Source organism: Nicotiana tabacum, chromosome 5, assembly GCF_000715075.1.
Source record: "Nicotiana tabacum cultivar K326 chromosome 5, ASM71507v2, whole genome shotgun sequence".
Lineage (NCBI taxonomy): Eukaryota > Viridiplantae > Streptophyta > Magnoliopsida > Solanales > Solanaceae > Nicotiana > Nicotiana tabacum.
Window position 1 is genome coordinate 5,205,644 of NC_134084.1, and position 72,089 is coordinate 5,277,732.

Consider the following 72,089-nt stretch of genomic DNA (forward strand, 5'->3'; position numbering starts at 1 on the left):
CTATTGGCATAAGAGATACAACACAGATCTACCTTAGGAGATTACTTTTTGTTCCCGTATTTGGGTGAACACTCTTGCTTCCACTCATTTAGAGAAATAGTCTGTTAAAACCAAAAGGAATCGTGCATTACCTCGCCCTGCCTGGAGGGGGCCTACTATATCCATTCCCTATTTGATAAATGGCCATGGGGAGGTGACCGAGTGGAGGTGTTCGCCTGTTTGATGAATCATTGGGGCGTACTTTTAGTATTTTTCACATTTCCTCATGAAGTTTGAGGCGTCCTTTTTCATAATGGAAAAATAGTATCCCGCCCGTATGAGACATCTGACTAGTGCTCGATTGCCGGAGTGAGCACTGCAATGGCCTTCATGGACTTTTTCGAGGATGCGTTGGGTCTAGTTTGGGCCCAGACACTTCATTAGGTGATTAGTTCTTGTTCCCGTATTTGGGTGAACGCTCCTGCTTCCACCCATTTAGAGAAATAGTTAGTTAAAACCAAAAGGAATCGTACATTACCTCGCCCTGCTGAGAGGGGGCCTACTATTTCCATTCCCCATTTGATGAACGACCATAGGGAGGTGACCGAGTGGAGGTTTTCGCTTACTTGGTGAATCATTGAAGCGTACTTTTGGCATTATTCACATTTCCTTGCGAAGTCTGAGGTGTTCCTTTTCATAATGGGAAAATAGTATCTCTCATGTATGAGGCATCTGACTAGTGCTCGATTACTGGAGTGAGCACCTAAATGGACTTCTTCGAGGACACGTTGGGTCTGGTTTGGGCCAGACACTTTACCAGAGGGCCGCCATAAGTTCTTTTGTACAGGTCACTATGAAGTATACTATATCTGGCCGCTTGCATTCTTAGCTTCTTGGCTTCTTTCTTGTCATAAGGGAGTGTGCTGTCCTACAAATAGGCGATAATACGATTGCACCAATCCCAAGTTAAGTTTATGGTTCTTACCTCGATTTGGTCTAGTGATGAGTTGAGGAGGTGTACTACGTTTTTATCCCCTATGGTGATGCTTTTGGTAGCTGTGGATACTTTCGCGAGGTCGTCCGCTTTGGCATTCTGCGTATGTGGGATATGGTCGAGCTAGCATTCGTCGAACTCAGGTAGTAGCTTGCAGATTTTAGTATGATATTTTTGAAACATTTGTTCCTTGATTTGAAAAGTCCCTATGAATTTGTTGACTACGAGTTGGGAATCATAGCGGAGTTTCAACCGTTTCGCCTTATACTTTAGTGCTAGCCTCAACCCTACAATTACGACATCATACTCTGCCTCGTTGTTAGTCATATCCGGGCACCTTATGGACTCGAGTACGAGTCCTAATCCATACCCTAGTACGAGGACCAGTCCAAACCCTGATGCGTTGGATGCGCCACCGGTGTAACCTAGAGATCTTGTGTTTGGAGAGAAGTTTGGACGACTTCCTTTTCAACTTCAGGCACTATCTTTGCACTAAAGTCGGCGAGCACCTGTGACTTTATTGTCATTCGCGGCTAGTGTGTGATATCGTGCTCACTTAGCTCGATGGCCCACTTGGCCAACCTCCTTGATAGCTCAGGTTTATGCAAAATGCTCCTCAAGGGAAATGTTGTAATGACCGAGATGGGGTGGCATTGAAAATAGGGTCTGAGCTTTCGTGAAGTTATGACTAGTGCCAGAGCCAATTTTTCGAGGTGCGGGTACCTCGTCTCGGCGTCAATGAGTGTTTTTCTAATGTAATAAATGAGAGATTGCATACTTTTGTTTTCTCAGATCAGGGTTGCACTTACCGCTACTTCGGAGATGGCTAGATAGACGATGAGTTGCTCCGCAGTTTCGGGTTTTGAAAGTAAGGGTGGTTATGATAGGTATGCCTTACATTCTCGTAGAGCCTGGGCACACTCAGAAGTCCATTCGAGGCCATTGTCCTTTTTTAGCACGCCAATAATTTGTGACATATATCAGACGATCGTGAGATGAATCTTAATAGAGCGGCGATTCGACCAGTCAACCTTTGGACGTGTTTCTTGGTAGTCAAGAGTTCCAGTATCCCCTCCATAGCTTTGATTTGGTATGGGTTGACCTCAATCCCCCGTTGTGATACCAAAAAACCTAAGAATTTCCCCGAGTCTACGCCAAACACGCACTTCTCCGGGTTCAATTTCATTTTGTATCGTCTCAACATGTCAAAAGCTTCCTTCAAATGATCGATGTAATCTTCTGCCTTTATAGATTTGACCAACATGTCATCTATGTATACTTCCATGGTCTTGCCGAGTTGGTCTTTGAACATTTTATGACTAATATTTGATATGTAGCCCTTACATTTTTTAGCCCAAACGGCATTGACCCTGTAAGAATACGTTCCTTGATGGGTGATGAACGTGGTCTTCTCCTGGTCTTCTTCCTCCATAAGTATTTGGTTATAACCTGAGTACATGTCCAAGCAACTCAATAGCTCATGCCCGGCTATTGCATCGATGAGTTGGTCGATGTGGGGTAGTGGAAACGAATCATTCACACATGCTTTATTCAAGTCTGTGAAATCCACACACATCCACCATTTTCCATTTTTCTTTCTGACCATCACTATGTTAGCGATCCACTTAGGATACTTCGACTCCCTGATGGAGCCGTTCTCTAATAGTTTCTCCACCTCCTTGCGGACTGCATTATTAATGGCGGGGTTGAATTTACGCCTGACCTATCTTACTGGGGCGTGTAATGTGTCGACATTTAGTTTGTGTGGGGCGATTTCCTTTGGGATACCTGGCATATCTGCATGGCTGAAGGCAAACAAATTTGCATTAGTTATTGAGAATTAACTTAATTTACCTAGTTCCTAGAGTTTGCAGCCGATTTAGGCCTTTTTGCTACGGTCATTAAGGTCTAATTGAATAAGGTCGAGGTCTTCTATGGTTGAATCCGCAGCCTCAACCATTTTGGGATCCATGCCGGGTTTTTTGCGTCGATCTTGGCCCAATTGAATGCTATGCCTATTTTTTTGTCCTTTTTTTGTTGGGTTGCCATGCTGTCTAAGACAATGCGGTAGTATTCTCGGGATGTGCGCTGCTCTTCATGTATGCTGAATATTCCTCATAGTGTTGGGAATTTAATTACTTGGTATAAGCTGAATGGGATGGCTCTCATCGGATGTATCCATGGTCGTCCCCGATTGCATTGTACGCGCTGACCTGTTCTATGATGTGGAATATCATCTCCAAAGTCATGCTGTCGGCCAAGACGAGGAGTGTAATTTCTCTTAACGCCCGCTCAACTGCATTATTAAAACCGGTTAGCGTAATGCAACATGACACTATCTTGTTCTCGGGTCTCATTTGGGTGAGGACTCGGGGATGGATAATGTGCACTCCACTTCCATTACCCACCATAAGACATTTGACATCGGTAGCTAAAATGCATAGAGTAATGACGAGGGCATCATTATGAGGGAAAGTCAAACCGTCGGCATCCGACTCGTCGAAAATATAATTTCTACGAGTCTATCATACCGTTTGTGGATGATAGACCGCTTGAGCTTGTGAGTGGTGGTTAATTTCACACTGTTGATAGAGTTGCCATCGCCGTTGCCGATGATCATGTTGACAGTGTGAGTTGGTGATGGCGGCTTCGGAGGGCCTTGGTATTCACGTCCTCTAGTGAAGTTATTCCTTCCCTTGTTGCTTAACAACACTTTGAGGTGACCCTACCGCATCATATTTACGACTTCTTGTCTGGGGGCGATGCAATCTTCTATTTTGCGCCCACGTTTTTTGTGGAACTCACAGATGGCATCAGACTTTTTGGTGTTTGGATCGGATCTCATCTTTGGCGGCCACTTTACCTTTGCTCCAAGTTCTCCAGAGCATAGACTATTTTTGTAGGTTACATGCAGAAATTGTGAGTAGATAATAAGGGGGCATAACTCCTTTGTTTTGGTGAGTCCCGACTATCGACCTAGATGGGCCTTCTTCGTAGCGAAAGGAAGGTGTGGCAGGTGCCCTGATGTATGGCTGGTGTCGTTCCCTATTGGGTTGCGAGAGCGGGTGGTCTCTTCTGGCGTTGTCCCTTCGTTCTTTCCTGGACTCGACTTTTACCAAAATGAGTCGGTGAGTCAGTCCATTGAGGTCGTCCTCATCTGCTCGGAATTCGTCACAATAGGAATTATGGATCTCGTCCCAAGTGGTTGGAGGGTATTTGATTAGTCGGCTCAACAATATTCTAGTTGCTCTTGAACCATCCCTGCTCAGCTTGTTCTAGAAAGTTGCAACCTCTATCCCCTCAGACACGTTCAGTAGAGTCATCCTTACTCTATTGAACCGGATGATGAAGTCCCCCAGTCCCTTTCCCTAAGATTGCTTGACAACGAATATGTCGTTCACTATCGCTTCAGACTTCTTGGCTCCAGCATGTGAGGTTACGAACTCGTCGGCCATTTCCTTGAAAGTTTTTATGGAACGGGCTGGTAACTGTGAGTACCATGTTAGTGCTCCTCCCCTAAGGGTTTCCCCAAACTTTTTTAGCAAAATAGAGGATACTTATTCCTTAGCGAGGTCGTTGCCTTTCACGGCGGTGACACAGTGGGTCATATGATCTTCATGATTGGTCATTCCGTCATATATCCTCAGATACGGTGGCATTTTGAAGGTCTTTGGTATGGCATGCGGGCTGCTGTGTCACTGTATGGCTGTTCTATGAACCTATTGGCATCCCTTTTTAGCAACAACTTAGGGGCGCCTGATATCTTGTCGACATGTTCCTGGTGTTCTTTTATCTAGTTTCGGAGTGCTTTGTTTTCATTCTCCATTTCCTCTATCCTCTTTAGAACGGCAGCGAGGGCGTTGTCACCTGCACTGTTAGTAATATTGTGAGTTATATCTGTTGTTGGAGGGATCGGCTGAACGCATTGTTCATCTACTCGTTGCACCGCACATGCACTTGCAGTTTCTGTAGTCATGCCTGAAGTGGACCTGTTGAGCACGCTTACCAGTGTATCGGTCAGCCACGCCTCAAGGAACTTCTTCACAGCTGGCGGTGTCCCTTCTTCTGTGGATGCGAGGCTCATTTTCCATTGGGTTTTGTTATGCTACAATGGTAGGAGAGGATATCTCTCGTGCCCAAGGGAGGAAGTGGATGTCACATCTTCGCCTAGGGTTTCACATATCTCGTTGATAGCTTTCATGAGGTTGCTAGGAAGATTCCCTGTTACCTTCGTCATTTCTCCGTGGTTACCTGCCATGTAGGTTTTTGTACGTATAAGAAAAGAAAAAGGTTTTGGACTTTGTGATGTTAGTGACTTGCGTTAGTTGTAGATCTAAAGGAAACTAAAAAATTAATTAAGAGATCCCCACAGACGGCGCCAAATTATTTGATCAAAAAATATATATCTTGGTTCAACTAATTAAATTTATATAAATGAGGGTTAATCTTAGTTAACAATAATAACCCAAAGGCAAAATTTCCCGAAACTGTGATAAATAGCATGTAGATGTGTCCCAAAAGCTATGACAGCGTACAATAGTTAATATTTAAGAACCCAAACAAAAGCAATACGGCATTAAATAGTAATAAACATCAATAAATGGTATTTATGTAAATAAATGCAAATGAGTCACCCGATAAAGGATGAAAGCAATGAATATTCCTTCTGACAATCGAGAATGATGAATAAACCTTTGAGTGCCCGAGATATTCTCAGATCTAGTGAAAAAGTGTAAGCAAGAATCTTAGTGAAAAGGCTATTTTTGTGTGCTTGTGATGAAATCCGATTTTCTCTCTAAAGTCAAAGTATCTTTTCTCTAAAATGAATATTTCACGTCCCCTATCGTTGTGTCTCTTTCCTTTTATAGGAAACATGTTCCTATAAACCCTAATAATACAAGTGGAGAGAATATCCACTAAAATATTCTCTTTCATGTCCTATCTTGAAACTAACCATTAGAACTCTATCAAGGGCAGGCGACCTCGGCATCGATCATTGACGACTCCTCGACTTCGATCTTCGCTGACTCTTCGACCATGGTCTTCATTGTTGATTAGATCACTTCGACCTATGGCGACCTGTAGATGTTTTACCGATATCATTTTGACTTATATTCTAAAGATAGATTTTGACCCATACAATATTTCTTGGAGCGCGATAAGTGACAAATTGTCCACGAGAACTGTTGCAAATTGCTGCTTGAAATGGTCCATTAACATCACCTAGGGTGGCTAAAGGTCAACGAATGCTGATGACTATTGCCTAATTGATGAAATTTTTGAGCTGGATGCGAGTGAGTGGAGGAATGTGGACTGGGACAATCTTCTGACCATAGGCCTGGAGAGATATGTTGAAAGAGATGGAACCAAATGGTTCTTCACACAGGTCAACATGGAAACAGATCATTTGCTGAACAAGTAGAAGTTCTAGCTAGGGGTGTCAATATTCGAAAATAGACTAAACCGACCGAACCGTACCGCACCGAACCGATTTTTAGGTTTCTTTTTAAGAAACCGTAGGTTTTTATATAAATTTATAACCACACCAATAATTAGGGTAGGTTTCTTATTTTATAAAAATAAACTGAAAAATATCGAACAGTACCGAATAAATTTTACATGTGAAAAATATATTTATTTAGTAAGTTTAAAAATAATAATGCATTAAATTTTCTTTGGGCCTTGGAATTATGAAAACTATTACAAGCCAACAAGTAATTAAACTCAAAATATTAATTCCTAAAACCTATTATGCTAGCCTACTTCTACTTAAACTTAGTTATTTCAAGTATCTTTATTAGCAAGACACAAAGTATTCTAGCGATTATGAGTAGCAAACTACAATGTATTGAATATGTTTCCTTTCATATAATTTAGATTTATCTTTTTGAATATTTAATATAGACTTTATTCTTTAGTCTCAGCTTGGTTAATATCTTTTATTTTCTTTACTTTTACTTGGTTTCTTTTACGTTGCTGTCGAATAGTTGATGGATCTATACTCTAGTCATCTTTCATGTTTTTAAATTCATCATCCTTTAAACAACAAAAATGTCTAGAGAGTTTTGCTAAGTCCTATAAAAGAAATATGTTATTGCATTCTACTTCTACTGGTGAATCTTACATGATATTAAAAAAAATACCGAAAATTAACCGAACCGTACCGATATCGAAGAGAAACCGACATGATTGGAATAGTTTCGAAAAGTCTAATTTTGGTTATGCATAATAGAATAACTGAAAAATTGGTATGGTACAAATTTTATAAAATAATCGGCCTAACCGAATCATTGACACCCCTAGTTCTAGAAATAAGATATCGTCCGTATTTGACTGAAGTAAGAGAGGCTCGGGATAGTAAACTAGTCGTTCCATGACATGCCCATCACTCGGTACCTGTGCTACCTCCCACCAGCAGCAGATATCCAAGTAACTCATTCCACCAAGACTTAGACAGAAGTTCTATTCCTTTATTCAGAAGTTTTTTATTACCCTTAATGTATCCTTATTTTCTCCCAATTCCACAACATATGGTGTGTGTTCATCACTTCAGGTAGTCTTGAAATATCATGGAGCCAATAGAACAACCTTCCACAAAATCATTTAGGACACTTAACACCAAAAACTCCATCTTTACTACCGAGGTGAAGACTAAGGTGTTTGCTTCAATGATATGTCAAAATAGGGAAGTATTCATTTATGGATTTAACTTATATACACGACAAATTTTTGCTCTACAAATATGATTTATCATATTGTAGCAGGTTGCTTGACTTAATTTCTAGGTAGCTAGTTCCACGTAGAATGACACTTGTAATTATTTTTTAGGTGACAAAATTCTTTTACACCGTCAGTATAGAAGTAAAACTTTTTAAATGTTGTAGATTGTAGTTGAATGGAAGCTTGAGAAGAATTCTTTGGCAATGTGTTTTATGATGGCTCTTATGTTTCTATTCCTTTATTCAGAAATTCTTTCAGTAGCAAAGTATGGGTGCATACTCAAATGTAGGAGGTCATCTCCTTCTCTTTTGTACACATTAGAGGTAAGTCTATCTCATTTTCTGTGATAATGTCAAAATAAGGGAAGTATTTATTTATGGATTTAACTTAGATAAACGTTGGATTTTTGCACTGTCACTATAATTTAAAGGCGAAATACATAAAACGCCCCTTTAAGTTGTGCATAAAGATCATTTGAACACCTTAACTTGGCATATGACCAGGTAGACACCTCTGCTTGGAAGAATTGTATCTCTTAAACTTCTCTCGCTGACATGGCAAAATTTGTGTGTTACCCTCATATCTGAGTATGTGAATCTCTTTAAAATTAGCTATCTTCTTCTTCTTTTTCCTAAAATCAATATGGACCCCACCTAATTCATACCTCTTTCATCTTCGATTTTTCTCCACCATCCTCTGCAACAACCGATAAGGAACTTGCAAACCAAACTACAAAATTGAGGTCCCTACATTTTTAGACAGAGCCACAAAGGTCATCAAGCAGATGCTCTGCCTCCAGGTCGACTGGGTCATCTTCGCCACCAATTCCGACGACTACGACGACTCTTTCATTAGCTTACTCAGATCCATCATCAAATTCCTTCACCACCTCATTTTCCATAGCAAGCCTCTCCGGACCCGACCCGATCTCAAAACTCGACCACCCAATCCTTCACGAGTTCAAGAAGATCTAGAGCCTCCAAATCGATATTCGGTTAGAGAAAGGCATGATGATTAGGTGGAAGAAATAAGTGAAATGTGGTTTGAGGGTTCTATTTTTGGGAAGAGATGACGGAAGAAGATGGGTTGAGTTCTGTATTTGGGATGACATAAGTGAAAGGAGGTGAGGGGGAGTGTGACGACTCAAAGGGTCATCACCTGTTTTCTTATCCATTTTGTGTTTCTGAGGCCTTGAAAACCTCATTTAGAGTCGCCTCGATTTTCGTGCACAGTCCGGGCGCATAGCGGGAAAGCTTAAATATGAAGTTTTGTGAAAAATGCTAAGTTTGATGTTAAAATGAATAAGTTTGACTTCGGTCAATATTTTGGGCAAACGGGCCCGGACCCATGATTTGACGATCCCGGAGGATCCATAGGAAAATATGGGACGTGGGCATATGTCCGGAATTGAATTCCAAGGTCCCAAGCCCGAGAAATGAATTTTTAAGTAAAATTATTTTCTGAAAATGTTTAAGGAAATTGGAAATGAAATTTGATTAGAACGAGTTGGTATCGGGCCCGTATTTTGGTTCCGGCGCCCGGTACAAGTCTTATATATGACTTGAGTCATTCCTATGAAATTTGGTTAAAAATAAACGTCGTTTGACGCGATCCGGTCCTTAATTGAGAAATGTGATGTTTAAAAGAGTTTTGAGAAACTTCACTGATCTCGAGGATTAATTTGATGCTCGTGATGTTATTTTGGTAATTTGATTACACGAATATGTCCGTAGTATGTTTTTGAGGTTGTGTGTATACTTGGGTTGGAGTTTCGAGGGCTCGGGTGAGTTTCGAGTAGGTTCTGGGATGCCTTAGGCTTAGAAAGTGAGATGTTGCAGGTTCAGGAAGTTGCAGGCCTCTGAACCCTTTAGTGCGGTCCACGAGGAATCGCGTACGACCGCGGAGGGGCCAGAACGGCCGCGGTCGCCTTTGTGCGGGGCGTGGTGGAGGCTGTGCGGCTGCAGTCGCCTTTGTGCGGTCCGCACAGGGTGCTGAACTACAGGTCTTCAGGGAGGCATGTGCGGCCGCAACCCGTTTAATGCGGTCCGCGGTGGAGCTTCGCGGCCACAGTCCTTTTTATGTGGTCCGCGGTGAGGGTCTGAGAGGGGTATAAATAAACGGGAATTTCAGTTATTTTTTACTTCTCAAAACCCCAAAAACATAAGAGGCGATTTTTCAAACAACCTTTCTTCTCCAAATCAATTGTAAGTCATTTTTAACTAGTTTTCTTCAATCATTAACATCTTTTAACATGATTTCAACTTAAAATCAAAGATTTTCATGGGGGAAATTAGGTGTTTTGGGTAGAACTTAGGTTTTCCAAAAATTGGGGATTTGGACCTCAATTTGAGGTCCGATTTCAAAACAAATTATACATTTGGATTCGCGGGGGAATGGGTAATCGGGTTTTGGTCCGAACCTCGAGTTTCGACCACGCGGGCCTGGAGGTGATTTTGACTTTTTGGGTAAAAATTTGGGAAAACTCATTTTCATGCATTGGAGTTGATTCATTTTGCACATATTGATGTAATTAAGTAACTTGTGACTAGATTCGAACGGATTGGTGGTAGAATCAAGGAGTAAAGCTATAATTGAGGCTTGAGTGGTGTTGAAAGTTTCGAGGTAAGTGTTTGGTCTAACCTTAACTTGAGGGATTAGGAGTTGAGTCTTATTTGTTACGTGCTAATTGTCGAGTACGACATATAGGCATGGTGACGAGTATCTATACGTTGGTGTCTAGCATGACAGTGAGTCTTTATATTGCAGATATTCTGATTTTGTTGTATCTTTCATGCCTTAATGATGATTTCTATATGTTGTAAAAAGCATGTAAAAGAAATTGTGATCTTTGAACTTCGAGGAGCATTGGCTCGAGTTATAATACGAATTGTGAAAGTATATGAGATAATTGAACCCTTTGGAGTATTGACTCAAGTGGTAAAGTGAGTTATAAAGTAAGAAGTGAAAGAAAGAGAAAGAGTTATTGAATTGTTCCCTTGCCAGGATGTTTTTTGCTTTGTTGATTATCTCCCTTGACGGGAAGTTGAGATTTATTGATATTGTTCCCTTGCCGGGATTTAGCTGTTTAATTGTATTCCCTTGCCGGGATTTCTACAATTATTTGTTTACTCCCTTGCCCCTTTGTTTGTGATTGTTGTTTGGGTGAGGAAGAGTGTTAAAACACAAAGGGTGATGTTGTGCATTGTTCGCTATTGAGGAAAGAGTGTAAAGCACGAAGGGTGATGTTGTGCATTGTTTGCTATTGTGAGGAAGGAGTGTAAAGCACGAAGGGTGATGTCGTGTCGTACGATGTACCATTCCGTACCGATATTCATTGACTATATGGTGAGGAAAGAGAGTAAAGCACGAAGGGTGATGACATGCACATTATTATGATACGATTGATTTGGTGAGAACGAGAGTAAAAGCACGAAGGGTGATGCCGTGCATATTTTTATTATTGATATTGTTTGGGTGAGGACGAGAGTAAAAGCACGAAGGGTGATGCCGTGCACATTGTTGATTTTGATTATTGTTGACATTCTGGCTTTGTTGCTTCTTCCTTTTATTGAGGTTCTCTATTTGGAATTGTTACCTCCCCCAACATGTTTCCCCTTCCCACACTAACTGGTTATTTCCTATATTTCTTCTCCGTTGTACATGTATATATATTTGAACTGCACAGGTTATTTGGTAGTCTGGTCCTAGCCTCGTCACTACTTCACCGAGGTTAGGCTAGGCACCTACCAACACATGGGGTCGGTTGTGTTGATACTACACGCTGTGCTCTTTTACACAGATCCAGGTCTTGGACAACAGCAGTAGCGCGGGAGCCAGCCTTCAGTCCAGTGATACATTGAGGTAGCCTTGCAGGCGTCCACAGGCACGGCGTCTGCTATATCTTTTATTTCAGTCTGTTATCTCATGTATTCGAGACAAACAATTTATATTTTCTTTCAAACGGTTGTATTTAGTATTCTTAGAAGTTCGTGAGTAAACTGACACCAGCTATTGGGTAGAGGCATATGTTGATTTCCGCATTATTGTTCAGTTTCTTTAATTTAATTCTTCCGCATATTTATTTAAATCCGTTGATTTTCATGATATTACTGATAATTGCTAAACGAAGTGAATCGGTTAATGAAAAAGGTAGTTAAGGGTTGGCTTGCCTAGCTCTCATCAGTAGGCGCCATCACAACTCCTGAGAGTAGAAAATCGGGGTCGTGATAGAGAGATGGGGCAAAAGGAAGAAGAATAGGTTTTGTTTGGGGGGGGGGGGGTGGCGTTGGTCTAGCTCAAAGCAAGGAAGAATGTATTTTCCTTCCATTTTTCTTTCAATGTTTTTTATATATTAGACGTGTCAAATTTTTTATTGCAAATAATACGTGGCATATTTTAATTAGTTCATTTTACACGTTATTGGCAAGTGTAACTCACGCTCATGATCTGTTGCACTCGAGTGTTTATTTGTACACATTAGAGGTAAGTCTATCTCATTTCCAGTGATAATGTCAAAATCGGGGAAGTATTTATTTACGGATTTAACTTAGATACAGGTTGGATACAGGTCAGTATAATTTAAATCATATTGTTTCTTAAAAATGTTTGAACCAAATTATTTTAAATAACTCCATTGTGTTGTGAATTAATGGAATAGTAGTTAATACTACTAATAACTACTCTATTAAAAAAAAATAAGATATTGGGTTTTTCACAATAATCCAAAATAATCTCTACAAATTATAAGTCGCATATGCCGAATGCGATTTATAAGTCACATAAGGTCAATGCGATTTATGATAAATTTATATATCGCATTTGTCAAATGTAATTTATAAGTCATATTTATTTAATGCGATTTATACTTGCTAATAGATATGCCTAAGTTTTCTCTATTCTCAATTCTCGTTTGGATCCTTATTTATTACGTATAATTTTTTTATTCTAAATTTAGCTCTTTATTTATAATTCTCCTATACATATAATGAGTTATTCCTCAATAGCATAACATATATTTATTAAATGCCTAAAAATGTTTAATTGATTAAATACCTATTGATTCAACATATGCATCATTGAATTTTATCTATAACTATATCTAAATTTCTTTTCAAAAATTCAAAAAAGAGTAAAATTTTTGAAAAGAAAATTTATGTATGTAATTATAAATAATGAAATTCAAAAAGGGAACCCAGAATGGGAAACCATTATATTGCTATGATGAATACAGACTTATAAATCGCATTTTTTACCGGAATGTGAATAGGAGAATTATACTTGGCTAGTCTTTTTTCTTGTAGGAAAAGGTTTGGACTTTTATAAATTGAGGATCTTTCATTCTCATTCAGCAGCATCCATAATGTAGCCATATGAGGCTTTAGAGTCGTGTTTAGGGGGAGAACTTTACGGGACAAGTGTTAGTGAGTCACTTGTATTTTCCTCTTCGTGAGGTTGTTCTCTCGATATTTTGTACTCTCTTTTTATATAGTGGATTGCTCATCTCCGTTGTGGACGTAGGTCAGTTGACCGAACCACATTAAATGTTTGTGTCTCTTTTGGTATATTTCCTTTTGTTGTATGATTTATCGTCGTTCAAGGTTTGCTTTGCTAGCTTCCGCATGACACCTGATTTTTTTGGTCCTAACAAGGGTACAAGAAAACTTCTTCAGACCACTGTGTATTCTTCCAGAAGTTCTCTGATGATGATTTTATTATTTTATTGCTTTATGTGGACGACATGCTTATTGTTGGCAAGAATAAATCCAGAATTGCAGTCCTTAAGAAGCAGTTGAGTAAATCGTTTGCGATGAAGGACTTGGGGCCAGCAAAGAAAATCTTGGACATTCAAATCCACCGACACAGAGATAGAAATGAGTTATTTCTGTCCCAAAAGCAATACATTGAGAAGGTACTCAAGAGGTTCAATATGACAGATGCAAAAGTGGTTAGTACTCCTCTTGCTAAACACTTCAAATTGAGTATTAGTGAGAGTCCATCTACTGATGAAGAGAAAAAGGAGATGTCTCGTATTCCTTACTCTTCTGCCGTTGGTAGCTTGATGTATGCTATGGTTTGCACTAGACCAGATATTGCACATGCCGTTGGTACTGTTAGTAGATTCCTTTCTAATCTTGGAAAAGAACATTGGGATGCAGTAAAATGGATATTAAGGTATTTGAAAGGTACTGCAGATTTAAAGCTGTGCTTTGGCAATGGCAAGCTTGAACTTGTTTGTTACACAGACTCTGATTTAGGAGGCAATCTTGATAATTCAAGATCCACTTCCGGTCATTTGATCACTTTTGCAGGGGGAGCTGTTTCTTGGCAATCTAGACTACAGAAGTGCATAGCTCTATCCACCACGGAAGCCGAATATATTGCTATCACAGAAGGTGCCAAAGAACTATTATGGATGAAGGAGTTTATTAATGATCTTGGCTTTGAGCAGCCAAGGTACATCTTATTTTGTGATAATCAGAGTGCTATCTGTCTCACCAAGCACTCCACTTTTCATTCTAAGACCAAACATATAAATAGAAAGTATCATTGGATAAGAATGGTCGTGCAAAAGAAATTATTTGAGGTTGAGAAAATAAACACTGATGAAAATCCTTCGGATATACTGACAAAGGCGGTGGTTGCAGGTAAACATGAATTTTGTAGAAAATTGGCAGGCATTAAGCCTGTCAATAGTTCCTCTACTTGAAGACACATTTATCCCCTTGGCTGGAGGGGGAGTTTGTTGGGCACATGCTTATGTTGTCCAGCCAAAGGCCCAATGGCCTAATTCTATTCTCTTTTGGTTTCCATTTCTATTTGGAATTGGATTCGGTTTATTCCTATTTTGAGTGGGTTTTGGCTTTAACAGAAAGCACCACTCATGATCTATAAATAAGACAACCTTGGAGAATTATTCTATGCTCATTGATACAAGTCTTTGAAAGACTTAAGCACATAAAAGTGGTTTTTGAGAGAGTTTTCGTCAAGAGAGAAGAGAGAAGAAAAATATTTGTTTTGCTGCAGATTTTTATTCCGACCAGCCAACTTCAAATCACATTTTCCGATTCGTTAACCGTTGGATCGGGCTGAAATTTTGACTGAGTATTCGTAACATCTTGTCTTGGATTTGAACGATGAAGATCGAATTTGGAGGCTCGTAGTATCTTATTTCGAGCCTCTAACAGCAGCTTCATTTTTGTGGATTATACTCTTTCTTCAATTGATTAGTTGTTGCTCTTGTTGCTATTGTTGCTCCGTGTTTGGCACTTGTTGTGTAGCCAATTTGGAGAACTTTTGTAACCCTCTTATTGTTATAGTGGAGTTTTTTGGATCTTTGTGATCCCGTGGTTTTTACCTTCGATTTGAAGGGTTTTCCACGTTAAAATTTGGTGTTCTTTATCTTCTTTATTTTCAGGTTTGCCTCTTCCTCGGCATAACATTGTTTACCTGATAGTTCATAATCTGTTGATTTGCAAAAGGTTATATTAACATATCGAACTCTGTACCCAATCAAATACCATCACATAAATCGGAACGAAGATGCATACACATCATATGTAAACTAACTAAAAATAAGCTGTCTACTTCATATTTTTCTATATGTATATACAAAACAATGAACAAGAGAAAAGAATAATAAGAATTAGATTTAACTTAAAAGAGGCTTCTCCACATCATATTCATCACTTTCTGAGGAACTGGAAGAAGAACTGATCAAATACTCTTCTTTCCCTTTAGCCCATAGCACGAAATACAGACCGATGAACATAAAAAACATACCAGCAAGGCTGCAGAAAGAAGCTAAAGTCATCACTCCAATTATCGATTATTAATCAGTGGCGTGCACAGGATTTTATGTAAGCAGTGTCGGCCAATTGTCACAGTTGAACTAGTACATTTGTTTGGGTTTCAAGCTATGGAGTTTTAATAAAGCTTTACTTCCATCCTAAACCTATACTTCGTCTTATTTTTCAAAAAGTGATGTGTGAGTAATTGAGTATGTGTGAAAGGGAGCATGACGTAACTGGTAAAGTTGCTACCATGTGACCAGTGGCGAAACTAGAAATTTTTCCAAGGGTATTCAAATTTAAAAGAAGTGATAAAAATTTCCGACAAACGGTGTTCAATATGTGTTATATCTAAAACGTAATATTTTACCTATATACACAATACAATTTTTCGACGAAAGGTGGTCAATTGACCACTCTTATAACCATGTGGCTTTGCCACTGCATGTGACCAGGAGGTCACGGGTTCGAGCTGTGGAAATAGCCTCTTGCAGAAATGGAGGGTAAGGTTACGTACAATAGACCCATGTGGTCCGGCCCTTCCATGGACCTCATGCATAGCGGGAGCTTAGTGCACCAGGACGTCCTTTTGATATGTGAGCATGTGTGTATGCGCGCATGTATGCATTTATTTGAATTTTTTTGGGAGGTTGATTGATAATGCATGTACCTTCCAAGAGTGATTGAGTCCCTTAAGGTGATTGTAGAGAGAACAACTGCTAACACAGTTCCAATGGGACTAAAAACAGAAACCAAAACTGGCCCTCTTTTCTTCATTGCCCAATTGTTAAAGCTTATGCATGCTCCACTTACAATTCCTGCCTATTACAACAAAAAATTTGTAGGAATATCAGAATCATTTATTTCCTTTACCCTACAATTTGTCTACATAACAATTTGCACATAAAAAAAAGGCAGCCCGGTGCACTAAGCTCCCGCTATGCGCGAGGTCAAGGATCGGACCACAAGGGTCTATTGTACGCAGCCTTACCTTACATTTCTGCAAGAGGCTGTTTCCACGGCTCGAACCCGTAACCTCCTGGTCCCAAGACAACAACTTTATCAGTTACGCCTAGGCTCCCGTTCACATAACAAATTGCACATATAACATTATTAATTAAGGTAACTGGTGAATTACCAGTAAGGAAAAGCCAATCAAGTCGCGGATATTTAAGGGAAATCCAATCTCCAAGCAATGTTCTTGAACTAACTCAACTATTACAGTCAATGACATGCCTATGAAGGAAGTTATAGCAGATAAGGAGATTGGTGCTGGAAAATATCCCAAGGTTGTTGCCTGAAAAGTTGTTAATTAACCAACATATTAGGAAGAACTACACTAGCAAAGTGACACTATACAAGAAAAATGTCATTTCGAATTTTAGCGAGGAAATATACAGTTCATCACTAAAAGGAACAATAAGAATAACGACAACAATAACAATATACCCAGTATTATCCCACACTATGGGGACTAAAAGGAACAATAGCGACGGGCTAATATACAACTAGTATACAATAACGAGGAAAAGGTTCCTTTTAGCGCGAAAGATTATAACCTTGCTAAATTTAGGGAACACAAATGCCACGTCAAAAGAAATTAGCAGGACCTCACTAGAACCAGGCGCGTATGTAGCGTATATATGATGGGTTCAATTGAGCCCATAACTTTCGATGCGTAGCATAAATTTGTGTAAAATCTATACTAAAATTGCAACAAATAGTAGATTTGAACCCGTAACTTTAAAAATATATTGAGTTTAATGCTAAAAATCTTAAAGGCTAAATCCATAGGGTTTAAATCCTGGATCCGCCTCTGATTAGAACATCCTAGCTTATTAGCAATGCCCTTATTAGAACATCCTCGATCATAATTAGCGAGGCCCTTATTAGAATGCCCTCGCTAATTATGAGCGAGGACGTTCTGAGGCCCTTTTAGAACGTCCTCAGTCATAATTAGCGAGACCCTTCCTTATTAGAACATCCTCACTCATAATTAGCGAGGTCCTTATTAGAACGTCCTCGCTCATAATTAGCAAGACCCTTATTAGACCGTCCTCGCTCATAATTAGCGAGGCCCTTATTAGAACGTCCTCACTCATAATTAGGGAGGCCCTTATTAGAACGTCCTCGCTCATAATTAGCGAGGCCCTTATTAGAACATCCTCGCTCATAATTAGCGAGGCCCTTTCTTACTAGAACATCCTCGCTTATAATTAGCGAGGCCCTTATTAGAACGTCCTCGCTCATAATAAGCAAGGAACTTATATGAACGTCCACGCTCAAATTAGCGAGGTACTTATTAGAACATCCTCGCTCAAATTTTGGCGAGGCTCTTGTTACTCGCTAATTGGGAGTAAGTATTAGTTAATACTGTCTATATACCTGCAAAACAACACTACTTGATAACACCAAGATTGCTGCCATGAGATAGATTGAACCCTTGATCTTATCTTCATTAAATATGTCAGCATCATCATCATCATGTGGTGGAGATGGTAAAGAAAACTGAGCCTCTTTTTCTGGTATGTGAGCATTTGAACTACTTTGCATTAGGCTCATTAGAATTGCCCCTGTTATGCACAATAGTGTTCCTAAAATTTTGACTTTGCTGTATTTGCACTTTAACTCCACCTTCTCTCATCTGCATGTAAGGTCATAGAAATTAGAATTGCAACTAAAGCAAGTAAATAATTAGAAGAAACCATTTCCCTTTCTTCCCCCTCTATTAATTATTAAATAAATAGGATTTTTACACTGTATAGCTGCCCACCCAAAAAAATAGTCAGTATATATATATATATATATATAGCCGTCCATAATTAATGTATAATATGTGTATACCGGCTAGGATATGTACAAATATTTTTGGCCGAGTGGCCAAATGTGTAACTTGCCCCTTTCATTTTTCTTTTTAAGTACTAGTATCTGATCAATAAACCCTTATGGTCCAGCCCTTCCTGGACCTCGTGTATAGCGGGAGCTTAGTGCACCGGGCTGCCCTTATTCAGATTTTGAAGCTAAAAGAATACTAAAATCATCTTTTTTTCTTTCATGTATATGCAATTTTCTTCATCATGCTACACACTCTTAAATTAAGACTCTTAATTAGAACCTGTGATATAAAAATGAGTGCACCTCTATTGAAAATGCTGAATTCTTGAGCCATAATTTCAGGAGGTTTCAATCAGCCTATCATGTGTGGTGGTGAGCCTAGGTATAAAGATTGGAATAGTGTCACCCTGCAAAAAAAAAAAAAAAGCAAAATGTTGATATACTAATTAAGCATGCCAAAACTTCAAACTAAACTAGCTAGCTCCTAGAGGCAGATCTAGAGCGTGCTCGTTCAATTGAATTCACTACTTTTGGCTCGAATTACTTATTATTACATTATGAAGAAAAAAAATCATAAATGTGTAATACTTCACATCCATTCTCAACCAGTTGACTCTAAACGTTGAATTCGCCTCTGCAGTAGCTCCTTGTATAATCTCTATTTTCTCACGTACGAAAGATTTTTTTTCCCTCTAATGCGCTTGCAATTAGACCAGTCGTAACCCCAATTGTTACGGGAATGTTGTTTAGTTGGTCTATGCATGTCTGGACAGCCTCGGTTAATCCTGCCTATATTAGGTTGCATGTCTTTTTGTAGTCGGATCTCTAAGTTTTCAGAATGCTCCGGATTTTTTTTTAAAAGAATAAAGAAAATAAAAATACATGGCTTACCCTCCAAAAGAAATTAATAATAATTGAATCAATAACTTCAAATTCATTTGCTTTGGCCATTGATTCCTGCAACATTAATAACATTCATACATTAGCTTCTTTTAGGATCATTTATTTGGAAAAAAATAAATACATATCATCACTAACAAGAGAGAAAAATAGTTACCTTTCAAAAAAATAGGATAATGGAGAAAGGATTAAAAATGTGGCAAATGATGATAAAATTACAAGGGATGAAGGTTTGAAACCTAATGACATAAGATAACTTGCTAATACTGAATTTCCTGCATATATAAATTGCATTCCTATTAAACCTCCTATCATTGCAAAATCTTCAAAAACTTCCTTCTTTTGAATTCCTTTCATTTTCTCTTCAATAAATAGCTGAAATTAACCTTCAATATTGCCTTTCTCCCTCAATATCTACCAGCCAGATATAACTGTGCCTCAATCCAAAATAAAATTACTTGTCATATAGCACAAGAAACGACTATGTCTCAATCTTAAACGAGATTACTTGTCATATAGCACAAGATACGACCATGTCTCAATCTCTGACAAGATTTCTTGTCATATAGCACAAGATACGACCATGTCTTAATCTGAAACAAGATTACTTGTCATATATCATAAGATACGACTATGTCTCAATCTGAAACAAGATTACTTGTCATATAGCACAAGATATGACCAGTCTCAATCCCAGACAAGATTACTTGTCATGTACGGATTGATAAACGTGACATATATAAATTAAATTCTTTATAGGGAACAAAGTGCTATTGATCAATGATCACTCTTCATCGTATATTTTCATTTTTTTCCTCATAATTTACCTTCATTCACCTGCAATATATTGCCTTAGTATTACCAGATATTTTCATATTTTTTTCTCATAATTCACCTTCCCTTCACCTGCAATATTACGTTGGCTCGTTGATCTTTTCTGGTATTTATTCTAGGTATTATTGGTTAGCAAAGAACTAGTATATATATGGATAATTTGTTCTTGAAAAAATATCCATTTGGTTTCCTCCTAATTATCTGTTTGAGGAAGAGGAGTTTGGAAAATTATGTGGCCAAGATTCTTTTGTAGGACAAATGGAATTATCAATGATCACTTATTCAATTGGTTTACTGGTTTGCCATTCAATCTGCCAAATGGATTAAATTGAAATTAAATTTAGTTAAATGCCAGAAAAATGAAAAAAATTAAATGCCGAAAATAGTATCAATATTTAATAGAAGTAGTATCAATATTCGACCTAATAGATTTTGCCCCTGTACTATCTAAAATTGACCAATTTTGTCTTTCGTTAATCTTTTGATTTTATATTACCCTTTCCCTTGATCCATAACAGATCTCCAACCTGGGTTAACTTTAAATCATAACCAAAAGTTGATTGGTAAATTTGATTATTTTTTTCTCGAAGAATTCGAACTCGTGTCCATTCATTTTATGCTGGAACTCTATTAATAACAAGGGGCCAAGGTTAACAATAAGGACATAAAATGAACCTAAAATATACCGTATAATAAAATTGAGCAATTTCAATTAGTACATAAGCAAGATTTATACTTTTTTTTTTTTAATTTTGTTGAAGAAAATAAGAAAACGTGATTAGTTGATTAATATCGTGTGACTGCCTTCGTAGTAACCTGTTTAGCTAATATAATATCCCTTTTGACCAAAAAAAAAATTATAATTGGTATAATTGGGTCAATAACGTATCATTTTAAAATGGCTTGACGCACCTCGTCTCAGATGGGCAAAGAGAGCATGGCATTGTATGCGCAATTTCTTTTTTTATGTATGTATAATTTAAAATTTACAAAATAACATTGTAAAAATTTATCCTATTAAGCTTGTAAAAAATAATTATGGATTAGGTATGATACTAAATGATTAAATCAATGTTTTGATTGCCAAGTGGTAGGCCAAAAGGCATGCTAAAGAATATTTTAGTGGTGAAAAAGACATAATTCAAATTATAGTATCACAAGTTAGATAGTATCATTTACACCATAATAACCTCTTATAGCATGTTACTTGGAGTAATTACTAATGGGATAAGATTTTTTTTATATACAAGTAACTTATTAGGTAATTAAATATAAATTTTTATTATAATTAATCAGTTATTTTATAAAATTGATAACTAGCCTGAAAATAGTGATTAAAATACTGATAATGCAAAGTTATCTTTACACTTCAAACGTGACTTAGAGCCCGTTTGGACATAAGAATTTTTTTATTTTTCGAAATAAGTGTTTGACTATAAAATTTCTAATTTTCACTTGAAAATGAATTTTGAAATTTTTCGAAAATTTCAAAAACTCTAAAAAGCTGATTTCAAAAATTTCACTCAGGTTACTCACAAAACTTCAAAAACAACCCAAAATTATATTTATGTACAAACACAACACTAATTTTCAAATACCATTTTTACTTGAAAAAAAGAATTTGCTTTTTTTGAAAATTACAATTCTTATGTCCAAATACCCATTTAAATACTAGTCGGAGTCAAAAAGATTCACGAAAAATTCACAACTGACGCTACTTGTGTGAGTTTTTTTTTATCTCACAATTTTATAGTTCCATAATTTTGTTGACCACAACGTATGGATTCACAAATGTGTGGAATAAAAATAGGCATCACACAACTAATGTCAATTCTGTGTGAGCCACCCACAATCACTGGGGATTCACCCCTATATATACCTTTGGCGCGAATTGAAAACCCAAATATTTTCTAATCACTGCTCACACTTCTCAGCTGAGAGCTTAGAGTTCAAATGGAAGACGACACCGGAGAACGATCAAGCTTCGTCATCGGCCTCATCGAGAATCGCGCCAAGGAGGTTCTCTCTCTCTCTCTCTCTCTCTCTCTCTCTATATTTCTAGGTACATCGAATGTGCAAATTTGAACTTTCATTTGAATAAATAGATGCGACTTCGCCTTATAGATACAATTTCGATATGTATAACAAGCAAAATTTGAACTACATTTGAACAAATAGATACAATTACGGCGATGTATAACAAGCATATTTGAATTTTAAACTTCATTTTGGATAAATAGACACAAGTTCCGCGATGTATAACGAATGAATGTAAACATCTTCTTTTTCGAGCAAAAGGTGCATTTTCGCGACGTAACGAGCAAATTGAATTTTTTTTGGATAATAGGTGCAATTTCCCTGCGTAACGAGCGGAATTGATTTTTTTTGAATGAATAGGTGCGATTTTTGAACCTGACGAGCGAATTTGATTTTTTTGTTATGAATAATAGGTGTATTTTGAGCAAAAGTTTAAACTTCTACCGAATAAATTGATGATATTTTCTGATTTATGACGAGGAAATTCGAACTCTGTTTTTGAATTAATAGGTGCAATTTGACTTTATAAGTGCTTATGTCATGTTATAAATATGTGATAGCTTACTAGTTTGAGAAATTTGAGAAATGGATAAATATGATGCAGTTTGACGGTAGCTTCGAGTTTAGCTAAGTTAAATGAAGAGATTGTATTATGCTTAATTTTACACGTATTGTCAGAGAATATGTTGATGTTTTATATCTGAAATTTATTGATGTGTTGAGGTAATCCAGATTTATGACAAAGCTAAGCAGGTAATTAAAACTTACAAGTTTTAGGATAGCTTCGAGCTTGTCAAATTCATAGAAGATATTGTATTATGCTTAATTTCAAATGTATGTATGAGAATGTGGATATATAATTTGAATTCACCGTATATTTTCTAACTTTGGTTGTGTTGGGTTGTGTCTCACATTGGTGGATAATGGGTGACTTCTCGTTATATGATCTTGGACAATCCTCATCTCATAAGCTAACTTTTGGGTTGAGTTAGGCCCAAGGTCCATTTTATCGTGTTATCATAGCCAGACCCAAACCCATCCCAATTTATTGTTACCGATGTTGGGCCCCATTTATGTTGTTCACGCTCCAGTTTGCAGGCTTATGGGTGTCTAACGGGTGGGCCGGGCTGGGTAGGATAATTTAGGAACCGTATGGGTTGGAGTCCGGGCCAGTTATGGATTGGGGCTTACCGAGTTTAACGGGTTCGGATTCATCCGAGTAAAAAATGAACCGTAAAGGTTACGGGTACAAGGGGCCGGGCCGGACCGGGCTGGGTTGGGTTAGTGTAGTTTTTAATTTTTTTTTGTATTTTGTATAACTATTGTAAATTATATTTATATAAAGTAAAAATATAAAGAATACAATGAAGATGAGAAAAAATTGTACTTATAAATTGCAAGTACTATATTTATTTCAAAATTACAAAATTGAAGTTTGCATTTAACAAGTAAATTAACGAAAAAAGAGTAAAACTAAATTTTCATGCATAATAATACTTCAAATTAATCTAACAAACTAAAACATTAAGCATAAATACGTCTAATAATTTTAAAATAACACAAATTGTCTCAAATCAACTTAAATACAAATTTCCGGAGGTCGCTCAAGACAACTCTTCATATGCCTCCTTAAACTGCCTGTGCCACACTTTGGACGAAGATTTAAGACTCAACCACAGTTCTTGCACTTTACTTTCTGAATTTCTTCATTTTCTTCTACCACCTCAAAGTGTTCCCAAACATATGAGCGCACTCTAGAAGTACGAGACATGATTTAACTTGAATTGAGAATTTGGGTTTGAGAAATGAGAGACGAGTGAAGAAATGAAGAAGGGGGAGGGGGTGTATTTATAGTTTTTCAAAAGGTTAAATTTGTAATTACACAAGTGTTAATTTTTTAAAAAAAAAGGTCCAAAAAGGGGTAATTGCGCAAATCAGCCGTTGGGCAACGGCTCCTTGGCAGGCGACCGTTGCCAACAGTTAACATGGGCTGCCCAATCAACAATTAAAAAAAAAAAAAAGCTAGCCGTTAACCGGTCTGGGCCAGGCCGGTCTAGGCCGGTTTAACTGGTTCTACAGTATTTCTGTTGATCGGGTTTGACCAGTCTGGTTAATCGGTTGAAAATAGGTGAACGGACCAAACCCCCCTACCCCTTTAACCCAGCCCCACCCGGCCCCCTTGTACCGGTCCGGGCCGGTCCGGAAACGGGCTGACCCGGCCCGTTAGACACCCATATGCAAGCCTGGGCGTGAGGGGGTGTTGAGTTCTGTCTCACATCGGTGGGTAATGGGTGTCTTGGTCTCCTTATATGGTCTTGGACAATTCTCACCTCATAAGCTAGCTTTTGGGATTGAGTTAGTCCCAAGGTCCATTTTATCAGGTTGAAAATATGGACCACTTAATGTAGTTCCTGAGAACTTTACGGCTTAAGTGATCTAGAAAGGAACCAGCTAAAGAAGCCTATGGTGCTTCTCCGACCGATGCTGCATTTTACTTTTCTTCTTGATGACTTAAATGGAGTTAGCATTTTCTTTTCTCTTTTTTAAAAAAGAATCCATTAATTACTCCGGTCGATTGCATTTAAAGAAAGAATCTGCGCCTACGGTTCCCTGGATGCAAGCATCTTTGAGATATCTTCAGTATTATGTAAAAGTGGATGAGTTAACAGTTGAATTTCCAAGTAACTCATAAATTCTGGTGAAGTTTGTTTCTTTAATATAACTTCTCAGGATTGAGTATTACGTGTACACGTGATAATGACTTTTTAAGTATTAAATCAGAAATAAAAAGGAAAAATCCGTGCTTTGCTGAAGCTTCACACCCTAACTGGCAATAGCAATTTTGTCGGCAGGTTGGAGTAGCTGCATTTGACTTGCGATCAGCTTCACTGCATCTTTCTCAGTATATAGAGACTAGCAGCTCCTATCAAAATACAAAGACTTTACTACAGTTCTATGAACCTATGGCGATCATTGTTCCTCCAAATAAACTGGCAGCAGATGGAATGGTCGGAGTCTCACAGCTAGCTGATGGATTTTGTTCCTCCACAAGAAAGGTGTTGCCTCTAAACATATTGGTGGCTCTATTTCGATAAAATGCGTAATTTCTAATTCTTAAAAGCTTAGGACTTATGCTTATGTTGATGTAAACAGGTTATAATGAATCGTGGTTGCTTTGATGATACCAGGGTAGTTCTGAAACTATGCATTTTCGACTCTGCTGCTTCTCCATTAAATAGCACTGACACTACTTCATACTTTAATATGTTATGAAGGGAGCTGTACTGGTTAAAGGATTAGCTGCTAAGGAACCGTCTGCTCTTGGTTTGGACTCATACTACAAGCAATATTATTTGTGTCTGGCTGCAGCAGCGGCAACTATCAAGTGGTATGATGCTATGGTGACTTTCAATTTAATGGACATGGTATTGAAATATTTCATCTGCACTTCTTGCATAGAATGAAAACTTCGAGTTCTTTGGTAAATTCTTGAGAGTCGTGATGCACTCCGTAGAACAGTTAGCAACAGCATTAATATCCATATCTGCTAGGCAACACTCAAATAGGCTTATTTGCTCTAAGAGTGTCATCAATGCTCTTTTCTGACACACAGTTTGCAATTTGATCTAGTGAGCTCATGAATGTCACAGTTAGTATAGGTCTAAGTTATGTGTTACTTTTCTAGAGTGTAAAAGAGCTAGCCCAAGTCAACAGATATGCCCTCAAATCACTCTAGAGAGAGCTAAAAATACTCTCCGCCGATGAGTAACATTGTGGTGTTGCACCATCGACATGAGACTTTGAGATCTCATCCTTAGCCCAATGGAAATACTTGTTCCTGCATTTCATTAAACTGTGGTCCTCAAATGATAAGCCACCTTTAAACATCCGAATTTCGTCAAATTAATATGTTACTTTGTTGATACTGACAACCTTGAGTATGTGAAGTCTGTCATTCATTAGCTTTTATGAAAAACTAAAACACTTTTGATGCTTGGCAGGATTATAACCAAGAATTCATTCACATATTACCAATATGTGAATCCAAAAAGGATTTGTTTTAAGCATATTAAAGATGCTAGTAATTTAGAGGAAAACTGCCTCTTGTTTCACTTGATTATTTTCAGATATGATATGCAAGTACATCATGTGCAGGATTGAAGCAGAGAAAGGTGTTATTGTGGTAAATCACTCTTTGCTGGTATGTGCGACTTCTCATGCATAAAAGAGCCAAATAGGAGGGAAAAACACTTCACCTTATTGAACCTATCTACTGCAAGCATGATTTTGCCATGCAAAGTGGTTTCACATAGTGCAACTATTATTTTATTAAATAGGAGTGAAAAACACTTCAACTTATTTAACCTATCTACTGCAAGCATGATTTTGCCATGCAAAATGGTTTCACATAGTGCAACTATTATTTTTATTATTATGTCCATCACATTGCGCCACATTAAAGTGTAATTTAAAGTGAAAGAAGTATGAACTAGTCCCTGTTCACCAATATTCAGTGATTTGTTTGTGATTATTGTAGTTGCAGCAACGCCAATAAATTTTACCAAGAAAGAAGAATGTCTCAGATCATGTTTTTGCATACTATTGGCAAGAACAATCTGTCCTAGTAGGTCTTAAAGTAACATATTTTGTGTTAATTGATACTTACTATGTCCAGCTTTGGTATATAGAACTAGAACATTGCAATGATGAAAACTTTCTTTCTTTATTCATTTGAATTTTTGGCGGGTGAGGGGTTAGTGAGTTAGCTAAGCTTTTCCTATTTCTTAGCGAAAATTGAAGTGGCATGATTTTCAACTTTTTGAAGGTTAGGATATTGAGTATTTTGTCCACTGGTGTCCTTTAAAGGGCCATATGCGCTATTTCTTTGAAGCTCCTTTGGAAGAGAGATTTCTCATTTTGTGATCAAGAAACAGAAATGTTAATATATAGATATAAATGTGCCATTATGGTGGATGTAGCATATCTAAGAATTTCATGGAACTTTGAGTAGTCAAAAGGAGTATTCGAGATTCAAAGTTGTCTTCTCTTTCCACAGGTTACCTTCAATGGATCTTTTGACCACATGAACATTGATGCCACCAGGTAACTTCCTCATACCAAATTAGTGGCTGTTGCATATCAGCTTGGATCTATCACTTACTAGTCATACTGGCTACTGAGTTCCATTTCAGCTGATAACATCAGCATTACGCTTTCAATTATCCTAAAGGATTGTGTTTAGAAAAGTTAGAATTTATTGTAAGACTTTGTAGATGATCTAAATTTTATACTTTGTCGTTGATGGCAGTGTTCAGAACTTGGAGATAATTGAGCCTATGCACTCTTCTCTTTTGGGCACAAACAGCAAAAAGAGAAGTTTATTCCACATGCTTAAAACAACTCGAACTATTGGCGGGTATGGAAATAATTGCATTGATAAGCTGGTAATAATCTGTCAGTTCATGGTTATAAATGTCTTTGTGCAATTCTATTCAGTGTGCCTCTTGTTTCACATGATAAGGTTGTGTGATAGACATTACTTTTCAATTTCTACACCTAGATTGTGTTATACCTAATATACAGAACTGTGAATGGTGTAGGATTTAGCTTGGTTTCTGTAATACAAAAACCCTAAATTACTGGGAATCATATACCAATTTATAAATATTATTCAGATGACTGTCAACAATGTTAACCTGCTATATGGAGCACATCATTGTATATGAAAAGACAGTCAGTTTTGTGCTTAATGCCTTTTGCCACTTTGTGAATACAAGAATGATAAACGTAAATACTAAGCCCACACTTGAGGCAACTTCATAGTTCTTATGTTAAAGTTCTGCACAGGATGGAAAATTCTGTAATCTGTCTATTTCAGTATGCTGTGCACCTACAACATAAATCTGTGTTTGCTTGATCATACTCCACCGCAGGACTAGACTTCTGAGGGCAAATCTTTTGCAGCCTCTGAAAGACATAGAGACCATTAACACTCGACTCAATTGCCTGGTAGGTTTTCAATGTATTGCATGAGACAGAAGAATATATGACATGCTCTGCTACTATAGAATCAGATTTTGCTGCCATCCCTCCAGTAAATTTTCATGTTATTTTTTTACATTCGTTTAGCAATCTTCTGCGTTAAGAATTTCTCTATTGCGGTTGTATCTCCTCTAGAAGATCTATTTTATTGAGAGTAAGCCTTCTCAGGAAAAGGCTTTATTTTTTAAATGTTAGTGTTGCTTTGGGTGATCGAAACAGGAAGGAGGAGATTGAGGGTTCTCTGAACTACTAGCTGAACTGAGGTGTTCCACAGGAAAATTAAAGTTTTTAAGACTGAGGGGAATATGCTGTTTGACTACAGCTACCAGATTATGCAATCACACTGGTCATTACTTGATGGAGTTTTGGTGCCAATAAAATTTAACCAGCCTGCAGCTGCTTTCTGAGTGTTATTATCCTGTAGTTTATGCCGTGCCTTTCAGGATGTAATGTGATCCAGTCAAAACCTGTGACACTTTTATCATTTTATATCCAGGATGAGTTGATGAGCAATGAGCAGCTATTCTTTGGCTTGTCTCAGGCCCTTCGTAAGTTTCCGAAAGAAACAGGTAACGTCATAGAAAGGAGGTTGATTCTCTCTTGTATTCTATATGGCTTGTCCCATTTCAGAAAGTTGACCTATGTTTCTCCATCCAGATAGGGTCCTTTGTCACTTCTGCTTCAAGCCAAAGAGAGTTACTAATGAAGTCTTGGCTTCAGATAATGGAAGGAGGAACCAAATTATGATATCCAGCATTATTCTTCTCAAAACCGCTCTTGATGCTTTACCGTTACTCTCCCAGGTGCAGCATCATTGTTGGGGTCAGGCATTCACTTTTCTGTATCTTGTATGGTACAATGATTAGCTTGTGATTCAGGTGCTTAAAGAAGCCAAGAGTTGTCTGCTGGGAAATGTTTACAAGTCCATATGTGAGAATGAAAAATATACTTCAATCAGGAACAGGTAACGTTCATATTTGCTTAGATACCTGACTCTTCCCTCCAATCCCTCTCCATGTTGGTGAGCCCCACTTCAGAATTCAGACAGTTCCATTTTTTCATTGTTAATGTATCTTCAATATTCTCCACCTCAATCCCTTCTAGGACTTTCTTCTTTTTCCGTTCTTGTTTTTCTGAAAGAGAGGATTCCTGTTCCTCCTTAATTTTGTTTACGTCCATGAGCTAATTATTCCTCTGCATCTATCAATCCTTGTAACTGATTTGCAGTTCTAATATGATTTAGGATATTCGATGAATACTGCAATTCATATGTTTATTTTATCCATGTGATATTTGTTCTCTCAGAATTGGAGAAGTGATTGATGAAGATGTCCTTCATACACGAGTTCCTTTTGTTGCACGGACACAGCAGTGTTTTGCTCTTAAGGCTGGAGTTGATGGGCTTCTTGATATGGCCCGTAGATCATTTTGTGACACCAGCGAAGGTTTTTCTGCCATATTACATGTTCTTTTCCCTTCTAAGTTCATTGTCTTAGTTTCTAACAAACACTGAATTTGTAGCTATATACGACCTAGCAAATAAGTATCGTGAAGATTTCAGACTGCCAAACTTGAAGATCCCATTCAATAACAGGAAAGGGTTTTACTTTAGCATTCCGCAAAAGGACATACAGGGAAAACTACCCAGCAAGTTCATCCAGGTTGTCATGCTATATTAAAAATTAAACTTTTATTAAGCATTTATGCTTCTTTTCCTCTAACAACTTTCACGCTAATCAGGTCATGAAACATGGAAACAATGTCCATTGCTCCAGTCTTGAACTTGCTTCAGTGAGTATTACCTGGCATCCATTGCTACATTCCTCTGTAGGCTCCATTTGGTTTGGTGCAAAACATATTCCAGAAGATATTGCTCTTGCAAATTTTCATGAGGAAAACCCGGCAAATCAACTTGAAGCAATAACTCTTAAGGGCGGGAGTGAATGCACCATTGGGGATGGGGCACGAAGGCTAAAAGAAAAAGTAGTGGATCAGCGTAAAATGTTTTCAATATGCAATAATGTGAAAGGGAAGTGTGGGAATACTGTTTGGTGATAGTTGTATAGGTTGGTGAAAGCAAGTGTTAAGCGAGGACATAGACAACTCTAGTGGAAAATCACTAACACTCTTGAAAATACCTAAGTTGTTTTCTTTCATACAACAACAACAACATACTCAGTAAAATCCCACTAGTGGGGTCTGGGGAGAGTAGACTGTACGGCCATACCCTTACCCCGAAAAGGGTAGAGAGGCTGTTTCCGGGAGACTCTCGGCTCAATCAAGAGAGACAATAATATCAGAAAAGAAACAAAAGAAAAGGCATGTAACAACAAACGATGCCAGAAAGAAAATAACACAACGAATAAGTGAAAGGACAATAACACCTGTTAGCGGAAACGTAAAAGAAAGAACACAAGATTTAACGTGGTTCGGATCAAAATAATCCTACGTCCACCAGAGAACAATTGCCCTTTTAATATTAACAAAGGAAGGAGAGATTTCCCAATTACACTTAAGAGAATTTCTCTCTTAACTCTCTACTCACTACAATGTATTGTATTATTTTGGGATGATTTCTACAAGTGAAGGAGTGCATCTATTTATAGAGGTAAAGACCTCCTCTTGATGTCATTGGTGACATCAAACTACCTCCTCTTGATGTCATGGGTGACATCAAAGGAGGAAGCTTCCTCCTAGCATCCACACCAACTCTTTCCACCAACTCTTCCAATTGGCATGCCATTGTTGACTAAACATAAACCAACATTTTCAGCATGCCATTGTTAACTAAACATAAACCAACATTTTCAATCTCCACCTTGGTTTGCGTTTCGAGCGTGTGAACAACTCTGGCCAAAACTTCTAAGCTTACTGGGCAACCCCGTTGTAAGAAACAAGAAGAATCAAACCATTGTTGAACATACCACCTCCACCTAGCAACTGTTCTCTTCGGAGTTGCATCAGTTGATGCACACCCCCGCCAAGTCCTTGCAGTGTGCAAACTTAGCGAGCGGGACTATCTTGGTCAACATGTCTGCAGCATTATCGTCTGTGATAACCTTCACGACCTTGATAGTTCCCTCATCAATAACATCTCGAATAAAATGAAATCTGACATCAATGTGTTTAGTGCGCTCATGAAATCTCTGATTTTTCATTAGATGAATAGCACTCTGACTATCACATCTAAGAGTTGATTCCAGCTGAACCAAACTCAATTCCGCTACTAAACTTTTCAACCAGATAGCTTCCTTTACCGCCTCCGCTGCTGCCATGTATTCTGCTTCTGTCGTAGACAAAGCGACAATCGACTGCAAAGTCGACTTCCAACTGACGGCACTGCCAACGAGGGTAAAGATGTATCCAGTTGTGGACCTTCTTCTGTCAAGATCTCCTGCATAGTCAGAATCCACATAACCGAGAATTGAAATACCTGTACCACTTTTTCGAAAGGTAAGACCAACACCAGAAGCTCCTTTGAGATATCTCAATATCCACTTGACAGCTTCCCAATGCCTCTTTCCTGGGTTGGACATGTATCTACTTACCACACTTACAGATTGAGCAATATCTGGACGTGTGCATACCATAGCATACATAATACTACCAACTGCAAGGCTTGCACGTTTGCATATTGAATCTCTCGAGAACCCTTTCAATATACCTCTTCTGAGAAAGATGTACAACATCGTCTTCTCTTGAAATCTCCATACCAAGGATTTTCTTTGCAGCTCCTAAATCCTTCATGTCAAATTCCTTACTCAATAGTTTCTTCAAAGCATTTATCTCTGTAATGTTGTTAGCAGCAATAAGCATATCATCAACATACAATAGTAAATAAATCATTGAGTTACCAGACATCTTCTTGTGATACACACAACTATCAAATGCACTCCTTGAGAATTCATGTGTAGTCATGAATGCATCAAACCTCTTGTACCACTGTCTAGGGGATTGCTTCAAACCATACAAAGACTTCTTTAGTTGACATACGTGATCTTCTTTTCCCTCAGCTAGGAAACCTTCAGGTTGATCCATATAGATTGTCTCTTCTAGATCACCGTGTAAGAAAGCAGTTTTGACATCAAGCTGTTGAAGCTCCAAGTCAAATTGTGCAACCAATGCTAGTAGCACGCGAATTGAGCTATGCTTCACGACCGGAGAGAAAATCTCATTGTAGTCAATTCCCTCCTTTTGGCTGAAACCTTTTGCAACCAATCTAGCCTTGAACCTAGCATCTTCCACTTCAGGAATTCCCTCTTTCTTTCGGTAGACCCACTTGCATCCAACTGTCCTCTCCCCCTTTTGTCTTTTCACTAAGACCCATGTCTGATTCTTGTGAAGAGACTCCATCTCTTCAGTCATGGCTAACCGCCATTGTGCGGCATCCTTGCAAGAAGTTGCTTCAATATACGAGGAGGGCTCCAGATCTTTAATCTCTTCTTGTGCAGCTACGGACGCATATGCAATCAAGTTTGCTTGATTTATAAGACGTTCCGGTTCTCGTGTCTGCCTCTTCTCCCTCCCCTTCGCAATTGTGTATGGTTCATTGACAGCAAGTTCTTCAACGCCTACATCTTCTGACTCATCTTTAACGTGAGTCTCTTGATCCTTTTCCTTGGCAAGCTCCACCGGAAGCTCCACCTGCTCGTTGTTCTTGTTTCCTGAAAACTCCACGGAAACTTTACGGGGATCAAGTATAGAGGATTCATCAAAGGTGACATCTTTACTAACTATAAATTTGAGTAAAGACAAACACCAAAGTTTGTACCCTTTTACTCCATCCACATACCCTACGAATATGGCCTTCTTAGCCCTTGGTTCAAGCTTTCCTTCATTAACGTGATAATAAGCTGGACACCCAAATACTCGTAAGTATGAATAGTTAGAGGGTTCACCTGACCATACCTCATTCGGAGTTTTAAAGTCAATTGCCGATGCTGGAGATCGATTGACAATATGAGCAGCAGTGTGAACTGCTTCAGCCCAAAATACTTTGGACATTTTGGCTTGTAGGAGCATACAACGAGCCTTTTCAAGAAGAGTTCTGTTCATTCTCTCGGCAACTCCATTCTGCTGTGGGGTATGCCTGATAGTCCTATGTCTTGAGATCCCATGAACCTTGCAGAATTCATTAAACTCTTCATTGCAAAACTCCAAGCCATTGTCTGTGCGAAGATACTTGATTTTCCGCTCCATTTGATTTTCAACCAAAATCTTCCACTCTTTAAATGCTTCAAAAGCATCACTTTTTGCCTTCAAAAAATACACCCAAACCTTTCGTGAGAAATCATCAATAAAAATGAGAAGATACCTCTTTCCGCCCTTCGATGGAAGTTTAGAAGGACCCCATAAATCTGAATGGATGTAGTCTAGCACTCCTCTTGTCTTGTGTTTGCCAGTGCTGAAGCTGACCTTCTTCTGCTTCCCTAGAATGCAGTGCTCACAGAAGTCAAGCGTGCTGATCTTCTCACCTTCCAAAAGTTTACGATTGCTCAACATCTCCAGTCCACGTGCGCTCATATGACCCAGTCTCATGTGCCATAGTCTTGCCTTGTCATCATTAGATAACTGCACTGTAGATGCATTTGTAGAGCCAACAATGGTGCTTCCGGCCAATGTGTAAAGGCCGTTCTCCAGCTTGCCTTTCAGCATGACTAAAGAACCTTTAGTCACCTTCATAGTTCCTGCTTCGCTCATGTACCTGTAGCCTTGTTCATCCAGAGTACCCAAGGAGATCAAATTCTTCTTCAGATCAGGAACATGACGGACTTGTGTAATAGTCCTCACGATTCCATCATGGCAGCGAACCCGAACTGAGCCAATGCCAACTATTGCACAAGTTGCATTATTGCCCATTACTACGGTTCCTCCACTTTTCTCGTAGCTGCTAAACCAGTCTTTTCGGAACGTCATATGCAGAGTACAAGCAGAGTCTAACACCCATTTGTTTTCATAACTACTATTATTATTACACGATGTTGTTAGTACATAATCATTATCAAAATTATGTACCTGTTCAACTGTAGATGCACTCGCCTTTTCCTTGGACTTTGACATTGGGCAATCTCGTTCAAAGTGCCCCTTCTTGCCACAACCCCAACACTCTGTATTCTTCTTGTTCACACGAGACTTTGATCTGTGCTTTGATTTGGTCTTTCCCTGTTGGCTAGTCCGGCCTCTTACAAAGAGGCCACTTGCCTGGTCATCTCTATCTCCTTCAATGTGCCTCCGCACATCACTAGAGTTAAGTGCCTGCCGCACTTGCTCAAGCTTGATAGGCTCCTTGCTATACATCATTGAATTCTCAATATCACGATATCCTGAAGTCAATGAAAATAGCAAAGCACATGCAAGCGTCTCCTCCTCCCTTTTAATTCCTGCAATCTGTAAGTCCATGACAAGTTTATTAAACGCATCTAAATGATCTTGTAACGAAGTACCTGACCCCATCTTAAATGTGTGAAGACGCCGTTGTAACAACATTCTTGTTGTCACTGATCGGTCTTGGTATAGCCCTTCTAGCTTTTCCCATAACTGTTTGGCCGTCTCTTCGGTACCCGTACTCACTTCACAAAGCACGTTAGGTGCAAGGGATAGTTGGATTGCACTCAATGCATCCCCTTCAATCTTCTCCTTGTCGGGAGCTGATATATCCGTAGGATACTTTCCGTCAATAGCATGGATTGAACCTTCCCTCCGCAGTAACGCCATCATCTGGATCTTCCAGATATTGAAGTTGTTGCGTCCATTGAATCTATCAATTTCAAACTTCATGGAACTCATATTTGCTTGTTCTTTCTCCTTGGATCGTTAAAGAATCCTGTCGCTCTGATACCAATTGTTAGCGGAAACGTAAAAGAAAGAACACAAGATTTAACGTGGTTCGGATCAAAATAATCCTACGTCCACCAGAGAACAATTGCCCTTTTAATATTAACAAAGGAAGGGGAGATTTCCCAATTACACTTAAGAGAATTTCTCTCTTAACTCTCTACTCACTACAATGTATTGTATTATTTTGGGATGATTTCTACAAGTGAAGGAGTGCATCTATTTATAGAGGTAAAGACCTCTTCTTGATGTCATTGGTGACATCAAACTACCTCCTCTTGATGTCATGGGTGACATCAAAGGAGGAAGCTTCCTCCTAGCATCCACACCAACTCTTTCCACCAACTCTTCCAATTGGCATGCCATTGTTGACTAAACATAAACCAACATTTTCAGCATGCCATTGTTAACTAAACATAAACCAACATTTTCAATCTCCACCTTGGTTTGCGTTTCGAGCATGTGAACAACTCTGGCCAAAACTTCTAAGCAAAACTCTATCAGACTACCCGGTACAAAGAGGGAAGAACTCTCGACTCCCCCCTAGCCTACCACCCTAATGCTCGACCTCCACATGTTCCTATCAAGAGCCATGTCTTCGGAAATCTGAAGCCGCGCCATATCCTGCCTGATCACCTCGCCCCAATACTTCTTAGGCCGCCCTCTGCCTCTTCTCGTACCTGCCAAAGACAACCGCTCACACCTCCTAACCGGTGCATCTAGGCTTCTCCTCCGCACATGTCCGAACCATCTAAGTCGCGCTTTCCGCATCTTGTCCGAACCGGTGCCCCTAAGTTGTTTTCTTTCATGTGGTGTAAAATACTTTTTAAGAGTTTAACACAACCAAAGTAACTAGAAAGTAAGATCAAATATTCCAGGAGAAAGACAAATGTCTTAAACATAGCTATAGTGTTTAACTTTATAGAGGTCGCTATGCGGTCGTTCTTTCCTTTGGATGGTCTTCTGAATCTGTTGGACTTCTGAATCTGTTGTAACCTGAGTACTGCACGAGTAGTGGCGCTTCCCAGAAAATAATAAACAAGTTAGTTGAGAATAGGGATGACACTTTTGAGTTACACATTGATCTATGTAAACATGAAAGAGGTAGATTGTTCACGAATTAATTAACCTCAAAATATATGAAAGAGGTACATTCTATCTATACAGAGCTTCGTGTCTGTATGTGCTGACTATGACTAAAACTTTTAAGATTCTGTGAATGATCCACATATTACTTGTTTCCTTCTGTTCACGTGTAACCATCAATTTTGATATTAGAATAGCCATCAATCATCTAGGACTATTTTATTTGCATACACTTGCAGTATCAACCAATTTAGTCCTTTTGTGAAAGAATGTATTCTTTCAATCCTTATTTTTACTCATAGATGAGGTGGTTATTCTTCATTCACTGCTTGTATTCACAGTTGAATGCGAGGAACAAGTCTGCAGCTAAAGAATGCTGGTTGAGGACTGCACTCTGCCTGGAAGGTAAGTTGGTTGAAATGCACAAACTTTTCTGCTATTGCCTTTGGATCTCCTGTCTACATAATCAAATGCTTGTCTTTTCAGCATGACAATATTAGCGGCGACTTCATAACTTAAGGCATTTGCTTCATAAAGTTTTGATTTTTTGGGTGCTTCCATGGGGCAAGAAGAAATGATTTGTACATATTATGGGTTTTTTCATCTTATGTCAGCAAACTGTTTTGGTGTTTGAACTTTGAACCAAGGCAACTATCGGGACTACTTTTGATCCTTAAGTTTTGTGGGTTTACTCGTCTGTTAGAGGACAAAGTTAATGTAGCACAATCTAGTGGATCAGGAACCTGAAATAAGAGTGGAAAATCTGGGCCTGTTCGTTAGTTGTTTAATTGCTGAAAAGATGCAGAGAATAATAGGTAATATTTCCTGTGAATTAAGTACAAAATTCTGTGTTACTATAATGCCCTTGACTCAAAAATATGATAATATAAACAAAGATTCGTCAGCAGATCAGCTTAACGTTAACACATAAATTTAGATAAAAAATCATTGTGACATCTTACATCTTATTTTTTTCCTCTTGCATTCTGCATCAAAACCCCATAAGAGATATGCAAAGCTTGGATGGTCTATCAGGCTTGATCACAGTGTACATGTAGCTTATGCGTGGGGGCAGGGGAGTGCTTTTGGATTCAACTCTGCAAGTCCACTTTCTTTTTTAAAGAGAGCTTTTATATATGTTAGCAGAGGTCAAAATCTTTGATAAAAGCTTTCCGATAATTTTTTTAATTCTCATTGCCTGCCCTGGGCTCTGGTAGAGATCTGAGTAGTAGTTTCCGGGCATCTTAATGATTCTCAGTGGCATAGCTCCAGACAAGGGCTTCTTCCCTTTATTATATGGGTAGCCGGATGCTTAGCAACAGAGTACCTGTACTTAAGTATGTCCGCGCTTGCACATAGTATACATTTGCCACTTAACCCACTATCAATTTTGGCACTCCTTTTGTGGCTAGAAAAATATGACTTGGATAGTCATACACTGGGTTTACCACTAAATCCACTAGTAATGACATGTTGATTAGAATCATATGGGATTTCTCTGAATGAGATTGGATGTAGCTCTTGTTAATGTTCTCTTCCTTTTTTTCTGTACTTGGAAGATTACTCCCCTTCTCATGCTTAGTGCTTCCATACTAATATGAGTTTTCTTACGTCTCTGACAATTCTGCTCAACACATAAAAATGCATCTTTAACTCGTATTGACATGTATTCAGCGAAGTGCCATACTCTTCTTTCTGTTTACCCTGTTGTTATTTGAGAACTCACCCTACTTAAAAGTCTTGCCATTTCATACTAATATGCAGCACTAATGGATGCAATACGAGAGGATGTCTCTGTGCTGACCATTCTTTCAGAAGTGCTGTGCCTTTTAGACATGATGGTGAATTCATTTGCTCACACGATATCAACGAAACCAGTTGGTAGATATACTAGACCTAATTTTACATGTGAGTGTTTTGTCACAACTCTCAGTACTTACTAGATGACAAGATTTGAATAAATTGATTGCTTAATTTTTTTCCCTCATAGGTGATGGCCCATTGGCAATTGATTCTGGACGGCACCCCATTCTGGAAAGCATAAACAATGATTTGATTGTACGTTAGTTTCTTCTAAAAATCTTAGTAAAAGTTCGAGATTTCTCTCCACATAGCAAGTTAATGACTTATCTACTTTGATACTGGAAATTTCTGAATATGGACGTGGTGTTGAATTCAATTTTTCAGCCAAATGGTATCTTTCTTTCTGAAGCATCAAATATGGCTATTGTAATGGGCCCAAACATGTAAGGAACCTTATTCCATAATAGCATCAAATTTCTTAATAAGTACTTTGAGACAGTTTTTACATTAACTTTTGGTTTTGCCATTTTTCTACCTGATAACTTCCATATATTGTTTTTTGTAGGAGTGGAAAAAGTACTTATCTTCAGCAAGTTTGTTTAACTGTCATCCTTGCTCAAATTGGTTGCTATATTCCTGCTCGGTTTGCCACTTTGAGAGTGGTCGATCGTATTTTTACAAGGATGGGAACAATGGACAGTCTCGAATCAAACTCTAGCACGGTATGATCCTCTACTTTTGAATGGTATATTGTTGTCTGGAAGTTCTATATTTTGGAAGACCAATTTTGTGCATATATTTATGCAATAGTTAGTTGAACTTCTGAAAAAGCTTAGCATTAGTTTTGATAAGTTTCTGGTGAAGTTTGACCTCTTCAAATTGCAAAGTTTGCTCTTTATATTTGAATCATCATCTCCTGGAGATAGCCGATATAGAAATCACCAGTATTTCGTGTAACTGTGGTTTGTGCAGTTCATGACAGAGATGAAGGAGACGGCTTTTATAATGCAAAATGTCTCTCCTAGGTAGATCGTTTCACAAACTGTTTCCACAAAATTGGCATGAAGGTTTGTCTGTGTGATTTGAACCTCCTTTGCTGTATACAGAAGTCTGATCGTAATGGATGAATTGGGGAGGGCGACTTCGTCCTCTGATGGATTTGCAGTCGCATGGAGCTGTTGTGAGCAGCTATTGGCACTTAAAGCGTAATCTCAAAGCTCTCTTTGTATTTCAATGTTAAAAGGCAATATGGTTAAGTAGCCCAAGCATGTATTTCATAACAAAACCTATAACTAGAAGATTAGCTAGGTATCTTAATCTTTCATTGTATGAACTGCAGCAAAGTTTGAAATTTAGGCTTCAATTTTGCACTTTATAAGTTGAAGGAATATGTTGGTACTTATAACTGCTAAAACTCCTGCTCTTACCTGGATACAATAAATGGTAGGAAGACTACCAATTCTGGAGCTCTTCTAAGAAGCAGGATTCAAATAAGGAACAAAAAATTTAGAAACCAATCAAGATTGTTGTAAACCTACAAAAGACTTCTGTAGTATACCAAGGGAACATCATACTTGAAATTTTTCTTCATTAGTTATTTGAGTGTGGGAGTTAAATAATAAATACTGCACTGGACCGTGAAACAGGAGTGGACGTCGTGTTGTCACTGCATTTTCTTGTAAGAAGTAAATGCCTTCAGCATTCATCTGAGGACACACATAAGATTGTTCACTGAGCCTCTTACGGAGTCACTAGTTTAAAGTTCCTTATAGAGAAGATATTATCCTAAACGATTTCTTCATTTGTTTTGTGGAGACTGTTAATAAAATTCTTCATCTTGTCACTTCCTAGATGTCATTATTTCTCAGAGTTAAATTTTAGACTTCATAGTTCTAGCAAATTGGCAGAGAACTGCTGGAGGTGTTTGAATGTATTTTATAGTTGCCATGTAATACATACAGCCAAGTTTCATATTCCAACCCATGTATATACCTCCATTTTCGTCTCTTTGGTCGTATAAGACCTTTTCATATAGTGAACCCAACTTGTTTGAGACTGCGGTGTAGTAGTGGTTGTAGCGCGCACTTAGATTTTTCTGTTTTTCCCTGGTAAGAGAAGTGAAGGGGTGGATTTCTTGTCCAGACTGTGATTCTTTTTAAGCTGTTTTCAGGTACTCAATATTTGCTACTCATATGGAAAATCTTTCAGAGCTAGCCACCATGTATCCGAATGTGAAAATTCTTCATTTTGATGTTGATGTGAGGAATAACCGCATGGACTTCAAGGTATATCTCTGAATCATTCAATGGTTTATAGCCAATTTATACCTGACTACTTATTTCTTCTTGTGTTCCCTTCTTAGTTTCTATTGAAGGATGGACTGCGTCACGTGCCACATTACGGCCTTATGTTAGCAGGGGTAGCTGGACTACCAAGTTCAGTAGTAGAAACTGCCAAAAGAATCACATCTAGGATTAAAGAGAAGGTAATTTGTTTTAACTTCAACAAGCAATGTCTTGTCTGAGAAATTGCCATTAGGTGTTCAAAATTTTTTATGGTTCTTCAAACAGGAAAGTAGAAAGCATAGTAACTATCTTGAAGCTTACAACAACAATATAATCCCACTAGTGGGGGGTCTGGGGAGAGTAGTGTGTACTCAAACCTTACCCCTTACCTTGTGTACGCAGACTTTACCCCTACTTGTATCACAATCTTACTTTCTTTATCCAATTTTGGGACCGACTATGCTTTGTAAAACTCACATACAAAGTGACTGTGATCCACAATGCATTTACGCTTCTTTACTACAGTTTGTGCTTCCAATTGCTAAGCTTTGAGAAATGTAGAATTGCACATCCATTTTGAGTTGATCGGATTGCCTTTTTTCGCCTTCGTATAGGAAATGAAGAGAATGGAGGTGAATTACAGACAGTATCAGGACATACAATTGACTTACCAAGTGGCTCAACGGCTGATGTGCTTGAAATTTTCTGATCAGGATGAAGATTCTTTGAGGGATGCTCTGCAGGACCTCAAAGAAAGCTACTTAAGTGGTAGGCATAAAGATAACTAGAATTTACTCCTCATATCTTTCTTCTAACATCAAGACTCTGATCTGTATATGCATCCGGATATCCTGGACTAAGAAAATACGTTCATTGAGATAACTACTTAAGAGAAAGCGGAATTCTGATTTTTTGTTGATTTCTAGTGATGAATTTGAGTTAACACAGAGTTGGTCTAGATCGTCTTGCAAGTAGAATTAATTCGACACATCAATTTGAGAATAAAGCTAATTGTTTTTTGGGTGAAGATGGGTTATAGTTCCGATGGACTTTTTACTAAGGGTACTGTTACAAGCAACTTAAGAATATGAAGTAAAGCCTGGTCAGTGGCGGATCTAGAATTTTCATCAAGGGGTGTCAAAATATAAATAATTAGATATATCGAAAAGTCAAGGGGAGTCAACCTATAGTAAATATACATAAAATTAAAAAATTTATCTAGAAAAATAGTGTAATTTTCCGACGAAGACGTGTCACTTGACACCCCTTGCTTCAATGTGGCTCCGCCACTGCGCCTGGTAATATTGATTGGTGAATGCTTTCTTTTTATAACGGCGGAGTTTGGACTATGTGTGCACCTTAATTATTCAACTAGACTAGATATATACTACCTTCTACCAGCACAAGTATTGATTAACTCTACTCACCTAAGTTTAGACAAATGGAAGAACATCACCTAGTATTTTTTTTAAATTCCTATTGGGATTTCAACATGGGATGTCATGGTTTACACCAACATCATTCACCACCATGCCGAATCCCTTGGGTGCTATCTGTTAACGTTAAATTCCCTCAAGGGAGCTTTGTCAATTGTTACCACAACTTGGGGGGAAAATACTTATCAGCCACACAAGTTAATATGGACTTCGACCTGAAATTATAAGCAATTTTGCATCTGCCCCCACCATAATAGGCACACAAATGGTTAACACATATTGCACTCTGTAAAGTATAAATAAGCTAGTTAAACTATATTATCCAATTCTAAATTCATACGATGAAAAAGAAAAAGGTGACTTTGTAAGTAATAAATCATTAGCAACAATCTATTCTCAGTTTTAACAAATATATATAAAAGTAATGAACCTTCTCCAGTAATCCATGGTATAATCAACAGACAGATTATCAGAAAAACCGTCCAGCTATGATTGGAAGTTTCAAATACATTATACAAGCGAGCACTTTCCATTGCTTTTACAGTTTTCTATACCAAACTATGCCACAATTGAGAGAAAGTCATAGCCCTGTTTACTGTTACTCTATATCTGTAATTAACATTCACATGCCTGTCAATCCCCCAAAAAAGACTAGAGTCGCAACGAACAATCTACAGAATTTTGTGAAAATGGAAAGTGAAAAGTTCAAATATCTGTCAAGATCAATGATGACACAACAACAACATAAGCTAGAAAGAAGAAAATTGCTATCTGAATGAAGAATTTGGGATTGTCCCTCATGTTTGGAGATGTTACCGCCCTGCAACAGTGAAACAGAAACATTGTCAATTTTCAACCAGAAGTGCAGCAATTTGGTTGATAGAAAGTAGCACAGTAATTTAACAAGTTCAAATGGTTTCATCGTCTAGGAGAAATACCTAGCAATGCGTTGTGAAAGCCGATGAAAAGGCATGCTTTGAATAAATACAATACCAGGCCCCGTTAGAACAGCTGTTACGATATTATCATTCTGCAATTGTACAAATATAGTTAGGAATATCTGCCTCAGGAACCAAATCATGAGATGACAACAGCAGACTCGAGTCAGATTAGTTCCGCAAAGCAGAAGGCTAAACATACATTTTCATAGAAAATCAAGAGTCACAAGTCAGATTACTTCAATCATTAGCGAGGAGCTCAGGTAATATTGAAGTAACCAGCTTAATTAAAGGTTGCAATATCAGACATGCTAATGGAAGGAAGTACCAGAAACTGGCTTAAGAAAAGCCCTGAAACCCTCAAGTTCGAACAGATTATGACCAGAATATCTTAATTTGGAAAAAAATCTACTCTATTTTTTCTTTGGTCTCACTTGGTCTTGTTGGTATAATCATTTCATTGTATCAATACATGTACTAGAAAGAGATAATATCAAATGGGAATCGATGAGTTTCATACTTTACATACTAACTGAAACACAAAAATAAACATTTTCAGAAGAAACTACACTTTTTTGTTTATTCTTTTCTTTCTTAGTTAACTTTTAAAGAAATGAAAGTAAAAGCCCCTCCTAGAAGAGAGCAACGAGGAGAGATCAGTCCTGCAGTAAAGAAAGCTCAGCTAAAATTAATACCAAGTAGAGTTTATGGGTTCAAATGTTGCTTTTGGTGGATGATAACTAGCCTTTTCAAATTCCTTTTAAGGGTGATAACAGTGATGTCTGGGACAGGTTGCACGCATCTTAACTAGTCTACGAGATACTTGCTACCTCTCACCAGCATAGGTGCCAAGTAGCTACGTCCACCAACTCCTAGACATATAGGAAGAGATCACCTAATTATTTTTTTTTACCTTTGCAGGGACTTAACCCTGATTTTCGACACTACTTCTCTTATGAACAACAAATACGTTTTTTTTAATCATTGAACAACAAGATGTTACGAGGAGGACAAAGAATGAAACAAGAAAACCCAAATGATTCCTGCCAGCAGAGGTATTTCTTAAATACATTAATTGATGAATATTATTCAGCAATAAACAGTTAGGATGAATGAAAGGAGAAATCAAACGAAGCAGACATGTGAAAACATACCCCAAATACCACCCTTCTCATGGCTCCATTGTATTTTATTTGAACATTGACAGTTGATGATACTGCAACAATGCTTGGCACATCAACAGCAAGTACTTCACCCACCTCGAGATTTTTCTGTACAACTGAGGAAGAAAAGCAAATATTGCCCGAAGAAATGAATCAGAAAATAGAACTTGTGATGTGAAAATTAAGACCTCTTAATCTTACAACTCAAATTAAAATGGTCCAGCAATTTTGTTTGGGTTTAAATGATAGGGTGCTGGTTCAGAGTTCAGACAAACGCATGTAAGACGGAAAAAAACTTAAATGAATAGCCACCATCTGTTCTAGGCATGTCATCTTTAATATTCTCCACAGAAGTCTAAGTTTATTAGTTAACTGAGATTCAAAATCATACCAGAACCACCTCCGACTACAAATGCAAGCCCTTGGCCTGATATCTTCTGCCTTAAGAATCCCTGGAAATGTTACAAGCATATTAGTCAAAGATTCAACCTGTTTGTAGCAATTACCGTCAGCAAGGCTGAAAATCATGCCCATATATAAAGTCAAGACAATTTTATCATCTCACCTCTGCATTAGCAACTAGGTTACGTGGCCTTTGGTCGATGGAATTACTGACTTTGACATCATTAATGGAGCAGAGAAATGCATCTGGCTACAAAATAATATTCTTGAAGTCATATGTCAAGGTAGAAGCATACTTAACTGGTAAACACTTAAAGCAAACAAGAGGGGGCTTACAAGGACGAGACCTATTTGCAAGAACTAAAAAGGATATCAAGATAAAGAATTATCTTTACCTGGCATAAGATTTCACCTCCAAACTTCGCTAAATCAATCTGTGTGGGAACAATAACAGAAGCAACAAACACCAATTTATTTAGTAAAAGTATATGTAAACAGAATCATCCGTACTAACAATGTGTAACTAAACTGTGGAGTCTCTCACAATTTTCTCCACCTAATACCTTACTAGATACCCCGGTGCAAGAAGAAATAAGACATCATACTTATTGGTGGTTAATTATCCTGCACTTGTATCCCCAATTTCCAGATTGTGCACATGCACAAGGGTCTACTCACTAAAGAAGATTGTATAACCAAACAAGATGAAAATATAGTTCGAACGTGAACGAACCGGAAGGATTCTTGCCAGAGAAGGAGCAGCTATTCCGACAAATCCATCAGTTGTACCTGTATTGTAAAGAACTATGCTTGTAATAGTCTTTCCAAAAAGCCATTGCCAAACGCCTGCTTCATTTTCAGTGGCATAAATATTTTCCATCTGGATGGAACCAGACATATAGCACATGGACCCTGCAAAGCATTCCAAAGTCCCCGTAAGTCAGTTAAGAGTGAGTAGTAAATAGCAAATGTCAAAATATAATTTGGCATTCTTGAATATTTGATTAAAGCATACAAAATATCCTTTGAGCGTGAATCTATGACCTGATAAGATACAATGCTATCCGTATACACAGGGCACTTAACATACAGCTGACAAAATAAGAATCCCTTGTTCATCAGGACCCTCCCTTCCCCCCCAACCCCCTCCAATCCAAGGCAGAGGAAAGAAAATGAAAAGCCAAAAAGAACAAAATAAAGGAAGAAAAAGGACCATTTATCTGTTTACTTTTATATATGCCCGATACACCTGGCGTATCGTTAAGCATTGAAGAGGAAACAGTAAATACAACAAGCATTAGTGGGGATGCCCTGATTACTATCATGAGTCGATGCAATCAAGATTATTGACTCAAATATACAGACAGTTTATCATTCTTCTAGGGTGGGTGATTCAAAACGACAATCTTCTAGAAGGCAAGCCTATTTCTAATGTCACACAGACTTGACCAAATATTTTTGTGTTAGGCTTCCGGGGCTCGTCTTACTTGCATAAGGTGTGGAAACATGCAAGGGAACGTTTTAAGTACTCCACGCATACTTATTCACCCTCGAGGAAATATCCACTCAACTAGTTGGTCAAGTTGTAGATTTTACAAATAGCTAACCGAACTGATTCCATTCTTTAATGTCTATCAAATGAAGAGATTTTACATTGTGTTTGGCATACAGCTAACTCAAACAAATAAGTGAGACTTCTTATGAGCAAATCATATACATAAACAAATAGATAAGCAAGAGGCTTCCTTTATAAAGAATATGATTAGTGACATACCAGGTTTTGCAATAATCCTTTCTTGTGGCTTCAACATAATCTGAAATGTAAATAGAGAAAGGGAAACAAATATAATTAGATCAACCATATGATTTTCCTCTTATAGAGAAGACAAACTACATGCTGACATTACCTGAACAATCTGAGCTTCACCGCCCAGAATTTGAAAAGGTGTTACTGCATCTTGCGGACTCTATACAGCAAAATATAATACAATGGTCAGGATAATAGATTTGCCAACACAGTGGAATGGCGAGATGCTACATTGTTTTATTTAATTCGAACGAAGTTACTACATTGTCGTCCAAGCTGAAGAGTTAATAACTTCACTCCCTAAAGATGATCAGAACCCAATTATGAATGTAACGATTGTCAAAAGGATCTCACAACATTAACTAAGGACAGTTGGTAAAGTCCAGAACACAACTACCGTTGCAAATAAAAGACACCCTTGATAATATCAACGAATCAATCATTAAGCGACAATAGCAAATCCTCTATATCTGTTCTATTCGGACTTATTTCACTCTAACTCTATACCTTTAAACATACCGTGAAAAAGAACAGTTGTGCCACAAACTCCCAAACACTCATCAAACTAAATTACTATAGATGCAAAATTAATTGCACCATATAAAGAAAAAAGCACTTCAACAAATAATTATACTCCCCTAAAAATCATCAAATTCATAACTTCTCCTCGTAATGTGATTCGCGAAGCAGTAAAGTTTCCTTCTTTTTACACTTTTCCGAACTAAATTACTATATATACAAAATTAATTGCATCAAATAAAGAAAAGAGCACTTCAACAAATAATAGTATTCCCTTTAAAAATCCTCAGAACACCAAATTCATAACTTCTTCCATAATGTGATTTACCAAACTGTAAAATTCAGTTCTTTTAACCCTTTTCCCAACTAAAAAGCAAATATTGTTATTGTCAATTATTGATTCTTTCACCACCACCACCACCCCCCCCCCCCCCCCCCCCAAAAAAAAAATTTGATCTGTAAAAACAAAACTCAATACCTGCAACCACTATGTCTTTAACTTTCAAAATAAAGCTGTATCAATTCATACTACTATCACATATACTCCGTTGCAGCTAAACCAGCACCCGTTAATGAAATTCTGGATCCGACTCCGAGCAATATCTAATTTAAGGAGAAATTCGAATAATAAAAACGTAAAATTACCTGATAAACAAATGGTTGAAACGGCGTCGAGAAGAACGGGGCAGCCATTGATATATAGAATAATACAGATTTCGAAAAGCACGAATTACTTAGAAAAATTCAAGCTTGGGGGTTTTCAGATCGCCGGAAGATCAATTTTCCAATTCTTTTTTTCTTTTTTGGTATTATTTACCAGGGTTTTTTTTGGTTTTGATCAAACTAGGATATGTATATTAATGAGGTTACATATTAAAACATTTAATTCCATAATTACTCTTGATTTTCATTTGATTTAGTATACATCTTACTGGCTCGCTGCATAAACAGTAGTGGTAGTTTAGTCAATTTAGGACTATAAAGTTTGATATATGAATTATTTTTGTAGTTGTATTAATTATGTTATGTTTGCTGTTCGGTTAGTTGTAAGGATTGCACGTCATAGCCTGATGACATGGCAATGTTTTATTGGTTCACGTATCCACGTTGACTGGTCTCTCTTGTCCACCCTGTCAATAGTTGACTGCTGCTGACTGGCTAATCGAAACTAGAAAGCACTAGATGGAGTTTTACACCCAAAGTTTTGTGCTATACCCCCTCCTCTCTCGTATCATCGTATCAGTCTCATGATTCTCTCGTGCACGTCTCTTAAAAATATTTAATTAGGATAAAATTTTAACTACTTTAACCTTGTAATAATAAATTTTCGCATCGAGAAAAATAAATAATCAAGATTGAAAATTACGTAACAAATGTAGTACTCTCTCTGTTTCAATTTCGATGAGGTAGTTTGACTCGGCATAGAGTTTAAGGAAAAAAAAAAGACTTTTAAAATTTGTGGTTTTAAAAGTTTAAGGGGTAAAAACTTTATGAGGTGACATTTGTGTGGTTATAAAAGTTTTTAATTAAGGGTAAAATGGATAAAATGAAGAGTTTAAAATTGAATTATTTCCAAATTTAGTAATGTGCCATTTATTTTGGAACAGACTAAAAAAGAAAGTACCTCATCTAATTTGAAACGTAGGGAGTATTTGATTTCAATAAATGAAAGTGTTACAATCAATATGGTATTCCTCTCATTCTTCAAGAATATAAACTATCTTGATGAACTTGATTTTGATTCAAGGGCTTGTAAAGCTTGGTCTTGAATCTGCTTCTTGAACTTGGATTTGGATTTGATTACGAACAAGTAATTTGATCTTAAACGCCTTGGTATTTGATTTGTCTTCGTTATTGATCTTGAACTTGAACTTGTAGCTTAATTAAGTGCTTGAGTTTGTAGCTTGTAAAAAAATTTGCGATGTTTGATCCACGAGCTCTCTGCTTGCTTCTTGTTATCACTTCCTGTATCTTCTAGCTTCATGAAGACTTCTATTTATAGTTGTAGGGAGCGGTGTGGCTCTGCGATTTGATTGGTCTGTTTGAACTGGCCAATATCATCTAGACAATTGGCACAACTCTATTGGTTGTTGATTTGACTTGGTATGCCACACTTTTTTGACACATGGCATGATTTTATTGGCTTATTTATTTGGCTTGGATTGCCACGTCACTTGACACGTATCATGCTTTTATTAGTTCATTCTTTTGACTTGGATTGCCACATCACTTGACACGTGGCATGAGCTTGAGGTTTAAGATGGGCTAATAGTCATTTGGATCTTGGGCTAATGAAGTGAGCTTATCATTTAATTTATAGTCCAATTAAATAGATCAGCCCAACACATATATATTGGATTTAAATAACTAGCCCAATTTACTAGCCACAATATTTGTTTGGATTAAATTTAATATAGTCCAAACTAGTTTATGAATTAAATTCGATAAAATTTAAATGCTTACAATGCCCTCTACTTCAAGGCCGTCAGAGTTTACACTTGTGAAAGCTCTAAAGGTTAGGCTTGAAGTATAAGTGATGCCCATAATTTTTTTTATTAAAAATAAAATAAAATACTAATCTAAATTCTAAAGGGAATTTGTCAATTTTGCTGCTAAGTCCACCTATTGATGTTTCCCTTGTCATTTGCTAGTAGCTTGTCAGTTCATACTTTAGCGTTAAAATAATAATGCTTATTGTTTGAATTCACATATTGGAGTCAATAAGCAAATATGTCATTATTTTATCCCCATGTAAAGTCACTGCACGCTTTACATTTACAAGGATTTTACAGTCTGCGAATTGTTTATGGTTCGTTGAGTACGTGGCTTAATAAAGAGAATTGATATTTGCTGCGTTTTTCTTAAGGGGTGTGAATAGAAAATAGAAGAGCTTGCTTCATTTTTTGTATATAGAAAATCTGAAAATTTCTCCCATCTTTTCTGTATTGTTGCATTATTTTCCAAATAAAATTTAGTATCAAGTGTGATTTGCTCCGTTCGTTGAGTTCACTGAAGTTCTGTGATTTGTAGTGCGGCTATCACACGATAATTATTCTGTTCTATCCTGGAAGGAATTAATCCATAACCTTGGGCAATAGTAAGGGGATTAAATTCCTTAAGGACACACTGTGAATTCAGTGGGATCAGATTTAATTTTGGTGTTCCTGTGCATTTTTGTTTCTCTTTCTGTTGAGAACAGATAACTCATGTTATCACCTCCTATATTTTAGAAATATGATCAAATCCAATCTCTTTTAGAAAACCATAGCTATTGCACATCTAAAGAGACCAGGAGAGCTCATTCATGCAGTCTCGTACGCATGATTTTTCGTAAGTAGTGTCACACTTAAAAATGTACAAGTAAACAAAGCACTACTAAAACAACATATAAAAAGAGAACACAATTCGAATCATATTTAATAAAACAAAATTCAAATATATTACGACAATTCTTTTCAATGAATTTTGTTTTTTGAAAAGTATTCAAATAGCCTCATTAGAAATAATACTAAATACTAGTATTTTATATAAAGTATCTAATATACACTAAAAGTTCATATACTGTTCTTAACCAATTTTATTGGCTATAAAGGAGATGGAAGGATAAAAAAAAATTAGTACACCAACTAACCATGAACAAATAATTTAGTGTCACAAGAATGTAGAAAATAAGGCGCTTGACCAACTTAGCTACACATTTATTTGAAGATTTTTAAGCGTATTTTGTTTCTGTTTTTTAATTATTTATATATATTTAATAACATTTTCGGACCAAATGGTGTCACGTGACACCATTAGCTATATACCTTGTGTATTGAGGGTTTCCGGCAGAGATCCCTTCAAGTATTATTCTCCTCCTTTTGTATTCACTTTATGCATGGTATTCTTTTAGCTTCTATAGATTTGCTGCAATACTAATAATTGCATGTAATACTCCCAGGAACGGTCCTTGTTAACCTTATGTTAAAGATTTTTTGATCGATTTTACCTCCGTTATGTATAGGGTCAAAACCGAGCTTGTCCTTCGTATGAATGATCGAGACTGGAACATGATAGGCCAAGGTTCAACCTCGTGTTATATCGAGCCATGATGCGACCTTAGGATGTTGAGCTCGTGACCCAGAGATCGATCAAGATCGAGATCTGCCAAGATCGAGACCAAGCAAAATAGAGATCGAGCAAGACCGATGGAAGTTTACCTAGTCAAGTAACAGAAAGCTGAAATATCCCTTATCGAGCAAGGATCACGGCGAAAATCTCGGCACGTATCAAGATGAGGCTGGTTAATTAGCCAATCATGAGATTTCTTACTGTATTTAGAGTTGTATCAAGAGTAGGACTCCCCTACTATATAAAGGGAGTCTGATCATTTATAAAACACATTATGAGCCCGTTTGGCTTAACTGATTTAGAGTAGCTGATAAGTATTAGGTGCTGAAAAGCACTTTTAAGTGCTGAAATTGATTTAAAAAATAAGCAGTTACGTGTTTGGATAAAAGTGCTGAAATTAATAATATGCTGCTTAAGAACTAGGTATACGAAGAGTTTTGTTTTAAAAAGATGTATTTTAGGGATAGAATAGAAAATATTTTGGTCAAATTTAAAGTGCTTATAAGCTGAAATTTGATAAGTTGGGGGAGACCAACTTATGACTTTTGGCTTATTTTTGGCTTATAAGCACTTTTCATTTTACCAAACGCGTAGATAAGCCAAAAAGTGCTTATAAGCCAGTTTGACCAGCTTATAAGCTTAGCCAAACACCCTCTATATTTACGCAACACAGAGCAATACACTACCTTCTTTTAGCTTTCAGTGTTCTGTTACTCTGTTCATATATTAGTAGAATCTTCACTTAGTTCGAGGGTGACCTAACTCGAGGGCAAAAGCTATACGATTCGTTTAGTTTGCATTTATTTTTTTAATTACAGTCAATTTCAATATCAATTTATATATTTTCTCAGTTTGTGTCAAATTATATCACATATTCTTAAAACTACGTATAAATTCAATTGTTATCCTAGGGTAAACATTGTACATCTAGCTTTGCGATAATAACCCTGTTCTACTGACATATAGAAAATTGTAGGACGTTAGCGAATAAAGGAAGTACTAAATTAGTTTGGTTGCTTTAACTTTGGACTTCATGCGACATAATCAAATGTCACCTTAGTCGGCTTTCTTTAAACTCTATTGAGAATTTGGTGCACCTGGAGGATTAGATATTCTAAAGAGTACATATCTTTGCTTTGTTCGTACATGAAATAACCTTTTACGAATCAACTCTTTTTTTTACTCAATTTTTTTTGGCAGTTGTAACGAAAGTATCGTAGAAGCTCCTTTTTTTTGGACAGGTAACTTCTATTTGGAGTCCGGAACCTAAATAATGTGTGTTTGGATTCAAAACACACAAATAAGTGTATTAAAAAAAAATGACATTTCTATATATAGCGTGCAACAACAACACGCTATATATTAACGGTAACGTCTGCCGTTAAGTATAGCGTGTTGTTGTTAGATGCTATATGTGTCAGACGATTTGACTTCTCATATAGCGTGTTCAAATTAAACGTTATATATAGCGTTTTCAAATCATACGCTATATATAGCGTTTAATTTGAACTCATCTTCTTCCTCCACAGAACCCTCCCCCATTTTTTTACAAACCCTCCCTTCTCCTTCTGGTCCCCCCACCCAACTGCTCGACAATCTAAAAAAAATAAAATTGTGGGCCCCTCCCGTCACACAAAAGGTCAGGAACGTAGGTCCTCCATCGTAGTAGAGCGTTCTGGACTCGTGGTTTATCTCCTTCGCCTTCAAATTTTCACGCAATACACACACAACATCGAGGTATTTCGATTTATTTTATATCCAAACTTGTATAATAATGTATATCACTGCCTATTGAATGTGTTTCCATGTCCTTTTGTGTTGTATTTGCAAAACTAGTATGTTATATTTATCCGGACTTAGATATTAGTGTAAAATTTAGATTTAATTTTTTATGTTAATACAAGTATTTAGATATTAGTATTTCTATGTCATTATATGTTTTTTATTTGCGAAACTAGTATTGTTGTAGCTATTTTTTTTAATGTTATGTGATTAAAATATATATGTTGTTTATATTTAGTTTATTTATTATCGTAGTAAAATGTAAAAACTTTTAGCATAGTAAACTGTATAGTATTTTAGCGTAGAATCCTTGTAGTTTAAGTAACTTTAGAATGGTAGATGAAAATATATATTTTGTACAAATTTAGAATTTAAATTATAAAGCAAACACAAACAAAATAATCGAAAAATTAAATTTGACATACATAAATATTCACGATAGTTTGGTGCTACTGGGCCTTAAATATCGAGCCTGAAACCCAATTGTTACATATGCTTTGTATAATTAAATCTCTAAAAAAATTAGAATTTAAATTATAAAATAAACACACACAAAATTATTAAAAAATTAAAATTGACACACATAAATATTCATGAAGATTTGGTGCTACTGGGCCTAAAATGTCGAGTCTGGACCCAAATTGTTACATATACTTTGTACAATTTAAAATTTAGAATTTAAATTATAAAACGAACACACACAAAATTATCAAAAAATTGAATTTGACACACATAAATATTCATGTAAATTTGGTGCCACTGGGCCTAAAATATCGAGCCTGGACCCAAATTGTTACATATACTTTGTACAATTAAATCTCTAAAAATATAGAATTTAAATTATAAAACAAACACACACAAAATTATAAAAACAATTGAAATTGACACACATAAATATTCATGAAAATTTGGTGCTACTAGGCCTAAAATATCGAGCTTGGACCCAAATTGTTACATATACTTTGTACAATTTAATAATAAACATACAATTAATGTTGTTTAACTTACAGTTGACGACATGGACGCACTCATACATCCCGGCCCTTACTCTCGTGAGCTATTAGTGCTTCAGGGCGATCATAGGTCTGCCCATATATGGGGGGAGAGTTACTTTCCCAGACTCTCCGCGCTAGGAGAGTGGACGACCTGTGGGATTTTCTGAGGCACAGAGTTCTCCACGAGCGTGTAGTCCATCGCCTCCAGGCCACGGGATTCTATAGGATTATTGAGATCGGCCGGATACAGGTTGACTGGACGTTGATCACGGCGTTGATTGAGAGGTGGCGACCGGAGACGCATACTTTTCATTTGCCCATTGGCGAGGCTACCGTCACGCTACAGGACGTTGAGGTTTTATATGGCATGCCCGCTGATGGCATGGCCGTTTCACTGCCTATTGCTATGAGATATATGTCGCGTGATCATTATTTGGACATGCTGCATCAGCTCACTGGTTTCAGGACTCAGGACGAGGCTGCATCGTCTGGTGCTAGTCGGTTGGCTTTGACCCCTATTATACAACACCTAGAGCTACTCCACCCTGATATCACTAACGATACAGAGGAGGAGTATATCACCCATTATACGAGGTTGTTGCTTCTTCTATTTGGAGGGGTCTTGTTCCTTAATACTTCGGGAAACCTCGTCAGCCTTAGATTTTTGCATCATCTTCAGCTGCTGGATGAGTTACCCTATTACAGCTGGGGTGATGCTGTTCTCGGCTACATGTATAGGCAGATGTGCTGGGCGAGTATGGCCACTCAGAGAGATGTTTGTGATTTTATTCCACTTCTACAGGTGACAACATATTCCAATAAAGTGTTCATCATTTCCAACTCTACCTTTTAGACATTATCTTAACCATTATGTCAGCTTTGTATGTTAGGTTTGGGCCTGGGAGCGGTTCTTACAGTTTCAGACACCGCGACCATAATTACCTTCTACTGTAGCACCTCCGTTTCTCCCTCTAGCCAGGAGGTGGGTTCTCCGCCGTAGACTATTACGAGAGTATGATGCTCATCATAATCTCCCCCTCTGGAGGAATGTGTTGGATCTGCTGGAGGGCGCACAGGTAAATATGTACCTAAACTTACCTTGTGTGGATTAACTTAGTGTTGCGCATACTCACGTTTCATGTTCTTATTTGATAGTTCATCTGGACGCCATACAGCGAGGATTTGATAGCTTCTCTGCCACCTTATTGCTCGGCTGGTCACTTCTGATCCGGGTGACGTGCCGGCCCCAGGTCAGCCGGCTGATTCCGCATTTATGGCATGGTTAGCCGGGTAGATCCAGAGTTGGGACCATCAAGAGGAGATGATTCCGCCCCCACATACTTGGGACCAGGAGGTGGATTTTCAAGGGTTATCTGTCCTGGTACCGCCACGTTACCCGACTTTTTATCGGGAACCCTATTCATCAGGCTGGCGGTCGGTACGTTCCATACGCCGGGCGACACGAGGCCCTGGTATGTTTTCTATTATTATTCATTATATAACTGTATTTTAGTGCAATATACGTAGTTTATATTTTATACGTTGTGCAGGCTATTGGACTACACACAGTCTACCAGATGGGACTGCAGATGCAAGATTATATCAGAGATCCTGTGGATGCCTTGCAGGATTATAGCCATCGATTTGTAGAGTTGGCTGCTCGAACACTGCAGCGAGCCTGGGAGGATCAGTGTTTGGCTCACATACCTGATTATGTGGAGCCAGATCAGTACGAGCGAGGTCCTGGTGTGGCATGAGGTGGTGGTGCCCGATGACGTTGGGGTGCCCGACGAGGTGGTTGTTCCCAACGAGGCGGGAGTGCCGGACGATGTGGTGGTGGGCGGAGAGGAGGTGGTCCCCAGCAAGGGGGAGTTGAGGCCCCTACTGATTATGTTCCTGCCGATATGCCGGGTGGCCTTGGGACAGATCTCACTCTAGGGACTTCGCAGGTGACCCCGTCAGGTCAATTATTGATCACGGGCATGCAGCTTTCTGGAGTGGATTGGGATACATACTTTCCAGGCCTGTCTACCATTGCTGAGAACCGGCCGACCCGAGATTTAAGTGGTGGGCGTCGGCTGAGTTATGGTTCATCATCACGTTCGCAGGTATGGTTTTCATAACGTATTGAATTATAATTTGTCTTTTTTTTTCATAACTTTGTTAATTTCCTTTTTAAGGCTGAACGCGATGTTGACATGGTTGCCACTGATGATTACATTCAGGAGCCCGAGGAAAGAGTGGTACGACAATTCAAATTGTTCTGACGAATTATATACTTTGCTATTCTGAGATTTTGACTCTTATGTAGGTTTCTACTGGACTGACGGCCTCTTCTACTGATTCTGTCAGCACCACTGATGATCATGCAGCGGCGCATCCGGCTATAAGGCAGCGATTTGATGATGACGATCCTGATAGCATCCCCAGGCGGGATGCGATGCGCCTCAGGCCAGCGGCTGCGTTGAGGCATACTGGATGCGGGACGCACTAATTTTATTCATTTTTATTTGGCATTATGTGTACATTTAAAACAACTTTTATATAATATGTGAATTAATTTTTGATTTCTCCGTTAAGTAGCTAGTTTCGTACTGCAATAAAAACACAAGTCGTAAAGAAGTAAAATTCCATTACAATGACTGAAAGAAAAGTTCATTTCTAAACACATAGCACAAATACTAGCACAAACACAAACATAGCAGGCCAACATAATAAAAATCCATGAAATATAAAAATTACACTAAACACATACATGCCAATGTTTAGCCCTGGTTGCCATTTATTCTCCGCTCCAACCACTTAAATCGTTCTTCCAGTTGTTCTTTTTCTTCTTTTACCTCTTTTAGTTTCGCCTTCACCTCCGCAAATTCTCGTTTATATTTTTCTTTACGCTCCTTTTGTGCATCACAATTCCATTGTGTTTTCCATTTTTCTTCTCCCACCTTCTTCAGTTTCGCCCTCAAGTCTGCAATAATTCTATCTCTTTCTTTTTGTACTTCCTGTTGTCTTAAACACATATTATAAAGAAATTGCAGTTGTTCTCTGTAACAATCCTGATAACATGGTTTATCAACCCATTCCCCAAAATCACAAATAGATTCGCCGGGGACCTTGTAAAACTGATTCATACAATGCTAGCAACGACGTCCAACCTCACCACCGTCCCAACAGTTTTGCATCAAGCATGCTTTTCCACAATTGCACTTTGGTGGACGAAGAGGTTGAGCCATTTGGGAAATATTTGCTTTTAGTAAAAAAAACCTTACTTTTAATGAAGTTTTTGCTTTTAGTAAATTTTGAGCACACAAAATAATTACAATGAGCCCGTTATTTATAGGTGAGACAATACACACATAACGTAGTGTTCAACCGCACTAAATACATAACATACAATGTAATAGCGCTATATTTTGCGTGTTAAATATCATAATATTGACAAGACAACTTTATGTCTTGTCAACTTTATTTCAGACAACTTTATGTCTCGTCAACTTTATTTCAGACAACTTTATGTCTCGTCAACTTTATTTCAGACAACTTTATGTCTTGTCAACTTTATGTTATGATGTTGACAAGACAATTTTAAATTAAATTATTATTTAAATAGGTAAAATGGAAAAATACAAATCATAATTAACAAACATAATTTTATTTCATAAATCTTGCAACATAGGCATAATAACTAATTATTACAACATCAACTCATGGATAGTTAGGTACACTAGAAGAACACCTACCCCGACTTGATTATTGTTGCCACCCAAAGAACATTTTCTATGGTCGTGTCCTATTTGCGAGCATATACCACATTTGCGCGCATACACGGTTTCACTAACATCCATTTGGTTTCGTATACGCATTCTTTTCTTCACCTGTATTCGAAGCAAATAGGACTTGTTACACACCATTTTAAATGGTTCAGGTGGCCAATAATGCTCGGCACCCACTGGCTGTAACTGCCCACTATATGTGTTTGGGTACTTTGCAACACTATATTGTTGATCAACATAGTTGGTTACACCCAAACCAACTTGTTGAAAGCACTTGATGGCATGTGAGCAAGGCATGTGGTATATGGACCATTTTCCACAAGAGCATAACCTTCTAGATTCATTTACGGTATGTACATTATTACCTCGATTTTGATGGATAATGGTGCGAACTTCAAAAACATTTCTTTCGTTATCATACTGCCAAAATGAATGCCAATGCGCTCGCCGTCTATATTTCTCAAATCTTTTAATAGGCACCGACATAAATTCAACACCCTTTTCTATCAATGATGTTGCAGCTGCAGACCTTTCAACAAACCTCTCCGCCATCTGCTTGAACGACAACCGCACCATGGCTGTGACAGGCAACGTCCACTTTTCAGGTTCATGTTGCATTAACCAACGATAGGTTGCCTCGTCTTCTTGCCTGATATATTCCATGTGCATCCAGAATTTATGTTGTTGGTGGTCTGTTGTTGTCATCCACATCAAATCATGGAGATCCTTGTTGGGATATGCCTTCTGAAAATTAGCTTTAAAGTGCCTAACACAGTAACGATGAAAGACATAAGGTTCTTGCCATGCAGGCAACTTCTCCACAGAACTTAAGATACCACCGTGCCGATCGGATATTAGACAAATACCGGAACGCTGTTTCACAACGTGCTCTTTCAAGTGGTTCAAAAACAGCGTCCACATCTCTTGGCTTTCATTGGAACAAATAGCAAAAGCTAGAGGAAATATCTGTCCATTAGCATCTACTGCCATGGCTATCAACAGTTTGCTATCGTACTTTCCATAGACACGAGTGCCATCTATGGATATGAAGGGCCGACAATGCGAAAAACCATCAACTGCTGGTTTAAACGCCTAGAAAACATAATTGAACATATATTCTGGTTTACCTGGAATACGCTCAAGCTTCTATTCAACAACCGTCCCGGGGTTAAACTGCTGCAGTGCAGCCATGTACCTAGGGAGATCTGCAAATGACTTATCCTAGTTACCATAGACTATTTCAAACGCTCTTTTCCGCCCGAGATATGCCTTTCTTTTAGTAATTGTATGGTCATGTTCCTGGTGGACTGCTGTAATGCACTCTTTGATTTTATACCTTATGGTTTCTTCGATGTGTGGAATAAGAACAAGAGAAATCAAGTCAATATCCAAGTTGAAATGATTCCCGTTGAATGTTTCCATTTCGCATGTGTGGGTGGGAATGTATTTACCCACTTTCCATAGACCTGTCTTCTTCTTCATCGCATGAAACATCCAATGACATGGCCAAAACCACCTGCGACAAACAACCTTGTATACAATCGGACTTGACTCCCATACCGTCATCTCACGACACTCTTTTACGTTGTGCATTTTACAACCCCTACTTAGGCGTGCTTTATCAGGAAAAAGCATGCCCTTTGCCAGCACCGTTGACCTAGACTCATCCCACATTGTTGTCCGAATTTCATCAAAATCCCTTGTTAGAGCTTCCACATCTGGCATGTTTGGCAAGTTATCAAGGTAAGGAACCTCCCTTGTATGAAACGGCACTTGGGACTCATTCACTCTTCATCTAGGGGGTGGAACATACTCTCTCATCAAATCATGTCTTCCTTCCCATCCTCCTCATCACCATCCTCACGATGAAAGGGTGTATCGTCTCCAGATTCATCAGTATTGTTGTCGTAATCATTGTTCTCTTCCTCACTCTGTGCATCTACCAGATCCCAATTTAATACTTTGTCTTCAAGCAATTGAGTGAGTACATTTGCTTTAACTTGCTCGTTTTCACTGCACAATCAACAAATTAATAAGATGCTAAATTTACAAAATACTTTTCATATAGCCGTATCACTTCACTTACAAGTCGTAATGTGATGAAATTCCATGATGGACATTTTCATGTAGGTGATAGCTCCCAGATGGACCACTTTGATCCAACACACCAAAACTATGCTCGGGTTCATTATTTATAAAACTCATATCCGGCCTGTACCCCTTGTTAAATATATGAGCGTTAATACAAATTGAATACAACAAAATTATACATCGTACCACAAAGGAAAATTGAAGCTTACCACTCGTCTTGTGAATTATGTAATGTAGGCGGGGATAAGTTTAAATCAAGGAAAACTCTTTCATCAGGAACATGTCCGGCAAAAACTCCTCCAGAATAGCCAGCCGATGACTAGGGGTTATCCGTAACATGTCCGACCGCCTCATTGTTTGGAACATCTTCGACCTTGACGTACATATCCAACAAATTTATTACAAGATATTCCCGGTATTCATCCGGAGTCCTCAGAAAATCCCTCAAAGTTTCATCATCGTAGATGTTTAACTCCGAGTAAAAAGCAGCTCCTTGCGGAGTGACGGAATACGGATATCTTCCAGTTACTTTAAGTATCACTGAACGTTTCTTCTTTCCCATTTTTTTGCATAACAACGATATCAATTTATCGTACTTTAGTGTAAGTGGTAATTTAACATGACCCTGTGGAGATAAACTATACCTCACAGAGTTATTCTCCGTCATAACCTCAAACCCCCAATATAATGAAACTCTTATTCTACGCTCTTCAGACATTGCAAAAAAATGCTTCAGAGTTTAACAATAAGAAAATATTGAAGAGAATTAGAATTGTATGTGAACGATTTTTCCAAATACTTTGACCACTTTATATAGGAAATGGCTAGTCCGGGAGGTAGAAAATTTTGGATATATAGCGTTTTCTAAACACACGCTATACATTGAAATAATTGTGATTGTCAGTTCACTTATTGGTGGGGCCAAAATCAGAGGATATCGTTTTTTGTTTGTGCGCTATACATAACAGCAGACGTTATCGCTATACTTAACAGCAGACGTTACCGTTAATATATAGCGTGTTGTTGTTGCACGCTATATATAGAAATGTCATTTTTTTAATACACTTATTTGTGTGTTTTGAGTCCTAACACACATTATTTAGGTTCCGGACTCCTTCTATTTGCCTGTATTTTATTTGTTGTCCTTTTTTCTAGGCAAAATAAAAGAATGTGTTCTTGAATTTGTTGCCTTCAGACTTGCTTTAAGCTTATGTCCTGCCCCCCCTTTTTAGGCGAAAGACGATTACACCGTCTACGCCCACAATATCATAATATCGTCTAAGGCAAAGATCCTTTTTTATTTATGAAGATTTGACTTTACTATCGCCTAAGCCAAAAAATTTATTTTGTCTGAAGTGAAGACCACTACATCGTCTAAGCCAAATATTTTAGTTTATTTAAAGAATTGACTTTGCTTTATCTAAGGCGAAGAACATCTGAGCCAAAGATTTTACTTTGTCTGAGGTGAAGATCACTACACTGTCTGAGCTAAAAAATTTACTTTGTCTGAGGTGAATACCACTACACCGTCAAGCAAAAGAGTTTACTTTGTCTAAGTCAAATACCAATACAACGTCTAAGCCAAAGATTTTAGTTTATTTAAAGATTTGACTTTACTTTATCTAAAGCGAAGACCATCTGAGCCAAAGATTTTACCTTGTTAGAAACGAGGACCATTACTACGTCTGAGCCAAAGATTTTATTTTGTCTAATGCGAAGGCCATTGCACCTTCTAAGCTAAAGACTTTATTTTGTCTGAGGCAAATATTACTACACCGTCTAAGCTGATGACTATATTTTGTCCAAGGCGAAGACAACTATCTAAGCTAAAAACTTTACTTTGTCCGAGGCTCAGGCCATTACACCGTCTAAGCTGAAGATTATATTTTGTCCAAGACGAAGGAAGACCAGCAAAGACTATTATATAGTCTAACTTGCAGATTTTACTTTACCGCCAAAAGATTTGACCTTTTGGTGCAAAGGAACGAAAACTCGTCCCCATCATTTCGAGATGCACGAATCAGAGATTGTATGAAGCGTGATTTTTTTTCAAAAAGCCAATCAGAATATTTCTTCAGTTTCAATCTTCACATGTAATTTTATGATCTCCTTTATATATATGTTTCTCCTTTTTTTTCAGGTAGAAGAAGAAATCAATTCCAAAGATACCACTTTAGTAAAGAAAACCTCATAGTCGAAGATTTCTCTTTCTGCAATATAAATCAAGTCATGCATGCAAACATTTTAAATACTTCCAGTTGATTTGAAGATATATTAAAACCTGCCTTCAGATAATTCAAGATAAAATATTTAAAGATGGTGCACACTATACCAAATGCTTCTACCATACACTTAGAGAAATGATGAAACTTCCAACTAAAGAATTGAAGGCTGACTTCAAGACTATTATGATGGCTTCTGATTGGCTTTCAATTGAAGACTGGTGCTTGGAAGAATTTAACTTGCAGATTTTAACTTGAAGACATTGCAGAGTTGAAGGCTTCTATGTAAAGACTTCGATTTGAAGACTTTAACTTGATGATTCAACTTAAAAATTTTGCAGAATTGAAGACTATGACTTTTGGCAAATTTGAAGGCCTTAACTTGAATTAGCGAATTTGAAAACTTTTTCTCAGAATTGAAGATTTCAACTTGAATATTTGGCAAATTTGAAGGTCTAAATGTCACTTAGCAGATTTGGAGAATTCAACATGAAGACTTGGTGGACTTGAAGACTTCAACTCGAAGATTTGAGTTTTATAATTCAACTTGAAGGTTAAACTTGATATAGTCACCTTTAAGAATTCAACTTGAAGACGTGGCGGACTTGGATAATTGAAGACTTAAGCGGGCTTGAATATTTCAAATTGACGATCTAGCGGACTTGACGAAATAAACTTGAAGATTTGGCCTCCTGCTAAAAGATTATAATTATCCTATCAGAGACGTCAATTTGACATAGAGGGTTTGCCCTCATTGAGCCATCAATATCTTATAAGATGAAGAGTTCATCGAATGAATACACGTACACCTAATTTTTAAATGTCAATCAAGTGACTTGTATTCCGTTTGAATAATGCCTTGGGTAATATGTATTTTTGTACTCATATGATTGAACTTAGAATGAAATTCTAAGCTGCCTATGTACTTCGGTAAAGAGGATCAAGTTATACCATAGTTCGAAATGGGTGAGAGTTTTTATTTTTTATTTTGATGTCCTAATTTGTCTAGACTGCCTTTTTCGAGGTTTTCAACCTAGCGGACTTTTCTTTTGGGCCATGCACAGTTTATACTCTTGCGGGCTAGGAGTAACATGCAATTTATGCTCGTGTATCGAGGAGAATATTTTTTCCTTCAAGGATAGCATCTCTTCATGAATTTTCCTATGATGGGGCTGACGAGCTCAAAACACACACCTAAATATGCTCGCTAGTCAAAGATAGTATAGAAAATTATCGTATCCATAAGGATTGGAGTTAAACAGTATTTTCGTAGCTTGTAGCTAGATTGCTATCCAAGATGATAAACAAGTGAGGTTTATGCAATTAAAACTAAAATTAACTAAGAGTCTAAACTATTGACTAATGATAATCAACGCAAGTATTAAGCAAAGGAAGTTATCAATTGGGAAAAGATAGAGTTGATAGAACAGGTGCAAGATAAATGTTTGGGATTTAATTCTGGGTAATTCACTTCTAATGTTCAAGTGAGTCTCTCGAATTCACTTGGTTATTAGTTCAATTATTTAGTAGAAACTCCTCTATCGATTAAGTCTCAACCTCACAATATGAACCAATTTTAAGTGCGAGAAGATATGCAAGAATTCGTAGTGGATTGATCTTTAAGTGAACCTCTTTCGATTATCCTCCTAACATAGTTTAGTCAAAAATTCAACTAGCCTCTTTCGATTACTAAGAAGAATTAATGACTTCAACCAACTAAATATAAAACAACAATATCATAAGTTATGCCTCTCTCGATTACATTAACAAATGAATCAAGAGGCAACAATTGAAACATCCAAAATGATTCAATACATAAAACTAGAGTTAATTATCCACAAACAAATATCAATACACCAAATCCATCAAACCCTAAAGAGAACTACTCCATAAATATGGAGTAACTCATCACAATTAAGTGTAAAGTAAAGAAAAATATAAAACAATCCAACCCCTTGTCTTGAGTTGGGATTGAATTGCTCCTAGTGTGTTCTTGCTTCCTTAGGTCGAATCCCAGGTCTAAAGTATGTCAAAAGTCCTCAAAATACCGTTCTTCCATGTATATATACCAAGTAGGGTCGGGCCCAAACAATTACACCTTCTCCTACGCGAAAAAGGACACTTTTCCCGGACAGGACGTGTGCGGCCGCGCACCTGGAAGTGTGCCCGCGCACTTGGACGCGCACTTTTCATACTTTCTGCCCCATATGTGCGATTAGTGCGCGGCCGCGCACTTTGCACCGCGTTCTGTTGGGAATTTGAACAAACGTAAAACAAGAAAGTTGTAGCCCAATATTGTGGAGCCCAAATGGAATTCCGAGCAAAGAGTTATGTATATTTTACTAGAAAATGCACAATATGCCTGCTCAATTCTTCCTTCATTCTAAACTATCATTCGTTGATCCCCGAACACGATCCCGGCTTAATTACTTGGTCTTTTACTCAGACTTCAAAGCTGCAAATCACTTGAACTCATTCCATAACATCTACATAGCTCGGAATCACTCCTACAAGGTGTAAAATACACAATTAGTATAAAACACTAGCGATTAAAGCTCAAACTCAACTGAAGTGCAGTAAACTGGAATGTGATAATCGACTAAAACATGAGATTATCGCCTACCATCAACACCCCACACTTAAAACATTGCTTTTCCTCAAGCAATCAAACCACACTTTATATAAACACAACCTTATAAACAACACTGAAGACTCAACACACTAAGAATATTTAAAATAGACTAAGCACAATAGTGTAACATCCTTGCCTCAAGATTTGACTCGCAAGTACCACACATCATTCACAACTTACTCACTTACCCTAACATAGAGGTCATCGACATTTCCTTTTCTTCATGAATCAAGTGCCCTCACACAACAAAAGAGAGTAGTTCCACACACACAAAATTCCAGAATAGTTAGGAACTCAAGATAGAAAGAATTCACTCACCCTCGAAACGACATTCATGTTCCATAAAAGGTGAACTATAGGCTTGCTCGTAGTGTACTACTCTACTAATTGAGTTCATTCAGTCAAGGATCAATTAGGACTGTAAACTAGTTGTAATGTAGGCTACGGGATGGGTGGGTACATTTATATATAAGAGTGACTGCACCTCCTTAAGCACTTTAATACATACACTTTACAGTTGAAACCCCACACTTATGTTAAACCATAACTCCACCTTCACATCAATATGAATTAACTCCCTTTTTCTTTAAGCATAATTACATCAAGAGTCACCACTATCAAAGAATATTTTGCACAACAATACAACTATATTTTTTTCTTTTCTTATTCACCTCAAATGGCTCTTACTTTTTCTAAACAATGTACCTTTTTCTTCTTATTTCATTAGCACTCAAAAGACAACCCAACCACCCCACACTTCAACTTTTACAAAGTTCATAATGATTTCAAGTGCTTTTGGAAGGTACAAGGCTAAAATAGATAGTCAATTCAAACAAATATGTAAGGCTTTTAATGTGGCTGCCAAATAAAACAGGATTACATGCTCAAAAGAGTTAACTAAGATACATAACAATTAGGTGGGTAATAACATATAACTGGCTCAACAAAGAAATACCTATATCACTTCCAAGAGTGAATAAAACTACTATTTCGCTTTGCAAACACACGGGACAAGTTCTAGTCATCAAATGCAATGCACAGAATAACAAAAAGAATCTCTCACACACATGGCACATAACTCACTTAGGATTAGACTCTCAAGACACTTTAGTCAAAGTAGTTAAGCACAGTTAAGAACATACAATTTAAGACACTTATACAAGAGTCAAAAACTGAGCCTAAGCGTCACAACTAATGCACTTACTATTCTCAAAGCATAACAAAGGAAAGAGATATTGCTTTCAATTCAAATCATAGCACAAGGTTCCATACTCCTAACAAAAATAAAAACTAACTACACTCGGTTCAAACAAAATCTTTAGAAAAGAACCACGACACAAAGAAAAACTAAAGGGGAATTAATACAGTAACTGCAAAAGAAAATCTTTTTTTTTGTCTTTTTCTTTTGACTTAATTACCTCAAGAAGCCTGTCGAATCATATTCGTTGTTGGAAAAAATCGAAAATTTTAAAATTTTTATGATTTTTTTCAATTTTTTTCTACTACTCAAACTAACAAAAGCAAAAAAACAATCAAGCTAACTAAAGCAAAAACTAAGACTAATATACATACAACATACAATTATCCCCCATCCCAAACCTTAAGTTGTGGCATGTCCCCATGACACACAATTAAATAGTATAAGGTAGAGAAACTTCCCTGAATCTCTAGTTGGGGTCTGAATCAAAGTTGGTCTCCTTTCCACCCGCCCGACTTAGTGCACACATCCACGCAGAAATCTTTTTCTCAGCCTTCTTGGGGTACACCCCACACTTATCTTTTTCGCTAATATCAACCTTCTCTTTCACACCCTTCAGCTTCCACTCCACACTCACAACTGGCTTTTCCTTTTCTTCCCTGTCTCCACATTCATCTCAAAAGTTACGGTCTTCTCACACACTCTAAGCATGAATTTCCTATCATGTACATTCAGTATAGCTCTACACATTGCTAAAAATGGTCTTCCTAGGATGAAGGGGTTCTTCTTGTTCTCCTCCATATTCACAACTATAAAAGCCGTAGGAAATATGAACTTATCCACCCATACCAAAACATCTTGTACTATCCCCTCAGGTGTTATAGTCGTTTGGTCTACCAGCTGCAAAGATATTGGCACCGACGTTATTTCTCCAATATCCTTCTCCAGTTTCATGTAAATGGACAATGGCATTAAATTAATTGAGGCCCCAGAATCACATGAGGATTTATTAAAATTAATAGAGCCTAAAGAGCAAGGTATAGTAAAACTTCTTGGATCTCCACACTTTTGTGGGAGTTTATTTCGCAATATTGCACTGCAATGCTCTATGAGCTTCACTACCGATGTCTCTTCTATCTTTCTCTTCTTTGTCAGGATCTCCTTCAAGAACTTAGCATAAGCTGGCGTTTGTGAGAGAACTTCCGTGAATGACAGATTTACATTAACCTATCTCAACGTATCTAGGAACCTCTCAAACTGTTTGTCCTGCTTTTCTCTATAGAGATTTTGGAGAAAAGGTAGAGTAGGCATGTGCTTGCTCACATCTTCAGATTCCTCCTTTCTTGAAATTTCCTCCTCCTTTTTTTCAGCTCCGTTCTTGCCTTTCTTCTTCTCACTTTTTTTATCATGTTCAATTTCCAACTCCTTCCCACTTTCTTTTTCAGGCACAACTTCTTTTTGTATTGGAGTGGGATCCTTCAATAATTCTCTTCTTCTCAAGGTCACAACATTTACTATTTCTTTGGGATTCTTTTTTGTCACGACCCGTGATGGCGCCTAACATTTTATTTGCTAGGCAAGCCAATGTTAGAGGATTTTAATGCCAAATTTAGCCAATTTCAATAACAAGATCAATTAGGCTTAAAAGAAACTAAAACGGATTTGCGTAATAACATAAAATCCATAATATCTGATATATTTAGGATATGGAGTCACAATTCACGAGCTACTATGATTTACTACAAATAGAGTCTGAAAAGGAAATGCACTATTCTGAAGAAAATAAACAGTAAAATAATAGACTAGGAAGAGACTCCAGGGTCTGCGGATACCAACATATCTACCTTGGGTCTCCGGACAAGCAAGTCTAGTTGCTAACCTCACGATCAGCTAGGGCCGGTACCAAAACTTGCACAAGAAGTGTCGAGTGTAGTATGAATACAACCGAACCCATGTACTCGTAAGTGTCGAGCCTAACCTCGACAAAGTAGTGACGAGGCTAAGACAAGACACCCATACAATAAACCTGTACAGATAACAATATATGTGCAAGAAAGAAAACAATAACAACTACAAAGAGATGCTAGGTTTAGATCTCAAGGTGGTTGTTCATCATCTTGCTGTCAAACGAGGTGCTCGTCCCGCGAAGCAAGCACAATATCGCTTTAGACCTGAATTGGTTCCTTTGATTGAAACCAAAGTTAACAAACTTATTGTGGCTGGTTTCGTTTGAGAAGATAAGTATCCTACACGAATTTCAAGCATTATCCCTGTAAGAAAGAAGAATGGCCAAATCCAAGTTTGTGTTGACTTTAGGGACCTATATAACGCTGAACCGACCACCAAAATTTTTAAAACTATAAACTACAAACCGACCGAATAAACCAAAAAGCAAAACCGAATAAACCATATTTTTTGGTTTAGATGGTTTTTTCAGTTCGGCCGGTATTATGACCACCCCTATGAATATATTTAGGCTCGGGAATTTTCAAGATGGAAACCACCTTAGCTTGATAAATTTCGATACTCGATGCCAAACAATAAAATTGAGGAACTTTTCAGAAGTAACCCTAGAGGCCCACTTCAATGGATTCATTTTAAGTTGGCATCTCTGAAGCCATTCGAATACCACCCTCAAATCTTGTAAGTGATTATCTCTTTTCCTTGACTTTGCCACCAAGTCGTCAACATAACACTCCACATTTTTGTGAAGCATGTCGTTAAAAATTTTTGCATGGCACGTTGATATGTGGCACCATCATTTTTCAAACCAAAATGCATTACCTTATAGCCATATATACCTTTAGGGGTTCGAAAGACGGTAAGTTCTTCATCCTTCGTTGCCATACGGATTTGATTATATCGAGATGAACCTTCCATGAAAGACATCACCTCATATCTAGTTGTGGCAGCAATCATGATCTCTAGGATGTGAAGGGGAAATTCATCCATATGACTAGCTTTATTTAGGTCCCTAAAGTCAACACAAACTTGGATTTGGCCATTCTTCTTTCTTACAGGGATGATGCTTGAAATCCCTGTAGGATACATATAGCTCTTATAGCTCTTTGCCCTCATTGATTGAATCTTTGAATCATCAAATGACTTTCACAAAGTTCATCCATCGGTATGCCAAGCTCTTCGACTGTACGAATTGGGAGAATATTGACGCCATATCCATCATCAATCAAAATTTTACTTATTCCATGTTGCCTCACAAAGCCAACCATAATAGGGGACGATTATGATGTGCTTCACCTAGCAAAATATCATCATTAGTGAATGTGATTTTTGTATCACAAGTGTCCATTTCTTCAGAGAGATACTCAATGAGTTTTTCAGGAAAGAGAAGTTGCAGCAATGACATATCTTCCTTCTCTATCTCTTCTTGTTGGAACGTCAAAGTCTAAGAATGTATATTCTTTCACTTGTATTTCCTTTAGAGTTAATTTTCGGCCAGCTTTATCTTGACGTTGTCTTCATACTTTGCTTCTTACTCGCTTTCGTGGTGACCTTAAATGGAAAAATATTAGCATTCATTGATTACTTGCTCTCATACTTAAGCACAAACTTTCCTCCTTTCTTTATTTCTTGTTTATCCTTCACTTTGTGAGTGTCACGACCCTAACCCCGAACCCGATCGTGATGGCGCCTCTCGTGAAGACAAGGCCAACCAATTATACCCAGTTCACTTTTCAAAAAAAAAGTTAATCAACATAAAAATAGTCTAAACATTATTTAATAATACTAAACAACGGAAAATATCGATAACAATACGGAAATGCCACCCGATACAGCCCTAACTGAGGTGTCACAAGTCATGAGCGTCTATAGGCCATAATACAAGTCTGCTAAACCATAAACTAGTACAAATGTTTGAACAGATATAGAAATGATAGAGGAGTAAAGACACGGGGCTGCGGACGTCAACAACTACCTCGTAATCTTCGAAAGCTCGCCTGATACTGGAGGGATCAACACTTGGGAGCGGTATCAGCTATGCCTGAATCTGCACAAAGGGTGCAGGGAGTAAAATGAGTACTCCAACTCAGTGAGTAACAAATGTAAATAATGACTGAAAGTAAGAAAACACGTAAGGCACAAGGCATTCTATAATGAAGAAATAAAATCATTTGAAAACAGTAAAACAGTGAAAGTCAAGTAAAATCCTCTTTCAACAAGTAAACAAGTAATTACCAGGTAGTTAAGGTAAAGTAAATAAATAGAAGTTCGGCCCTCGGGCAAAATATCAACAAATTCGCCCCTCGAGCAATAGCTCAGAACAATACCAAGCTCTCGGACTCAATCTCACATTACAATGGGTACCCGCACTCACTGGGGGTGTATAGACTCCGGGAGGGGCCCCTTACGGCCCAAACACAATAACAAGTCATCTCGTGGCATCAAAACTAGGCCCTCTGCCTCATATCAATCAAGCCACCTCGTGGTGTACATATCTCAGGCCCTCGACCTCAAATCGGTATCAGTGTTTCCTCACAATATAGGCCCTCGGTCTTACTCATAAAAAATACTCACAAGCCCCTCGGGCAATAGTAAAACAGTATTTCTCAGCCCAAACATCATTTAAAATATTATTTAAGTCTTAAAACTAAGTAAACATGGCTGAGTAGTAAAACAGTGGAAATTAACATGACTGAGTTCAAATAATAAGTCAAAACAGTGAGGAAATAGTAATGAAAATCCTCGAAGGGTTCAAATAGTTGGCACGAAGCCCAAATATGGCATTTAGCCCAAATAATGATAATAGCAAATAAGTTTCAGTTAAATACATGGTAAAATCATCAACCGGGACATACCAAGTCACAATCCCCAATAGTGGACAACACCAAGCCCGCCATCAAGAGTGTGTCTCACCTCAATATAGCATTACGATGTGCAAATCCGGGGTTTCAAACCCTCAGAGCATCATTTACAATCATTACTCACCTCGGGCCGGCTAAATCTCTAGCTCGCGATGCCTTTGCCCCTCGAACCGGCCTCCACGCGCATCGAATATATCCAAAATTAGAATGAGTACGTCAACATATGCTAAGGGAACAAAGTCCAAGCGAAAACAATCAACAAAGGGCACAAATTCCAAAATTACCAAAACCCGACCCCTGGGCCCACGTCTTAAAAATCAAAATTTTTTACATCAATAGATTCCTCATCTTCCCATGAGTCCATGCATATCAAGAATACCAAAATCGGAGTCCAAATGACCCCTCAAATCCTCAATTTAAGGCCCCTTAAACTCAAACACTAATCCTCCATTTTTAGCCCTTTAATTCCTTAAATTTTAGTCTTAATCCATGAAATACTACCATAAAAATGTGTTTTAGGTCCAACATCCTTACCTTAGTGAAGTTCCCTTGAAATCCCTCTACCAAATCGTTCAAAAGTTCCCAAGCCGAAGTCCAAAAATGGTGGAATAACTCAAACTCGCGAAATGAAATAACTTATATGTTCTGCCCAGACATTTTTGCATCTGCGACTCTCCAACCGCTTCTGCAGTACCGCATTTGTGGTCTACCCTCCGCCTCTGTGGAAATAACTTACCAGACCAAACACCGCATCTACGATTCCGCAGGTGCGATCCCTCTACTGCATCTGCGGTTCCTGACTCTACCTCTCCATTCCGCATCTGCGCCTCCCCTTCCACACGTGCGGCGTCGCACCTGCGGTCCCCAAACCGCAGGTGCGAAAACACCAGAAGCAGAAAAATCTCAGCAGCTCCAATAACTTTTCAACTTCTCCGACGACCACCCGAAATCATTCCGAGGCCCTCGGGACCTCAACCAAAAGTACCAACATGACCCAATACCTTATTCAAACTTGCTCCAATCATCAAAACACCTCAGACAACATCAAATCTATCAAATCACATCGGATTCAAGCCTAAGTTTTTAAAATCTTCCAAAATACACTTTTGATCAAAAACCCTACCAAACCACGTCCGAATGACTTGAAATTTTGCACACACATCCCAAATGATACGACGAAGTTACTGCAACTCTTAGAACTTCATTCCAACCCCTATATCAAAATCTCGCCTATCAACCGGAAATTGCCAAAATATCAACTTTGCCAATTCAAGCCTAATTCTACTCCGAACCTACAAAACCCATTCCGATCACACTCTTAAGTCATAAATCACCTCCTGAAGCTAACCAAACCATCAAAACTCACATCCGATCCCTCTAACACATAAGTCAACATCCGATTGACTTTTTCAACTCAAACTCCCTTAAAAGAGACTAAGTATCTCAAACCTTGCCAAAATCATTCCAGATTTGATCCGACCAACCCGATACCACAAAACACGGATAACGAAGCATAAAGGAGCAGAAATGGGGGAAACGGAGCAGTAACTCATGAGACGAATGGCCGGGTCGTCACATCCTCCCCAACTTAAACAAACGTTCGTCCTCGAACGAGTCAAGAAACATACCTGAAGCCTCAAACAGGTGAGGATATCTGCTCCGCATCTCCCGCTCGGTCTCCCAGGTAGCCTCTTCCACGGGTCGACCTCTCCACTGCACTTTTACTGAAGCTATATCCTTTGACCTCAAATTCTGAACCTGACGACCCAAAATAGCTACTAGCTCCACATCATAGGTCAGATCATCATCTAACTAAACCGTGCTGAAATCCAAAACATGCGACGGATCCCCAATATACTTCCGGAGCATAGAAATATGAAATACTGGATGCACACTCAACAAGCTGGGTGGCAAAAGCAAGCTCATAAGCCACCTCCCCAATCCTCTGAAGCATCTCAAAAGGCCCAATGAATCGCGGACTCAATTTTCCTTTCTTTCCAAATCTCATAACACCCTTCATGGGCGAAACCTTCAACAGAACCTTCTAGTCAACCATGTAGGA

At 37.9% G+C, this 72,089-nt stretch overlaps 3 protein-coding genes and 1 long non-coding RNA gene across 6 annotated transcripts; 1 reads left to right on the top strand and 3 right to left on the bottom strand.

Moving 5' to 3' along the window:
- Positions 1-15,209: 15,209 nt before the first annotated feature.
- On the bottom strand, positions 15,210-18,119 carry LOC107802423 (WAT1-related protein At5g47470-like). The gene is made up of 3 exons (XM_075252644.1): positions 17,866-18,119; positions 16,619-16,777; positions 15,210-15,480 (listed from the first exon to the last, which is right to left on the bottom strand). The coding sequence occupies exons 1-3, from the start codon at positions 18,040-18,042 to the stop codon at positions 15,427-15,429; spliced, it is 390 nt and encodes a 129-aa protein (XP_075108745.1). The 5' UTR covers positions 18,043-18,119; the 3' UTR covers positions 15,210-15,426.
- Positions 18,120-18,694: 575 nt separating this feature from the next.
- On the bottom strand, positions 18,695-20,184 carry LOC142180575 (uncharacterized). The gene is made up of 3 exons (XR_012709186.1): positions 20,043-20,184; positions 19,207-19,272; positions 18,695-18,722 (listed from the first exon to the last, which is right to left on the bottom strand). It is a non-coding gene; the product is annotated as an uncharacterized LOC142180575 (long non-coding RNA).
- A 1,700-nt stretch (positions 20,185-21,884) lies between these two features.
- Positions 21,885-41,052, top strand: LOC107788296 (DNA mismatch repair protein MSH4-like). 3 transcript variants are annotated; one of them, XM_075253286.1, is made up of 24 exons: positions 21,885-22,068; positions 24,939-25,142; positions 25,240-25,275; positions 25,362-25,474; positions 26,242-26,287; positions 27,143-27,189; positions 27,395-27,502; positions 28,020-28,095; positions 28,625-28,697; positions 28,786-28,931; positions 29,007-29,092; positions 29,434-29,573; positions 29,650-29,789; positions 29,869-29,919; positions 36,390-36,453; positions 37,813-37,956; positions 38,039-38,106; positions 38,236-38,294; positions 38,417-38,573; positions 38,824-38,876; positions 38,958-39,056; positions 40,022-40,136; positions 40,214-40,336; positions 40,751-41,052. In XM_075253286.1, the coding sequence occupies exons 1-24, from the start codon at positions 22,003-22,005 to the stop codon at positions 40,922-40,924; spliced, it is 2,388 nt and encodes a 795-aa protein (XP_075109387.1). In that variant the 5' UTR covers positions 21,885-22,002; the 3' UTR covers positions 40,925-41,052. The 3 variants fall into 3 exon arrangements, with proteins under 3 accessions (XP_075109387.1, XP_075109388.1, XP_075109389.1); XM_075253287.1 differs by having other exon boundaries at positions 21,917-22,068; positions 26,242-26,269; XM_075253288.1 differs by lacking the exon at positions 28,020-28,095 and having other exon boundaries at positions 21,918-22,068; positions 27,395-27,530.
- Positions 41,053-42,041: 989 nt separating this feature from the next.
- LOC107806711 (uncharacterized) lies at positions 42,042-47,246 on the bottom strand. Its single transcript, XM_016630932.2, has 10 exons — positions 47,047-47,246; positions 45,983-46,042; positions 45,850-45,889; positions 44,809-44,987; positions 44,471-44,509; positions 44,239-44,325; positions 44,065-44,125; positions 43,665-43,789; positions 42,511-42,602; positions 42,042-42,392 (listed from the first exon to the last, which is right to left on the bottom strand). Exons 1-10 carry the CDS (start codon positions 47,092-47,094, stop codon positions 42,278-42,280), a joined length of 846 nt encoding a protein of 281 aa, XP_016486418.2. The 5' UTR covers positions 47,095-47,246; the 3' UTR covers positions 42,042-42,277.
- Positions 47,247-72,089: the final 24,843 nt, after the last annotated feature.

Excerpts from the sequence above, each read along its gene's own strand:
- LOC107802423 (XM_075252644.1), bottom strand. The coding sequence starts at position 18,042 with ATGAGCCTAATGCAAAGTAGTTCAAATGCTCACATACCAGAAAAAGAG. Across the intron at positions 16,778-17,865 it reads CAAGTAGTGTTGTTTTGCAG|GCAACAACCTTGGGATATTT; the intron begins GTATATAGACAG and ends ACAACTTTTCAG. Across the intron at positions 15,481-16,618 it reads TGATTGGCTTTTCCTTACTG|CCTTGCTGGTATGTTTTTTA; the intron begins GTAATTCACCAG and ends TTCTTTCTGCAG.
- LOC107788296 (XM_075253286.1), top strand. The coding sequence starts at position 22,003 with ATGGAAGACGACACCGGAGAACGATCAAGCTTCGTCATCGGCCTCATC. Across the intron at positions 28,698-28,785 it reads TAAGTTTCCGAAAGAAACAG|ATAGGGTCCTTTGTCACTTC; the intron begins GTAACGTCATAG and ends TTCTCCATCCAG. Across the intron at positions 29,790-29,868 it reads TACCCAGCAAGTTCATCCAG|GTCATGAAACATGGAAACAA; the intron begins GTTGTCATGCTA and ends CACGCTAATCAG.
- LOC107806711 (XM_016630932.2), bottom strand. The coding sequence starts at position 47,094 with ATGGCTGCCCCGTTCTTCTCGACGCCGTTTCAACCATTTGTTTATCAG. Across the intron at positions 46,043-47,046 it reads TTCAACCATTTGTTTATCAG|AGTCCGCAAGATGCAGTAAC; the intron begins GTAATTTTACGT and ends TTTGCTGTATAG. Across the intron at positions 43,790-44,064 it reads TGTAGTCGGAGGTGGTTCTG|TTGTACAGAAAAATCTCGAG; the intron begins GTATGATTTTGA and ends TTTCTTCCTCAG.